At 28.4% G+C, this 72,089-nt stretch overlaps 9 protein-coding genes, 1 long non-coding RNA gene and 1 other non-coding gene across 11 annotated transcripts; 8 read left to right on the top strand and 3 right to left on the bottom strand.

Annotated features, from left to right (window-relative positions):
• Positions 1 to 2,185: 2,185 nt before the first annotated feature.
• Positions 2,186 to 3,794, top strand: LOC124924267 (glycine-rich cell wall structural protein-like). Its single transcript, XM_047464327.1, has one exon. The coding sequence runs from the start codon at positions 2,214 to 2,216 to the stop codon at positions 3,564 to 3,566; it is 1,353 nt and encodes a 450-aa protein (XP_047320283.1). The 5' UTR covers positions 2,186 to 2,213; the 3' UTR covers positions 3,567 to 3,794.
• Positions 3,795 to 13,914: 10,120 nt separating this feature from the next.
• LOC124928118 (protein HAIKU1-like) lies at positions 13,915 to 15,664 on the top strand. Its single transcript, XM_047468647.1, has one exon. It carries the CDS (start codon positions 14,353 to 14,355, stop codon positions 15,346 to 15,348), a length of 996 nt encoding a protein of 331 aa, XP_047324603.1. The 5' UTR covers positions 13,915 to 14,352; the 3' UTR covers positions 15,349 to 15,664.
• A 7,146-nt stretch (positions 15,665 to 22,810) lies between these two features.
• LOC124927789 lies at positions 22,811 to 25,718 on the top strand. The gene is made up of 9 exons (XM_047468264.1): positions 22,811 to 23,236; positions 23,329 to 23,480; positions 23,554 to 23,649; positions 23,720 to 23,782; positions 24,490 to 24,558; positions 24,682 to 24,784; positions 24,975 to 25,046; positions 25,237 to 25,325; positions 25,411 to 25,718. Exons 1-9 carry the CDS (start codon positions 22,915 to 22,917, stop codon positions 25,561 to 25,563), a joined length of 1,119 nt encoding a protein of 372 aa, XP_047324220.1. The 5' UTR covers positions 22,811 to 22,914; the 3' UTR covers positions 25,564 to 25,718.
• A 2,061-nt stretch (positions 25,719 to 27,779) lies between these two features.
• On the bottom strand, positions 27,780 to 30,224 carry LOC124925544 (AT-hook motif nuclear-localized protein 8-like). Its single transcript, XM_047465578.1, has 5 exons — positions 29,580 to 30,224; positions 29,452 to 29,504; positions 28,740 to 28,871; positions 28,407 to 28,565; positions 27,780 to 28,317 (listed from the first exon to the last, which is right to left on the bottom strand). The coding sequence occupies exons 1-5, from the start codon at positions 30,097 to 30,099 to the stop codon at positions 28,000 to 28,002; spliced, it is 1,182 nt and encodes a 393-aa protein (XP_047321534.1). The 5' UTR covers positions 30,100 to 30,224; the 3' UTR covers positions 27,780 to 27,999.
• Positions 30,225 to 34,153: 3,929 nt separating this feature from the next.
• On the top strand, positions 34,154 to 34,227 carry TRNAV-AAC. Its single transcript has one exon. It is a non-coding gene; the product is annotated as a tRNA-Val (tRNA).
• A 4,606-nt stretch (positions 34,228 to 38,833) lies between these two features.
• LOC124927505 (glycine cleavage system H protein, mitochondrial) lies at positions 38,834 to 40,067 on the top strand. Its single transcript, XM_047467924.1, has 4 exons — positions 38,834 to 39,015; positions 39,101 to 39,189; positions 39,524 to 39,694; positions 39,782 to 40,067. The coding sequence occupies exons 1-4, from the start codon at positions 38,907 to 38,909 to the stop codon at positions 39,908 to 39,910; spliced, it is 498 nt and encodes a 165-aa protein (XP_047323880.1). The 5' UTR covers positions 38,834 to 38,906; the 3' UTR covers positions 39,911 to 40,067.
• A 4,948-nt stretch (positions 40,068 to 45,015) lies between these two features.
• On the top strand, positions 45,016 to 47,219 carry LOC124927963. The gene is made up of 3 exons (XR_007098442.1): positions 45,016 to 45,063; positions 46,813 to 46,873; positions 46,946 to 47,219. It is a non-coding gene; the product is annotated as an uncharacterized LOC124927963 (long non-coding RNA).
• Positions 45,868 to 46,434, bottom strand: LOC124927962 (protein TWIN LOV 1-like). The gene is made up of 3 exons (XM_047468474.1): positions 46,356 to 46,434; positions 46,206 to 46,269; positions 45,868 to 46,127 (listed from the first exon to the last, which is right to left on the bottom strand). Exons 1-3 carry the CDS (start codon positions 46,415 to 46,417, stop codon positions 45,966 to 45,968), a joined length of 288 nt encoding a protein of 95 aa, XP_047324430.1. The 5' UTR covers positions 46,418 to 46,434; the 3' UTR covers positions 45,868 to 45,965.
• A 12,213-nt stretch (positions 47,220 to 59,432) lies between the features above and the next one.
• LOC124927247 (ribose-phosphate pyrophosphokinase 1-like) lies at positions 59,433 to 63,697 on the top strand. Its single transcript, XM_047467635.1, has 8 exons — positions 59,433 to 59,682; positions 59,993 to 60,139; positions 60,918 to 61,166; positions 61,350 to 61,493; positions 61,592 to 61,759; positions 62,718 to 62,787; positions 63,055 to 63,136; positions 63,230 to 63,697. Exons 1-8 carry the CDS (start codon positions 59,542 to 59,544, stop codon positions 63,408 to 63,410), a joined length of 1,182 nt encoding a protein of 393 aa, XP_047323591.1. The 5' UTR covers positions 59,433 to 59,541; the 3' UTR covers positions 63,411 to 63,697.
• Positions 63,698 to 63,787: 90 nt separating this feature from the next.
• LOC124927248 (expansin-like B1) lies at positions 63,788 to 65,030 on the bottom strand. Its single transcript, XM_047467636.1, has 4 exons — positions 64,712 to 65,030; positions 64,326 to 64,614; positions 64,106 to 64,238; positions 63,788 to 64,032 (listed from the first exon to the last, which is right to left on the bottom strand). The coding sequence occupies exons 1-4, from the start codon at positions 64,854 to 64,856 to the stop codon at positions 63,835 to 63,837; spliced, it is 765 nt and encodes a 254-aa protein (XP_047323592.1). The 5' UTR covers positions 64,857 to 65,030; the 3' UTR covers positions 63,788 to 63,834.
• A 3,358-nt stretch (positions 65,031 to 68,388) lies between these two features.
• On the top strand, positions 68,389 to 69,337 carry LOC124924266 (origin of replication complex subunit 6-like). The gene is made up of 2 exons (XM_047464325.1): positions 68,389 to 68,502; positions 68,584 to 69,337. Exons 1-2 carry the CDS (start codon positions 68,389 to 68,391, stop codon positions 69,208 to 69,210), a joined length of 741 nt encoding a protein of 246 aa, XP_047320281.1. The 3' UTR covers positions 69,211 to 69,337.
• Positions 69,338 to 72,089: the final 2,752 nt, after the last annotated feature.

Raw genomic sequence — 72,089 nt, 5'->3', positions numbered from 1 at the left:
GTTTTAAAAAACTGTTTTTATTTTGGTACAAACCGAACTAGTAATAGATTGTTTTTAAATTAAGAAAACTAACTTGACTTCCCATAAATATGGCCTCACTTCAACTCAAAACATTTTGAGATTGAATCGAATCCATGACATTTTGGTCGAACTAGTAGATTAATAACTTGTGTAATCATGCCAAAATTACAAATCATAAACAAACAAAGTTTAAATCATCTATTTGAACTACTCAAACAACAACAAACCTACTGCTCACGACAACAATATCTCATAACAAGGTTGAACTCCAATAATAGATGTTGACAATGATCTTGATGCCTTTTTTTGTGCACCCGTCCGATTAATTTATTCATACAAAAGTGTTTGACGTCCTACCATACTATGATCATCAACTTAGCTCTCATATTATTATTCTTAGGCCTTATATTTAGGGTCAGAGTCGACCCCGAGTTTTGCGATGTCGAAACCCTGGATAGAAAAAAAGTTATTTATTTTGTTGCCATAAATCTAGTTTAAAAAATTGATAAAAAAATTTATTTTAGTGATATTTGAACCTAAAATCAAATAAAAAAAATCAAATTTTATTTTAAACATTATACTACAACCTTCTTTGTTTAAAAGAACACTAAATTTAACTACGTATCATATTCTTTAATTGAATGAGATGTCAATGGAATAAACTATATACCAGTCCGAGGATTTGTTGGACTTACGGGTCCTAATTAAAAGATTGTGATGCTCTATATTCCCCCACATGGGCCTCCCCGCAGAAGGGTCTAGGCAAGAAGGGTCTAGGCATGCTCATTCTCTTCCGGTCTTGATTGAAACTAAGAACATAGAGGGTCCCCAAGGCCCAATCAATCCCATTTGAGTCTATAGCATCAATATTTTATTTATTTTTATGTTTTCATTTTTGTATAATAAAAATACTAGAATAACTCCCAGTCAATATATTAAGAACCACTCTACCAATTGAATTATATTAATTGATTCAAACACCAAAAATATGCTTCTTCCATTTCTTCAAGGAACTAAAGATAATTTGATAATAATAATGATTCATTTAATTTCACACATAAATATATATTTTCTTGTACATAGATTTTATTAAATTTGAAACTTAATTACCACTACTTATTTAAAAACTCTTAGAATTTTTTTAAAAACGCAATTTGTTTGTAATCTTTTATTAGAGTTATTATTATTATTTTTGTAAAAAGTCCATGTATATTAAAAAATTATAAGAATGGTCTAAACATAACGAAAAATAATATTATTAATAAATAAAAAATTCACAAAAAAATATGTAAATAAGAAAAATACCAACAAATTGGATAGTAAATTACCGATCTCGTATATTCTAAAAAACGATTAACACTCCCGACCAACTCCATTTTTTTTATTATTCTCATTCACAACTAATAATTGCTTTATTCTATTTTTTTTATAAGTCTCTGTTTCAATTATTTTACTATATATATAAAAATAAAAGAAATCTTAAACCCACTAAAAACTGATCACTAGGCTATATATAGGTACACTATCTATCCTTATCTATATCTATATTAAGACAATAAGACCTAATGATCCACTAATAACATTTATAATGTATATTATTTGAAAATTTTATATGATGAACGATAAATGAATATTTTAACCTACTTAGTCGGATTGGTACTATCTTGTGTAAAATGAATGGGTGGGAAATAATTTTTTTGTGTGGATAGTGGCGCACATCATATTCCTATTTTGGTTAAAAGAAAGATAATGTTATATTATACTATCCATTTTTAGGCAGGAAGTAATATGTACATCCATCCCCATTCAAATGGTTTACAGCAAATTCTTGCATCTAGCTAGTGCTTAGTGGGTTTTTTTTTTATTCAAATATTTTATGCAACGATAATATAAAATGTATAATCATTCAATATAAAACAAAAACATAATACAGTTGAGAAAAAATAAACAAATAAATAAAATAATTTTGTTTGAAAATCTTTCAAAAACAACTTGCTTAGTGGGTTAGTACTATTGCAAAAGAGAAGAGTAGTTAGAGTACTTCACCTTTTGCATGTACTGTCTGATCTATATACTCTCTTAATCTTTGTATTATGCATGAAACGCGGTTTGGATTGGACCCCTTAATTTGGCCCTTTCAGATGCCTATAAATACCCATATTATGGAATGTATTCTTCTATCAAACCATTCTATGGCTATACACAAGCTTCATACTCTTCTTTTCTTTGTGTTGCTCGGTTTGGGTATTTCATCTGCTACCCGATCACTGTTTACTTATGAAAAGGGGTATGCTGAAGGTGGTGGTGTTGGAGGAGGTGCTGGTGGTGTTGCTGGGGGACATGGTGGTGGAGGAGGGACCGGTGAAGGTTATGGGGTTGTAGGTAGTGGAGGCGGTGCAACTGGTGGTGGTGGAGGTGTTGGTAAAGGTGGGGCTTGTGCGGATGGAGCTGCCGGAAGTGGTGCAGGTGGTGCAGGGTATGGTGGTGTAGAAGGTGGACACGGTAGTGGTGGTGGTGGAAGCTCTGGTGCATATAGTGGTGGAGGTGGTGGAGGAGGAACCGGAGGAGGTGGTGGGGCTCATGGAGGTGGAGGTGAAAGCTCTGGTGCCTATGGCGGTGGAGGCGGTCAAGGAGGTGGTGCAGGGTATGGTGGTGCAGAAGGGGGGCATGGTGGTGGAGGAAACGGAGGTGGAGGTGCCGCGTATGGAGGTGGTGGGGCTCATGGAGGTGGAGGAGGTGAAAGTGGTGGTGGTGGAGGAAACGCAGGTGGAGGTGCCGCGTATGGAGGTGGTGGGGCTCATGGAGGTGGAGGCGGTGAAAGTGGTGGAGGAAACGGTGGTGGTGGAGCTCATGGAGGTGGAGGCGGTGAAAGTGGTGGTGGTGGAGGTGGAGGAAGCGGAGGTGGAGGTGCCGCGTATGAAGGTGGTGGGGCTCATGGAGGTGGAGGCGGTGAAAGTGGTGGAGGAAACGGAGGTGGAGGTGCCGCGTATGGAGGTGGTGGGGCTCATGGAGGTGGAGGTGGTGAAAGTGGTGGTAATAGTGGAGGAAACGGAGGTGGAGGTGCCGCGTATGGAGGTGGTGGGGCTCATGGAGGTGGAGGCGCTGAAATTGGTGGTGGTGGTGGAGGAAACGGAGGTGGAGGTGCCGCGTATGGAGGTGGTGGGGCTCATGGAGGTGGAGGTGGTGAAAGTGGTGGTGGTAGTGGAGGAAACGGAGGTGGAGGTGCCGCGTATGGTGGTGGTGGGGCTCATGGAGGTGGAGGCGCTGAAAGTGGTGGTGGTGGAGGAAACGGAGGTGGAGGTGCCGCGTATGGAGGTGGTGGGGCTCATGGAGGTGGAGGCGGTGAAAGTGGTGGTGGTGGTGGAGGAAATGGAGGTGGAGGTGCCGCGTATGGAGGTGGTGGGGCTCATGGAGGTGGAGGCGGAGGTGGTGGTAGTGGTGGCGGTGGAGGAGGAGCCGGTGGAGTTGGCGGCTATGCAAGTGGAGGAGTTGGTGCTGGCGGCGGTGGTGTTGGAGGTGGCGGCCACGGTGGCTATGCTCCTTGATCAAACGTGTGTTTTTTACCTTGATGGTTTAATGTCATGAGATAAAAAGACTACCTTTGTATTATTAATTCATTATGCATGCATGTGTTCAATTGTGAAAAAGAATTGCTATCTTTATTAAGAAAAATAGTTGTGAGAAAAGTGCCAAGAAATAATAATGGCATCACTAAGTGTAATGATTCTATATATATGTATGATGATCAAGTTATGGTAGGTTGTTTCTTCTTGCAAAAGGTAAAAATATGAAAAATGCATACAAAACGCACTAAATATGATTGATGATAGAATAGAAAATCATTTGAGATTAAATTAAATTTAATATATATATATATATATATATATATATATATTATACAATAACAAATAAATAAATTTTCAAACCCTTAAAAGAACGGGAAAAATGTCAATTTTACACACCAAGTTGTAGGGAGGTGTCAAATTTACTTATTAAGTATCAAAATTCTATTTATATGTATGAACTTGTCAAAAAGTGTCAAATCTATTTAAAATAACAGAAATGTTAAACGATGTTAAAATTTTTGTCACATGTAATATCCACATATTTTTTATTTTTCTAAATTGACAATACTTTAATTATTTTTCCATTTAAGCAAAACTTATTTTTACTTTCTCTCTCATCCCTCCACAACTCTCCATTTTTTTTCTAATTTTTCTCTCTTTGATTAACTCAAGTTCTTTTGAATTTTTACCTTCTTCTAACCTCCAAGTGCTCCATAACTGAACTTTAAATAGTCATCATCGTTGGTGGAAGTTTTTGTTGGCCGATTCCTAAATCATAGACGTTGTGGCCAAAATCTTCATTAGTCGAACCCTAAATCATTGTCGCCATTAGCGGACAATGCCGAATCAAGGTAAAATCTCCCTTAACCGACTTGTTTTAATTTTAGTTTTCATAATACTCACCCTGTTAAACTTTATCTGCTCCTAGACGTAACCCCCAAATTCAAGTATTTCTCAGTTAAACCTTACACTATCATCATCATTGGTTGAAACATTCATTGATCGAATCCTAAATTGTCAATGTTGTGGTTGAAGTCTTTGTTGGCCGAATACTAAATTGCCAGTGTTGTGGGGAAGTCTTAATAACTCGTTACTTTTTAGAACAATTTTTATAATTAATCAATTAAATATTATTATTAATAATAAAATTACTCATAGATGGAGAAATGAAGAAAGAAATATTTAAAGAAAATAATAAGTTGTGAGGATAAAGAAAGCGAAAATAAATAAGAAAAGATTTTAATGTTTTGTTTAAATAAAAAATAATTAAAGTAATGTCAATTTAAAAAAATAAATAATATGTGGATATTACATGTGGCAAAAATTTTAACACCGTTTAACATTTCTGTTATTTTAAATATATTTGACACTTTTTGACAAGTTCATACATATAAATAGAATTTTGATACTTAATAAGTAAATTTGACACCTTCTTACAACTTGATATATAAAATTGACATTCTTCCCTTAAAAGAACAGTAGTACTCTCAAATATTATAAAATTTTATTTGAAAATAATATCAAATTTGTAAACAAAATAAAAAAATATATCCTTTTATTTTAAAAATAAGGTATTTTAAAATTGTTTTTCATTAGTTTTTTTTTCATCTTTTTCACCTCTATAAATTATTTATAATTAATCAGAATAAAAAAATCAAATTAAGAACACCTATAATTAGGGGTGGACAAACTTACCGATCCGATCTGATTCGGTATTTCGAATCGAATAGCCGCCTCTACTTTTTTAAATTGTGATTCGTATCAGACCCGGTATCCGACCACTATCTGATCCGAAAATAACTGATCGGATCGGCCGGTCGGATACCCGCCGATTCAATTTTTTCATATTTTTAATTTTTTCTTATATGCTCCAGCCTCCAATGATTAATGACGATTTGAGTTCTAAAATTATGTCTTCATCTAAATAGAATAGATTCACAAACAGATCTAAAATCTAAAGAGAAATGGAAAGGAAAACAAAATGAAGAGAATATTTTTGTTTGAGTTTGTAAGATCATCTCCAACCCACCTGCAAACTCAACTGCATTTTGAGTTTTTCTGCAAATTATCTCTCCTCCAAACTTAAATTTGCAGGGACAATGTTCACATACTCAAAAGTTTTCAAAACTTTCATTTCAGTCCTTTTAGTTTATTTTTAATTAATTTATATAACTTATTTATATTTTAATTTGTTCACATATTTTATTTATTTATATTTTAATTTATTTATATAATTTATTTATTTATATTTTAATTTATTTATATTTTACTTTATTTATATGTTTAATTCATGATAATTTTAATTTGTTTATATGATTAACTTATATTTATATTTATTTATATTTATATTTTATATTTTTTAAGTATTATAAATTTATAATAATAAACAATATTGATAAAAAAATAATAAATAAAAAAAAATTAATAAAATAAAACACATAGAAAAACCGAAAAAATACAATAATCCATTACATAACTAAGAAATTGAAAAAGACATTCCGATTCCATAACTAAGTAATTGAAAAAGACATTCCGATTCCATAACTAAGTAATTGAAAAAGACATTCTGATTACATAACTAAGAAATTGAAAAAGACATTCCGATTATATAACTAAAAAATTAAAAAGACATTCCGATTACATAAAATACAAGATAGATAATAAAAATATAATTAATAATATGGTAAATAACTAAGGTTTGTTTTGTTGTATTTTTTTGTTTGTGAAATGTAATTTATGTTTATTTAATAATGTTTAATTTGTTTTATGCAGTTGTATAAATTATTGATTTATAATTAGAATTTAAAAGTAATTAATAAGTTGTTGTAAAGTTATGGGTTCAATTTGTAATTTTAGATAAATATATAGATAATATTGAAAAAAATTAAAAATTATTTAAAAAGAAATATTCTGATAATATTCTTTTGAATTTGGGTTTTGGGTTGGAGATGAATTACTGTTTGATGGGATGTTTACTGCATTTTGGGTTTGAAAATAGGTATTTGAGTTGGAGATGGCCTAAAAGAAATGAAGAAAACAAAAGAAAGAGATATTTTTGTTTGAGTTTATAATTATTTAATAATATTTTTGTTTAGATTTGTAAAGGGAAATTTGAAGCAAAACAAAAAGAAGAGAGAAATTTTTGTTTGAGTTTGTAATTATTATAAATATGTTATTTTATTTTTAAATTTTAAAAATTATCAAATCGGTTTCGGGTATCCAAACTTTTTTTTACCCGATTAGGATTCGATCCGAAAATCCGATAAAAATATCGGATTAAATTCAAATTTTTTCCGGATAAAATCAGTTTAGCCAACCCTACCTAGAATTAGTCTAAGGATAAAGAAATTAATTAAACTAGTAAAATACCCTACGTTGTACGGGAAAAAATATAAATAAAGTTTTTATATGATATTTAATTCAATATGTTTATATATAATGAAAGAAAATATTTATATAAAATTAATAATAAAATAATATATATTTATATTAAAAGAATATATATATATATATATATATATATATATATATATATAAATATATATATATATATATGAACTTACAATATTTTAATTTTTTTTATAAACGAACTTATATGAACTAAATATTTTTATATAAATATAAACATGAACTTACACTATTTTAATTTCTGTATTAATTCTATAAGTTTTGTTCTTTTTAATGTTAAAAAATAAAATTTTTTTAATGTAAATTTAGTGGTGTTCTGCAAAATGTGTTCATAACAATCATTAAAAGATACTAAATCGTTGGAATATGCTAAATTTAACCTCTTCAACAAAAACGATGTCACCCTCCTTTACACCAAGTTTAGACAAAGACTTCTTCTATACCCACCTGCTTTTAAGATGTGCTGAAATCTTCTTTTTAAATCTATGTAATTGTAATGAAAAGTGACCAGTTATGTTTACATGTTGTGTAGATGAAAGTTAAAATTTTAATTCTATTTAGGCCATCTGGTCCAGATCGTCCATTAGAGTCATTCCATGTCATCTCCATCTGTAAAATGTGTTTTCATAACTCAATCATTAAGAAGATACAAAATCGTTGGAAGAAGAAAACCTAAATTTAACCTCTCCAACAAAAACAGTGTCACCTCCTTTACACCAAAATTTAGACAGAGACTTATATACTCCACATACTTCCAATACGTGTTGAAATCTGATACAACTAAAATCATTTCATAACACACTCTTCACAATTAACTACATTATAACTGTCACTTTATTCTCGTCACTATATTTAACCCTAATACCTTTCTCTCTTATATCAAAATCTTCTTTCTGAATCTATGCAACTATGATGAAAAGTGGTCAGTTATACAATTATCAATTCAAATTTAGTAATGAAAAGAGATTCCAACATAAAAAATAAAGGGTTTATGTTATGTATCATCATCACAACCAAAAATATGTTTATAGGTTCATTCATAAACACTTTTGCATTATACTTCTGAAAAAACGTTAATAAATTTATGGATACAAAAAGATGTATTTGGCTGAGATACAATGAAAATAGAAACCTCTCACTTTGAAAGAGAGAAACATTTGAAAACAAATTTGTATCTAAACATTAATATGATACTTCAAATATTCTAGAGATATTAAAATTTCTTTAAAAAAAAGATAAGACCTTGATTTATATTGTTTCTCTTTGAGCCCATATTAGTTTATAAGCTGCATATATCACTTCTAGGGTACCATTTCCCGTGACAACACTCATACAAAAACATTTAATACCGCGTCCTTCAAAATTTCCTTGAATGATACCCATTTTTCATGTGCTTCTAGATGATCCATTTTGTTATAAACTACCAAACATGTTTCTGAATCTATGTAACTGAAATGAAAAGTTGTCAGTTATATAATTATCAATTTATGTTTAGTAATGAAAAGAGAATTTAACTTAAAAAATAAAGAGCTTATGCTTTGTCACAAACAAAAATATGTTTATAGGTTATTCATAAACACGTGTGCAATATACTTCTGAAAAAACTGCTAATAAATTTATAGATACAGAAAGATATCCCTAGTTGAGATACAATGAAAATTGAGACATCCCACTCTTAAAGAGAGAGCAATTTGGAAATAATTTTGTATCTAAACATTAATATAAGATTTTAAATATTCTAGAGATATTAAGATTTCTTTTAAATAAAGGGTAAAAACTTTATTTATATTGTCTTCTCTTTGAGCCAGTATGAATTCATAAGCTGCAGGTATCACTTTGTGGGTACCCTTTCCAGTGGTAGCACTAATATAAAAAAACATATAATGTCACGTCCTTTAATATTTTCCTTGAATGATGCCCATTTCTCATATGCTTCTGGAAGATCAATTTATTTATAATCTACCCAACATGGTTTTTCAGAAAGCTCTGGAACAAACAATTATATTTCAAGCCGAACTGAATCATATTTGTATTCTGGCTGTTCAGATGAACCATCAATAACTTGTACCTGGTTTTCATAATGGTTATAAATAAGCAGCAGCACAATATGATGACATTAATGAATATATAGTTTCATTTTACCAAAACAAAACATCTTTCTATGTGACTAAGAAATTCATGGATTAAACCAAAACATTGGTGAGCTCCCTCGAGTAAACCAGGCAAATTTGTGACAACCATCGTTATGTCATAATCGAATTAAACAATGCCTAGAGTTGGAAGTAAAGTGGTGAATTTTTATATAATCTCATAATTAACCCTAGATTCAATTATAAAAAAAGTTTTAAATTGGCTCAAAATTTAAGCAATTAGGAAGAATAAAATTTATTTAGACAACTTTTAGAAATCAAACGTTGAGAAAATGGTGGAAGGTGCGCTCTCCTCTGAAAATTATATAAAAGTTTTATTTATTAAAGGAGATGAGAAAGTAAGAACCTCTCTTTGTCATTTCGTTGAACACTTATCCTACAACTATCACGTCACTCCTCCGATTCTTCTCATCTCTCCTCTTTCTCGTCGTCTTCATCGCCACCGTCGTCTTCATCGCTACCGTCGTCTCATCGGGGGAAGAAAACGATGCACTCACCATCTACGATGTCCTGCAACAGAATAATTTTTTAGTAAGTCGTCTACCAAAAAGTGTAACAGAATACAAGATCAATCGAAACTCAGGAAAATCAATGTGTACCTTAAGGATACATGTAGTTACAGCGTGGAAGGTTAGTAGAAGACGACGCGATGAACGCCACATCCTCCTGTGCATCAATCTCATCTTCTCGCACAACCGGCTTCTGCATTCTTCTTTATCTAATAAAGCCTGGATTGAGTTAAACATTAAAAATATTTGGAGCCCCACGAAATCTATCAAATAATATAAAAAGAAAATAAAATATAAATTAATTATTAAAGTTATAAAAGAAAATAAAAAATATATATTAATTAAGAAGAAAAAATTAATATATATAAAAACGGAAAGAAAGATAAATTATTAATTATGAAATGAGAGTTAAATTAATAATTATTATAAGAGAAAATTTGAGAATTATTATTATTATTATTATTAGGAATATTAAAAAAGGAACATGTGAGAGGAGAGAAAGAAAAGTTCACAAATATTTGTATTGTTTTTCTCTTATTTATTTTTAATGCTCATTAATTTATTATTTATTAAATTTAACATTTTTCTAATATTTATGTCTAATTTTTCATTTATTAAAATGAGGTTTGATTTGTTCAAGGACAAAATATCATTTGTTTAAATGTTAATGCTGATTACTAAATGGGTTATATTGAATTGGGTTGGATTTGTTCCATTATAGTAAAAAAAAAAATATTTATTTTTGTTAACGCATATCAAATATGTATTTTTAACAATTGTTTTAGAAAAATAAATAAAACTATTTTAATTAAAGTTGATTATTCAAGATTTCGGGAATGGTTAAGCATTTTGGTGCATAAATCAATCAAAGCGAACAATTTACACCTTATATAGACGTATAAATTTTAAATTGAATGACATTTTAATTTAGTGAAAAATTCACACCAATATCCTTATTTAGGATATAATAGAAATTAAAAAAAAAAATTGAGAAAAAGAAAAGAGAAGAAGAATGTTAAAAAGTAAAGTTAGGAAGACCATGTGATTGTCCAATGAATATGATACCTACTAATATTTTGAGGGTTTATTTTAAGTAAAAGTTAATTGATACCTTATATATTTTTATCACCTAAGAGTTTTAATTGGGGATAGTATAAATTAAAAAAAGAAAAAAGAAAATAAATATATTAAAAAAGACCTAGTCATCAATTTTAATCACTTTCACATGTCATTTGCTACATTTTATTTATAATATTTTCGCTTCCCCTATCATTACTCTGTTTGTAAAGTCTCATTTCAATAAAAAGTGAATTATGTTTATTAATAACTAATATTTTTAGTGCTCATCTTTAATAAAAATGATATTTTAACCCATTCCCAAAAATTATATTAAAATAAAATAATAAAAATAATAATTATGAAAGAGAAATTAGTAAAATAAAATAAAAATGAATTAGTAAAGATAAATTAATAATTATGGTAATTATGATGAGAAATAAAAAGTTATAAAATGTTAAAAAAATATAATAAGGTGAGAGCATGGATATATATATATATATATATATATATATATATATATATATATTATATATTATATTTTATATTTTATATTTTATATTTTATATAAATACAAATTTTTATCTTATTGTCCCATAAATAAATTTTATACTTTTTTTTAAATAAAATAACATATTATATATATTTTAGTTTATTTAAAAAATAAACATTTTAAAATCAAATAGTATTTCTCTTTTAGTTAGGTTAATATATAATTATATTAAATTAAAAAGAGTTAAAATAATATTTTATATAATAAATATGGAGAAAATATAAAAAAATATATATTTTAATCAAAATTAATAAATTAATTTAAAATTAATTTAATAAATATAGAGACTAATTTTTTAATCGGTTATATTTAATATTTTATAGCCCATTTTTTTATTAAATAGTGAGACTCATTAATAGAATTGATGAAATATATATATATATATATAGTAAAAGAAAGAAAAATAATTAATTAATTAAAATAAATGAAAAAAGAATAAAAAAATTAAATTATTGATGTGTACACTTCCAACAAACGTAATTAAATATATATAAAAATTAATATTATATATATATATATATTATATATATATTATATATATATATATATAATTTTATCATTAATTTTATATAAATATAAATTTTTATCATATTGTTCCACGAATAAATTATATATATAATTAATATTTTAGTCAGTTACATTTATTATTTTATAGCCCATTTTTTTTAATAAATAATGAGTAGGATTGATGAAAAAAATATATATTTTATATGATTAGCGTGAATATATATATGGAAATAAAAAAAACAATTAATTAATAAAGATAAATGAAAAGTGAATAAAATAAATAAATTACTTAGCATGTTGCATACCTCCAACATTTAAAATTAAGCGTCATTATATATTATCATTAATTTTATATAAATATAAATTTTTATCATATTGTTCCATAAATAAATTTTATAATTTTTTAATAAAATAACAGATTATATATATTTTAGTTTATTTAAAAAATAAATACTTTAAAATCAAATAACATATATCTCACCTCACCAAAACAGTTACATTAATATATAATTATTTACATTTATTATTTTATAGTCAGTTTTTTTAATAAATTATGAGACTCATTAATAAAATTGATAAAAAAAAAATATATTTTATATGATTAGTGTGAATATATATATATGGTAAGAGAAAGAAAACAAATTAATTAATAAAAATAAATGAAGAGAGAATAAGAAAAATAAATTACACCTCCAACATTTAAAATTAAGAGTCGTTATATATATATATATATATATATATATATATATATATATATATATATATATATATTTTTTAAAATTTGAATTATGGATCAAATTATATAAAATTTTATTTTGATTTAATATTCATTTACATTTTTTTTTTATTCATAATCAACCTCCACGGATATGACTTACACTAATAAGGTCTAAAAATCAACCATAGACTATATTATTACTAACTATTTTTTTTTCTTATTTATCATAAACGGACTATTTGTGAGTCTAACTGAATAATTATTTTAATTCGGAAGAGTTGAAATGAAGAACGTTTGTCATTACATGATATTTTGGATTATAAATCAAAGTTTCACATGATATAGATCAAGAATAATGACAAACTTATTTAAAGTTATATGAAATTGGAAATAAATTGTAAGAAATTATAACTAAAAACTACTCTAAACAGTTTAAACCACAATGAGAAACCATGATCCAAGAAATAAGCCCTCAAACGAAACACATGTTAACTTTCTAATATATTATACTCATACTTTGAGTAAACTTTTTATATTATTATATAAGCTTTTGGAGTGTCGAGAGTTACCACGTGGTATAAAAAGGGAGTGAAATCGCATTTGAAATCCATCAACTCTAGTTCGAAATTGGCCACTGTCAGATATTAGATTTAACACAAAGGCTAATGAGACCATCCTCCAGTTAGCATTGCATCCCTTTTAACCGTAAAAGATAAATAGTTTAAGGTTCGTAAGATATATGCTGTTTATTTTTTTGAAAAAGAGAAGGAATAGAAAGCTTACCACAGGTCGAGGAGAGTGAAATTGCCTTTAAAATTCATCCGCTCCAGTTCGAAATCCTCAACATTGCAGTTGTCACTCAGCGTCTGCGGATCGAAGATCGCTCATCTAGTGCATGATAGTGTCTCGCCCGAAAAATGAATAGGTGGAAACGAAATAGTAAAAAAGGAATATGTGAGAGAAAGAAAAGTTCACAAATATTTGTATTGTTTTTCTCTTATTTATTTTTAATGCTCATTAATTTATTATTTATTAAATTTATGTTATTCTCTTATTTATGTCTAATTTTTCATTTATTAAATTGAACGTTTTTTATATTAAGATAAAATAATAAAAATAATAATTATAAAAGAGAAATTAGTAAAATAAAATAAAAGTGAATTAGTAAAGATAAATTAATAATTATGATGAGATATTTAATAAGGTGAGTTACTATAAAATAATGTAGGAAGAGTTGACAGTGAGAAATAAATCATAGCAAATGAGTTATCTTCACCCCTATTTCTTTATTCTTCCTCAATTTAAGAGAGAGAAAGTATCAAACTACTAGAAGGACTAGTGTGGACCCACAAACCTAATCATATTCTCTTTTGACCGACGACCGACGCGTTTGTTTGCTTGCTTGCACCCTTCTCTGGTTTCATCTCCTTTTTCTCTCTCTCTCTCTCTCTCTCTCTTTCTCGGGCGCAGGACCCTTTCTCATCTCCAGCCCAGCCGCCTTTCGTTTACCATCGCAGCAAGAAAAAGATATACAAAGAACGAACGAACGAACTCTGCGTTTGTCTCAACTCTTCTGGTGGACTCTTCTTCTTCTTCTTCCTCTTTCACCAATCAGCACAAGTCAAGGTGTGTTCTATTTTCTAATCTCTCTTTTCTTGTTTTCCGTCTCTTTGGACTCTTTTCTCTGCCCTACTGTCTTGAACCTAATTAGGGTTTTCATTTTATCTGATTTCATAGTCTTGATTCATAACCCTCTTCGCGATCTTGATCTCCTTTGTTGGAATGGACTGAATTTCAAGGAAAGGAAGGAGATTTAGCATAAGGGTATTACTGAAATCTGGATTTGTGTTATATATACTTGGAAATGGATAACAGGAACAAGTATAATAACAACAACAACAGCAGCAATAATAGTAATAGTAATAGTAATAATCCAAATGAATATTTGGGTGTGAACAAGATTGGTAAGAACATCAGAAAAAGCCCTTTACATCAGCCAAACTTTCCCCCAAATCCAACCAGACCTCAATCTCAACCGCAGGTTTATAATATAAACAAGAATGATTTTCGAAGTATTGTTCAACAACTAACTGGTTCACCTTCTCAAGAACAAACTCCACCTCCACCACCACAGCAACAACAACAACAACATCCTAGACCTAGACCTCCAAACAATACAAATCTCAGACCACCTAGTATGAGGTTACAGAGAATCCGTCCACCTCCATTAACACCAATGATCCGACAACCTCAACTTCCTACTCCTCCACTACCGCCACCATCATCAAATGCCCCAATTCCTTACAATAACAACTTTTTCAGGCCACCACCACCAAGCCCGGGTGAGTCTTTTTGGGGAAACACAAACCAATCGCCTGTCTCTGCTTATATGCATTATCTCCAAAACTCGATTAATGATCCAAGCCCGCCTATTCAACCTATCCAGCCTCAATTCCAAAACCAAAACCAACACCAACATCAGTTTCAGCCTCATCCTCATCCTCATCCACCATCATTTAATACACTTCCTCATCACCCACCACCATCAATGCCGCCTATACCTTCACCTAGAATGATGATGAACGGTCCTCCACTTTTACCATCGCCAACTTCTCAATTCTTACTGCCATCGCCAAGTGGGTTTTTCAACATGTTATCACCTAGATCACCTTACCCTTTGCTTTCTCCTGGTTATCAGTTCCCTTCTCCTTTAACGCCAAATTTCCCGTTTTCTCCTTTGCCTCAATCGGGAATCTTGGGTCCTGGTCCTCATCAGCCTCCACTCTCTCCCGGGATTGCTTTCCCCATTTCTCCTTCGGGCTTCTTCCCAATTTTGAGCCCTAGGTGGAGAGATTTCTGATATTAAAGTATGGTTCGTGAAGATAATACAATAATATGGTGTTCTTCGACAGCTTCGTGTACATTGATGACACGCAAGGACAGTGTCTTAAGGTTCGATCATATGGAAGTGTTTTAATTGCTTTTTTTTTATTGACAATACTAATGTTATCTAGATCTTAGTTATGAGATATCTAGATTTGTAGCTGTTCAATATGTTTATGTCTTTTGGAAATTGTTATTGATAGTCAATTGAATTTGTTTCATGAATTCCAGAAATACCTAAAAAAAAATTTGCTGTAATATAGACAATAGAGCTGGATATTTTTTTTGCTCAATGGTATTTTGTTATACTCTTTTTTATAATGTTGTTAAGTAGGTTTTATCTTCATTCATATACCATTGCTGAATTGAGTTTGATCTTTTTTGCTTATGTGATGTTTGGTTTATGTTTGGATATAAATGTTTTTTCTTGTTAGTTGATAGATTTATCATTTGCCTCATCGATTGAACTCTTCTAGGATGGTTTTTCTTTGATTTGATCTTCGAAATTGATCATAGTTTTCTATGAATGAGCTAGAACATTTATAACCTTGACTAGCTCAACAATCTTTCTCCTTCACTATAGACAGGAGACAGATGTGTTCGATTTTAAAAGGTCTAGCATAAAACTGACATAATGGATGATTTGAGACAAATTTACAAGTTATGTTGACAAATTGAGATTTTGACACAAGTTGGGTGGTCAAATTGATCATTTCTTTTCATATCTATATGGGCATGAAGAGGGTCCACCAGTTTCTTTCTTAAAGATAAAATATCTTCTTGTTTTTGTTATGGGTTTTGGGTTGGAATGAATTTTCTACAATTATTTGTATTTTGGATGTTACTATTAAAATTTTACAATTTCACAAAAATTACTCTAGTTTATGAAAATTTTATACTAATTAAATTATTTTGATTGTACAATTTATAGAAGTAAAATGAATTTATATTATGCATCTTACACATTTATTATTTATTTAAATAAATAAATTCATATAAATAATTTTATAACTACAGTTTTCATTTAATGTTTCATTGTATTTAAAATTTGTTTTATAATTATATTTATAAAGAATAAAAAAAATTAGATTTTACTAATTTTTATGTGGTCAATGATTTTAAGGTTGCAACTGGAAATGTGGGAAGGGTTTCTCCTTTGAATAATTCCAGGAGTTTATATATGTGGTATGAAAAAGGGTTGTTGTGTAAGAGACAAGTCAATTTATATAATATTCTAATTTTTTGTAATCTTAGAAAAAAAAAGAACCATATTATATAAAGAATTAGTCAAACAAAACAAGAAAATTATATCTCAATTTACAAATTAACCATTTTACAAAATAAGCCTAGTTTCTCAAAGTATCAATAGGACTTTATAAATGCACAAGCTAACTCTCATATAAATTATTAGAGGATATGTGTAAAAGACTTTTAGATTAAAAGATAAATTCAAAAATAAATTATTAGAAAAATAAAAATCAATTCAGATATGATAATATGAGTAATGATAGGGGAGCAAAAGATTTGCAGCGAATGTGCAGCGAATCTATGTGGAAGGCTGACTAGGCATGATGACTCAACATTTCAAATTTTATTTACCTCTCTCCAGGTCATTAATAATTTCTCTCTCTTCTGTTTATTAATAATTTATTTTTTTATCCTCTTTTTTTCGATCTTTATTAATAATTTTTTTTATAGTTAATTTGTAAATATATATTTATATATTTTATTATTTAACTTATTTATTTATAAGAAATTTAGAATAATAATAAGGACAATAACAAATTAAATAAAAAAATATATATTATATTTGATAAATTAAGATAATAAAAAATTCTTAATTTTTTTAAATTAATTATTTCTCTCTTCTACGTATATATAATTTATATATTTATTTATTTTTAAAACTAGTTATAATATGGAAAATAAATAAATGAAATATATAAATATATAATTTTTAAGATTATATATATTTTTTTACTTAAATTTTTTAGTAGTTGTTTTTCCTTTTTTCTCTCTTTAATTTTTTTTATTTTATTTTCTTGTAAATTATATTATAAACTTAATTAATTAACTCAAAAGGTTATATATTCTCTCTTCTTATATTATGGGTTAACTCTTATCAAAAAAATATTTACAATTAAATATTAATATATAATAGTTTGAGTTATATTTATTTTGAATATTAGTATATTTGATTTGAGTTAGTTCATCTTGACAAATTTTTATTTCTCATTATAATTCATTTTAAAAACTAATAAATAAATTATTAACATATATGTATATATATTAATAGAGGAGAGAAATAATTAATTAAAAAATTAAGAATTTTTATATTTAATTTTTTATTCTTTTAAGTATATATTTATCAAATATAATATATATTTGAAAATATATATTTTGTTATTTTTTATTTAATTTATTATTGTCTCTATTATTATTTTAAATTTTATAAATAAGTTAAATAATAAAATATATAAATATATATTTACAAATTAACTATAAAAATAAATTATTAATAAAGATTGAAGAAAAAATAAAAAAATAAATGATTAATAAAGAGAAGAGAGAGAAATTATTAATGAGCGGGAGAGAGTAAATAAAATTTGAAATGTTGAGTCATGCCTAGTCAGCCTTCCACATAGATTCGCTACACATTCACTGCAAATATTTCGCTCCCCCTATCATTACTCTGATAATATTATTTATTTTATTACAAAGAAGACATGCACAAATTCGAGAAATGGTACTAACATGATTAGAGAGTATAAGCAGCAGATTCACCAAAGATTGAGAGTGTTATCAAATTACAAAACCTGAGACGAAAATTCAAATTCAACTAAATAGAACATTGTACCGAACAAAAACAAAATACTAACTCAAATCTGAGTAGTACAATAAATTACGAAAAACCATTCAATAATAGAAAATTTTCAAGACATCACAAATCTTAACTTTTTTTTAATGTTTTTTTATGAAGCGAAAAAAGAATTTTGGATACACAAGTTGATTTAATAAGATTTTTTACTTAATCTATCTAACCTTTTTTACTTAATCTATCTAACCTAATGTGTTATAATATTTTTGTGGCTGAATTGTCCATTGAGTCTTTTTATTGGTATAAATTCAAATTTTAGACATTTTTTTTAAACCTTAAAATTTGGAATTCATTATTGTTAAAATTATAAATAAGATGTTTTGTTTTAACGATTTTCTAACTCTTACTTCACATTATTTATATATATAAAATAATATATATATAATAATACATGTTCCCAGCATCACAAATTAGAAGATTGAGTTATTAAGTGTTTCCCTTTCTAAAATATGTATATATAAAAGTGACATGTCATTAAATTTGTGATATTAATTATATATATAAATAATGTTCACGGGTTAAAAAATCGTTAATCGTTTTTATATAAGTTTAACAATTTTACTCTAAAATGATAAATTTGAAAGAATTGTCCAAAAATCAAATTGACCCCAATAAATAGTTTAATTTGACAATTTATTCTGTCTGAATTATGTGTTTTTCTTTCAATACAACTTATCTTTTCGCTGGACAGTAAATGCAGTTTCTTAAATGTATTTGAAATCGGTTTATTAGTTTATGATAGAATTGACGATGAGTTAGGTTAACACTAACCAACACAATTGTACGGAACGACACAATGCAATATTAATTCACTCGGATCATTAGTTGGACATGACACAAGCACGATACGACACAGTCATAAAGTTTGTGTCAGACTTTCAATCGTGTCCGGCCGTGTCGAAACTCATACCCATCCATGTCGTATCATGTTGACCCGCTAAAAAATAATCAACAAACTTATTCGTGTCGTGCTAACTCGTGTCAACATGCTTACTCATGTCGTGGTGTCGACTATAGTTGGTCATTGTGTAACACAATCATGTCGTGTCGAATAGATGCTCATTTTCATGCGTATCATGTCGTGATTTGACCATCTCAAAATATTATGACCCATAAATCTATTTAAGTCTTATTATCTCTAATCCTCGAACTCAATCGTGCAAACTCGGTGGGGTTTCCTAAACTAACATTATTTGTACGGGTTTCCTAAACTAACATTATTTGTACGTTCAACCTCTCAAACTAACATTATTATTTGATCATTCATTTTCAAATTAACATAATTTATTTTTTAAACTCAGTTTCTTATCTTTTATAATTTTATTTTTGTTACATTTAAACAATTAAAATTCACTATTAAATATATAAATATATATATATTATTTTTATCAAAATATTTTTATTATTATTATATCAATACCAATTTTGAAATTTTACTTCATGTCCATAGAAATGCCAGATTCTGTTAGTCACCTTAACTTTATCATTATTTCTAGCAAATGTGAATAAGTGAAATGAGCAGCAAAGATCCCTAATCACGACAGGGCGCTCAATTAGAAGTATTTACAGCCCAAGATTGAAGATCTTTTGCAGTGGGGCTAACCCCGTTCTAGGGTTCACATAGAGCCACAAGGCTTGACTCGAGGGGATGTTGGAAAACTTATACTTCATTAGAACATCATCTTTACGACTGGAAACATAGTGTTTTATACCTTCTATAATTATATTGTGAAAAGAGCCCTCTACATCGAGAATAATGATGATCCGAAATGTGTTGTCGCCATCTAAAATCACTCATTTGGTGAGGTGGGACACAACGAAGCTTGAAGTTGTTGACGACGGAATCAGGATCAAGGTCTTCTCCCTTTTTAATACTTCGCTCCTTTGTAAATAGTGGTGGAGATTCCTCAACGAAAACACAAGTCTTTGGAAGAAAACAATCAATACCAAGTACGGACTTTGGGATAACGAATGGATGCCTCTTTCTAGGAGAAAGTTTATGGGTAGAAGCCTATGGGGGAGTATCTGTAAAACATGGGATAAGCTTCATCCCCTTCTCATTTTTACGGTTGGTAATGGTAAGAAAATTGATTTTTGGAATGATCTGTGGCACCCTAGCGAAAAATTGTCAGACACTTATCAGGATCTTTTTGAGATCTCTAATAAAAAGGAGGCTAAAGTGACAGACTGTTTTCGTCTCTTATCTAACCAAATTGTTTGAAAATTTTCTTTAAATAGACAACTTTCCACCGAATAGGAGGGGAGACGAGTTCTCCTCATAGATGCTCTTACCAACGTTTCGATTGACCTAAAGACTAATGACACGTTTTCTCTGTCTAGCTCTCCTAATTTTAAAGATAGCAACATTTATCATGCGTCTCTACAAAATACTCAATCCCCGTTTCCTTGGAAAGAGGTGTGGAAATCAAAAATTCCATCAAAAATCTCGTTTTTTGGTTGGGAAGCTATTAATGAAGGAGTCTTGACAACAAATAAACTGAAAAAGAAAAAAGATTTCATCTCGCTAGAAGATGCAACATTTGTTTGAAGAGTGAAGAATACATTGATCACATTCTTCTACATTGTGACCTTGCCAAGAGCATGTGGGCTCTTCTGCAGAACCTTCTTCAATTTTAATGGGACACACCATCAAAAGTCGATGATTTCTGGGTCAAATAGATTGAATTGTGTTCTAGCAACAAAATCGCGGATGACTGGAAACTAATTCCCTCATCGTGTGGTGGACAATCTGGAAAGAAATAAATAGAAGAGTTTTCGAAGGGAAAAGTTATGGATACGAGCGTCTCAAAGGATTTATGTTACACGCGTTCGCCTCAACCGAAAAAGAGAGGCTTGTACGAGATGAGAATTTTTGATCTTATTGGCATTTTTTCTTATTTACTGTTTTGTTTTTTACTTCCCTTTTTGTAACGTTTGAACGAATCTTACGTTTTTTTTAATAAAAGTTGACATTTTTCAAAAAAAAATATATCAATACCTTTTAAATTTTTTTACCAAAAATAATTATCATTTTCTCAGAATTATCAATAATCATTATTTTTTTCTCATTCTTGGTTTTTCAAATAACCTCAATCCGAACCATCTCTTAAGGGTCTGTATCTTTTTCTCCGTGGAAAGTGAGGAAAGTACAGTAGTGGTGAATGCTAAGTCTCCCTAGTCCAAGAGACCAGATTACATCTCAAATTGAGATTCTTCTGATTGAATTATACTTTATCAACTCTTTGATAGCAGTGCACTTTTAAAATAATATAAAAGTAAAATCTTGGTATATTTAATGTCACTCCCAAAGCATATGAGTTTTTATGAATAAAAAATGAAAAGTTTTGTTATTTAACATATAACATGACTTATATGCCCATGTCAATTTATGTATCTTTTTACGACTTTTCAATTTAGATTTAATGGAAAACATTTTCCCTTCATAGTTTCACTTATGGTAGAATAACTATTCTTTTGGGAGTTATATTAGGAAATTTTGTGTTTGACTTGTGTTTTGTAACAATTTTATTTGTAAAGTTGTTTAATCATCTTATTAATATGAAACTTTGTTAAAAGAAAAAAAAAGTCAGAGTTCATTGTGTTTTAATATTAAGGAAAACCTTAATCATTTTGTTAATGAATTTTATTTTTGTATTTGGTTATTTGAAATATTACTATTAAATAACTTTATCATTTCATCTTACATCAGTATATTATTAACTTCAATTATTCAAAAAAATATCAATATATTTATACCATTTTTTAAATGATTAGTTCCGTTTTTTCCTAAAATGATTAATCCTCGCGAGTTAAACATATAATCTGTAAACACACTTATAATTTAACCAACTAACTAAATAACAAAATTTGTAGTTTAAAGGTCTTAAACCAGAACCAACCTATAAAGATATTCAACTCTTTTTACCGTTAAGTTAAAAGAATGAATGTATTTTTATACCATTAATATATATCTTTTCAAGTAAATAGTTAATTTTTCAACAAAAACTCAAATTATTTATTTCAAAATAATCATCTAACAAATATGCTTGATTATCAAATAGTTAATTTTTCCAACAAAAACAAATTATTTGAAAATAGAATATGCTATGCATCTATTCATCATCTTCTCCTTTAATGGATAAGCAATGTCACTCTCTTATTCACAAGTTTTATTTTTAAATATTAATATTAATTAGCTTTGTTTGAAATCCAAAAATCAACTCTAGAAATGTCCTTTATGTATAGCTTTTTAAAGTAACTATCTCTCTAGTTAGGTTTGGATCCAAACAAACAAGTCCTTAATAAAGAAAAGATTTCATGAAAGGATAAAAAAAGATCCACTATCTCCACGTGGCATAATATTATTGGTTTTTCAGATTGTTCTTAAATCTCCAAATGTGTCATGAGAGAAGCGCCACCATTAAATAAAATAATAATAAAACAAAGAAAAATAGGTCCCGCCAAAACGGGCCCCACATACATAACTTGAAAATTAATCCCAACCGTCGATCTTCATCGTCTCCAATCTTGACTTTTCTTCAAAACCAACTGCCATCATTCAATTCCATTTCATCATCTTCATCAAGAAAGAAGATCGCCGGAATGATTCAGATGCTCGCCGGAATGATTCAGATTCTCGCCGGAAATCATTAGTTTCGATTTCCGATGGACTTTCCTCTCGTTTCCCGTGCGCTGGCATTGCAGAAGACATTTTCATTGTTTACTACGCCGGCGGTGACTCGGATTGGACTCAAGTCGGATTGTAAAGGAGTTAGGTCAAGAACGTTAGTGAAAGCATCAGCTGAACGGAGTGGAGAAAGAATCGATGGCGGTAAGCTAGATAGCGGCGTCCCCGGCGGAGGAGGCGGAGGAGGAGCGTTCACGAGCTCGGCAATGGAGGTTACAACATTCAATCGGAACTTTAACGAAGCTGACTTCTCTGTTTTCGAGAAAATTGGAGCTGTTGTAAGACTTAGCTATGGAATCGGTAAATCTTACTTAATCTATTTGAGCATTAAGTATTAAATGCATGATGAAGAATAACAGTAGATTGGCATTAAATGTTGATTATATGTTCAGGTATATATGGTGCGATGGCTTTAGCAGGAAGATTTATATGTTCAATGACTGGAATTGACTGTTTAGGTGGATTTGATCCGTCTCTAGATGCTATTGTACAGGGACTTGGATATGCTTCTCCACCAATAATGGCTTTATTGTTCATATTAGATGTAAGTTTTTCCCCCTTTCTGCAATTTCAACCTAGTTTCTCTATGAATTATGTTGTTTGATGCGGATTTGCAGGATGAAGTTGTCAAGGTTTCGCCTCATGCTCGTGCGATTAGGGATGTTGAGGATGAAGAACTGAGAAGCTTCTTCTATGGAATGTCACCATGGCAGGTTTGAAGTTTTTTTCTTCTTTTGGAAAATTTTGTTTGGTTTTCATATTGGAATTTTGTTGATGTTGTAGTTCATACTCATTGTTGCTGCAAGCTCTGTGGGGGAAGAACTCTTTTATCGCGCTGCTGTTCAGGTTCGGCTTCTTTTCTTTATTAAAAGAAGAACAATCTACTAACTAAATTGAGAATCTTGATTGATTAGGATGTCAATTTCCTAATTTGGCATATGTTTATTGGTTCTGTTTCTTCATATATATATACATGTGTATATTACCCTAAGTTCAAAATATCAAATTTTACCTACTAAAACTCACAAATGATGGATCTGTTTGTATTTTCTTTTCATAAACATTATATCTTATCGGATGTGGATCCAAATGAGATTAGGTTTGGAAACAAAACCTAGTCAGACACATTAAGAAATTCATTGGTGGTTTCTCATCAGATCCGAATTCAGATGCTGAAACAGATTTCTAAATGGACCCACTATTTGCTCAAGCTACCATATCTTGAACAATAGACAATTTGGAAACACTTTTGTTTCTTTATCCGGATCTACAAGAGAATTGCCAATGAATTTCATCTTGTTTCCAAAATACTAGTGTGGTCTCGAATGGATATTTGACAAAAAGGAGATTTTCCAATGAAAACATTTCAAATGTGCAATAACAAATTAAGTAGAACACAACAAGCTTAACAGAAACGTATCTAGATGAAATTATGTTTGAAAACTAAACTTTTTGCGCCACAGATTCCTAAATTTATTGATTGTTACAAAAACAGAAATGATATATTTTCTAGAGAAAGGTTTCACAGGTTGTTTTTATTAATAATCATGTAGGGAGCATTGGCTGATATATTTCTAAGAAGCAGCAATCTACTGATGGATGTTCGTGGCATGGCATCTTTGGTAAATATTCCCCATTTCAAAGTTTCTCACTTTTACCAATAGATTTTAAAGTACCCATACTAACTTACCAAGTTCAATTCCTACTATAAACATCCTAAATTAGACCTGTCGTTGAAAATGCAGACTGGTGTATTGCCACCATTCGTCCCGTTTGCTCAGGCATTTGCAGCGGTTATAACAGCAGCTCTAACTGGTTCTTTGTATTACATGGCTACCTCTCCAAAAGGTTACCATTTCCTTTCATATTTGAAGAAAAAAAAATCATTATTCATACGAAATAATTCTCCTTAAAAATTTATATTTCATCGTTTTTGCACAATGAAAGAAGCCTCTACACATTTAGAAGCAAAACCATTACCATTGATTGTAACAATATAATTATTTTTGGGTGCTAAAATTCAATCACATTATTTCAGATCCAACTTATGTCGTCGCCCCGGTTCTTGAATCTCGCTCGAGTCGTGCAGATTTGAAGAAACTCTTTGCAGGTTCAATTGCATTTCACAATTAATTCACAAATGTCTCACGTTCAATTTCCACTTAAAAACGTTTTCCATGGAATTGGCCAACTGGGGTCTTACGAAATAAATCCTAGTTTAAAATAAAAGAAAAAATTGCACTTCACAATTCTATATCGTATGATATAGTTAGTTTAATTCATTTCTCGATATTTTGCAGCCTGGTACGAGAGAAGGCAAATGAAGAAAATATATTCTCCTCTACTAGAAGGTTTATTATCATTGTACCTCGGTTTTGAATGGATTCAGGTAATTTCGCCATTTTTTACACGTCGTAAATTCAGTTTGAGGTAAAAACGGAATGAAAATGATGATATATATTTAAACTTGACAGACAAATAATATTATGGCTCCTATCATTACACACGGAATTTACTCAACTGTAATATTGGGACATGGCCTGGTGAAGATTCATGAGCATAGGCGAAAGCTAAGGCAGAGAATTAAACAGGTTAATCAAGAAAACAGAAGAGAAGATCAATTTTGAGAATTATTTAGAAATGTCAATAATAATAACAGCTTAAAATAATTACACAGGAAAGTTGTATATATTGTATAAGAAGGCAAGATTTCATTTGAAAAGTGTTTTTTTTCATAATTATATTGAAAATTTATCAAATAAAAGGTTGAAGTGATTTTTGATATTTCTATGGATCTAGTGAAAAACTGTAAAGTTTTGTATTGTGCTACATAAAATTTGATAGAAAACTGATTTTATCAAAAATACCAATTAAATTTTTACCAATTAAATTTTTATTTGTCAATGCAAAAATACCATAAAGGTTGCAAATTGCACTAATAAGTTTTTAAGTTGAGAATTATGAAGACAAACAAACTTGTGATACATGTTAAACTTTAGGATCCTATTTCTTTTTCTTATTATGTACTTTTTAAGCTTTAAATTAAAAAGTATTATTATTAGAGAATCATTATCATTTTCAAAACATTTGAAAACTTCTAAAGACTTATTGAAAAGCTAAAATAATAATAATTTTTTTGAAAATGATTTTAAGCTTTAAATTAAAAAGTATTATTATTAGAGAATCATTATCATTTTCAAAACATTTGAAAACTTCTAAAAACTTATTGAAAAGCTAAAATAATTATAATTTTTTTTTAAAATGATCCAAGCAAAAGGTTCCACAAAAAAAACATTATAAAAAATAAAGAAAAAATATTTAGAAAAAGCACAAAACAAAAAAGTTCAATGATCAGATAAGAAAAAAACAAAAAGAAAAACAAAATTAACAAGCACCGAGGTCCTCGAGGAAATCAATGAGTTTCCACTACCTCAATCGGTTTACCAAATTAAACATCTCCGATTGTCACAATAATATAATTATGTATTAAGCGCATCGGCCGATAATAATTACTTAACATTCTACAGTTTCTTTCAAGTCAAATGGTCCACCAGAAGATAAGCAGGATAAGGGTCCAACGACTCAGACCAACCGAGTTCACTATTTCTATCCACACTTCTTAACCGTTAACGATAGATTCCGACATAACCCACTAAATATCAGTCATGTTCTACAATTAACTCAAATCGCAACCACTCCATCACAATGTAAGAATAAGTGAGGCGGAACTCTTTATGACACATTATACAATGGCTCGTCATAATACACAATTCTTTTATGTATCTATTATCTGTCAAAATTCATTCATGCATTAACACTTCATTCAAAAAATGAGTTTTTCGATGGAAACTTAGAATCATGAAACTTCTCTCCTATTTGATCGTTATGAGATCGTAAGACCATATTCCGCAATTAAAAATTAGCAATAACTAACTTTTAAATTATCAATATTTTGTCTAATAAATAATATATTTTTAAATCAAATAACACTTTTTAATATACAACATCAAATCAAAGTTATTTAAAAATACTTTTCATAGAAACAAACAAATAAATATAGATTCACTTGTCTAGAATAAAAAAACTCTCCATTTTACTATTTATATTCCAAATATTTTTTAGAGACTGAATTTTGTATTGATTATAATGATTTTTAAAAATTCTCAAATTAAATATTGGAAGTGATTTCGTATGCATTTAGCATTATAATAAATGTATAATTATATATAAAAAAAAAAATTGATAAAATTGTAAATTGTGCTACAAATTTTTATTTTAGTAATACCAAATAAGCTGTAATTTTGCAAAATGAAAATTTTGAGATACCAATTTTATTTTATTAATAATACCAAATAAGTCTAAATTTATTTTTATTTTAGCAAAATAAAAATAGACACTAATATGATTTTTAGTTTCACTTTAAGTGAAAATTGAACAACTTTCATAAAAATTGAACATCGGAGTTTATTCTTAGTTCAATAATATTCATATGACTTAAACTGTGATATATTTAACTTTAAGTGAGAATTGAAAAAAAAAAAAAATCACACTCTTATTTAAGTAAGAATTCAAGTAATATTCTTATTGCTTGAATCATTTGTAAGATAGCACAAATAATTTTTTCCAATGAAAATTGAAAAGAAAACTAATTAAAAAACTTAAACTCCTATTTCAAGTAAAGCCTAATTTAAAACTCCTTTCACCACAAAGACATGATAACAAAATTAAAAATGAAATTATTAATTTTAAGTGAGAATTGAAAAGATAACAAACAAACAAAAAATTACTTTCTTGAACAAGCATGGGGATCCCATTTACTAATCAAAACTATAAGAGAATATTAGAAGAAACTTTCTTGTTTTACCACAAATATATAATATCAATAGTAAAAACCTCTAAAGTCTCATCAATCCGAAACAAAATAGATAAAAACCAGTTCCAGAAATATAAGTACTAATTAAACAGTCAAACAAACAACCCCTATGAATTCCTTGTTAGTTCAACTTTTGTTACTTTCTCATGCTAATGAGGATGAGCCCTTCCTTTCTCAATCAACCCTAACTTCAATTATGAAACATTTTCATGGTGGTGTTTCCCCAATCAAGATGGGAATAAGGCGTCATATTATGAACTGGGCGGGCAGAATTATTGAACTGAGGTGGTCCTTGTGGTGGTCCTGATGGTGGTACAGAGCTATTGTCATAAGGGCTACCGTCTTCATCATGGGATGAATCACTCGAATGCCCTTCAGATGGAGTGTTTCCTTCTGCTGCTCCTCCTGCAACTGTTGTTCGTGCACCAAATTCTTGCACATTTGAGGGTGTTGGAGAAAACCCTGGTTTTGGTTTCTTTCCATCAGCTATGAAACTCCCCACGATTACCTGTCAATCATTTTACAACAAAAAATTTACTTAAAAAGTTAGAAGAAAACTCAGAGACAGATTGAGAATTTAATTTTAATCAACAATACCTGTATAGTGTTAGCAGCTATAAGCTTTCCTACACCACCTCCCAAAACTCGCCCATCTGACCCAGCCAAGGACACAGAAAGAGGGGACATTCTGTTCTCACCGATATTGCCTTCTGAAGGCATGAAGGCACCAGTCAAAGAGATTATCTCAAATCGTCCCTGAAAAACAAAAATATTAGTATTATGAAAAGTATACTAAGAAGGAAAGTTCAAAAGAAATGCTTTTTTAAAGGAGAAAGTAAAATCAACGCAAAGACATACAATGAGAATCGTAAAAAAAAGGGGAGTAAACTGAAAAATAAAATATGCATCCATGTTAGAAATCAGACAGACCTCATATGAGATAATACCACTGGAAGTGGAAGATTGAATAAGAGTGGCTTTGCTAATGGCACCATGTGCAGACATGATGCAAACAGTTCTAGGCCCCTCCCGCGAAAATGCCATGATTTTCGCAGCTATGTCCTGTAAACAAAAATTATTTGAAAACCATGAATACGTCTTTGAATATTGTTCTAATAGTCAGTAAAGAGTGAAGACCTACACATAAGTATGTGAATCTACCAATCAAATGCATCCCCCTAAAAAAAACTGAATAACTCAATAATCAAGCTACATTGAATTGTTCTATTAGCATAAAGTTCTGCTTTTGACAAATACCCAGTCTAGAAAATTGCAAACCCAATTCGAACATGAACAGCTAAGAGCTGACAGCACAAGAAATGAAACTCATCATTCTATCTAAAGTCTAACCCTTAAAAGAACAAAATGAAACAGATTATTTCAAAATAATCCAGTACTATCTAATCTATCATCAAATCTACCATCACATCATTCAAATAATCAACAAAACTCAATGTCTTAATAACCACAAATAACCTGGCTTTTTATAACCTACATCATGGTTATTGAAGGTTAAGATTATCTAAAAACACACCAATTCAGAAAACATAGAAGCAATCAGATCACAATGAGGAAACTTTCATCCAATTCTAATCCAATAGATTATGAAACATTGATCTAAAGCAATTAGATAGATACCAACCTCTCCTGCTTCAACAAAGATCACATGAGGAGTAAACCCTATTCCAAAAGAACCTGAAACAATAGAAATAATCTAAGAAACCCAGTCCAAATTCATATATCAAAGGCAATTTATATACATATACATACCTAAAGCATCCAGTTGTTTCTTCCCTGAACTGGGAGGTCTTCCTCTATGCTTCTTGGCAGACGATTCAGAAGCTGGCGTCCTCACATTAGCCTCGTCGTGAATTGCGACGATTGCGTTAGATGTGAAAGCAGAAGCAGGAGTGAGACTAGGTCCAGAATCAGAAGCCAAACCCAGATTTATGTTATTCTCTGGCGAATACTTTCTAGGCCTGCCTCTCTTCTTCCTCCCCTGATCAATGTTAAACGGAGAAGGGCCGTTCGGAGTCATAGATCCGCCGGCGAATTGAGGGTTTAAATTACCCACCTCCATAGATGCCGACTGACCGGCGGAATTGAGAGAAAAAGGATGATTTTGCATCATGGCGGCGGCGGCAGAAATCGGAGGCATCATTCCTGATGAAGCTCCTCCGTTGATTAAGCCGTGAGCGTACGAGTTGGGTGCGCCCAACATCATCTGCGGTTGAGATTGCATCTGAGATTGTGAAGATTGATGAAGTTGATTTGATTCTCTTGAATCCATTGTTAGAGAAAATCAAACAAGAATAGATTTTTATATCTTGGGTTCTAAAGAACACAGAGAACTGAAGTCTGCAACTTTAAGATTCAGAGAGATATAGAGAGGGAGAGAGAAGTGAATGACAACAGTGTATATAGAACTAAGTTGAAGACTAGGGTTTTACCTCCTTATATTCTGTTTGGTGTATCAATTATTTTATTTTATTTTTAATTAAATAGTATTTTACTTATATCATAAGTCTATCTAAAAATATTATTTTTTTAATAAACTTTATAGTCATATATTTCTAGATTAAAATACTCATCCTAAAATATTTATATTTTAATACAAATTCATTGCATTAAACAAATTTAATTCAATTTATAAAGGATGGAATTAAATCTAGTGTTACTTGAATGTGTATCTAAATGAGATCCAAAATAAATTTTATATCCAAATATGTTGTAATTTCAATTATAGAGGGATGGATTTAATTTCTACTAAATAAAATTAAATTAATGAAGGGTTGAAAACTCAGGATTCATCGACTTAAATAATAAACCATAGCTTCAACCACGAGGTCAAGCAAGCTAGGAGCAAGTTTAGGGCACCCCAATTCTCCGGAATGGAAGGTGGCTTGAGGATAACCTTTCCACTCTGCGGAGCACACATTTTGTCGGCATCACCTCTTGTGACAATCTTTGGAATGGTAGATTTTTTGAAATCTTGGCGAGATGATGAATAAGTTTAGAGTGTATGTCACCATGATTTAAGAAATTATTTCTTAAATATAATTAGTAAAGTTTCACTCTATGAAACAAAGTATAAAATGTGATGAGATGACAATAGTATAACATTTATGATAAGTTGACACAATTTTATTTAAAATGTTCTTAGTTAGTCATGTGACAATATCATTTTGGACTAACTAATGTGAGTCTGGTTACTTTGGAATCGACACCGTATATGTTATACGACATTGTTAAGACTTACCAATGTTAAATTATTATCTATTTAAATGAGATTCAAAATAAATCCTATTTATTCAGGGTGGAGATCTAAAACTCAACTAGAGTTGCACACATTTAAAGGTAAACAAAATTTAAAATTTTCAAATAATTGCGGTATATACCTCTATCTTTTGATGTAGTCTTGATTCGTACTATTACCGTCCAATGGCTTCTCAAGAAGCGGCACAGCCAACGTCATAAACCAAACAACAATGCCACGATGCATCTAATTGTACCCACATGAAACCTCGAGTACATGAAAGTCTTGAAAATTGAGGAGTCCAAATGCATGCGCTAAAAATTGATAATTGTGACAGAAGTCTTAGATTTATGGTTGCTTCACCCAAACAACGGCGCCTTTATCTTTTAGGTTAAATTCTTGAATACCAATGATCACTTAAATGATCGACAATATATAGAGTTAGACTTAGGGTAATACATGTCCATAAGAGCGCATGGGCATGTGCGGCCCAACCTTAGGCGTATGGGCCTAGATGATGCATTCTTTTTCCTCTTTGAATTTGACGATACTCTATTTGGTATACCATGTTGTTTATACGAGATTGCGACACTTTCAATTAACTAAGTTAGTTTAATATGTACCTAATTGAGATTCAAAATAAATTGAATTTTTAAATATGTGACCGGTTCAATAATGGCCAAAGAAATTTAATTTATAAGGCTTGTGGTGAGGATAGAGTCATAGAACTATAACCCAAACAAATCTACTGTTTTGATTCAATTTTACTTGGAACAGTTATATTTTGCATTGATCTTTATTCCAACCAAACAAACCCGAACCACCCTTTATTGTCTTGCAAAATTTATTTTTTTTTCAATTTTATCAAAATTTGACCAAAATAAATAAATATTTTGTAAGATGTATTCTAAACAAATTTTTCGTAGCATAATTTACCAATTAAATTTGGTAAAATAAAGTTACTTTTCATTATTTTTAACTAAAAAATATATTCATTTATTTTAGTCAAATTTTCCATACCAAATAAAATAAAATAAATTTAATTTTTTACTTTATAATTTAAGGTGACTATAATTTTAATAAAGATTACACTAAAATAACCTCTCTTTTTTTTTAGATTGGGCAATCTATCAAAGATTCATATTTATCTCTTCCCTTATCAACAATTAAATATGTATATACTTATTTATATATATATATATATATATAAATAAATATATATATATATATATTTATATATATATATTAATTTAATAAATTCAACTAAACAACTTAAGACCTTTTTTTTATCATTTAAATTATTTTAATAAGTTAATATGACCTATGTAGTTAAATTTGGATGTAACTAACCATAAGATGAATAATTGATTAATTTAATTCAAATATTTTTTTATAAAAAAAAGGTGACACTCGTTTAGTTAATAATTTTCATATATTTTGTCATCATAAATATTTAGTTGTGAAGACTCGTAGTTTAGTTATAAATATAAAAACTCATCTTAAAGGCTATATGTTCGAGTTTTAAAAAATTGTACAGAACGAACCTAACTACTATACACTTTGATATATATCTATTCATGTTATTAGGTTAAACTTCTTTAACAGTTATAGGTTGTTTGATATCAATTAAGCTTATAATAATTTTTGAAATTAGTGCTTAATTTTATTGTTATATAATTCTAAATAATATTTATATAACATATTAAAATTGAATCCATGATATTTTATTTCTTAAAAATTATTTTTATAACTTGAACTACCTTTATTTTATTTTTATTACCATTTTATTTTTCAAAAAAAAAATCAAATAGTGTCAAACCAACTACTATCTACTTAGTATAATGAATGAATGTATGATAATTAATGAATGTTTTTATTTTTATTATTATCTTGGATGGATGATGAAAAATGTTGAGTGATGGTGCCATCTAGCTCAAAAAATTGTGTCACTCATAACTATGATAAATTTGAGTAATTTAAATTTGTAGATACAAAATCAACTCCAAATAGGTCACCAATTTGTTTTCTATACAACAAAGTCTCCTTAGCTGTTTAAATAAAAGGCCAAAAGCTTATATAATCAACCAAACTAAATGTCAAAATTTATTACAAGTTTGCCCACTCTACCATCTTTATTAATGTTTTTCAAAAGTCAAATTTTATGTTTGCATGAGAACCGACAATATTTCAAAATACTTGAAGTTTGTTTGATGTTGGGTATTTTGTGTTTTTCTTTATTTTATTAAACTATAGTTTAATTTTTAGAAAAATAATTCACACTTAAAAAGTGTGAGTGCGTTTGAACAAGTATAGATATTCAACTTTTATGTTTGGAAAAATTATAAATCGCTATTAACCTATTAACTTTCGTCACTTCATGTGAATTTTGGTCTGATTTTATAAAAATCTTACAATACATGAATGGTTGAATCTCAAGCATTATATCTTAACCTAAGAAAACAGTAAAATTAAATAATTTAAACCATAACTGTAAGATCATGCTGAATTTTGTTCACAAGAAACAATTTTCCTTTTATTATTCTTTTGAAGGAAAGAAAAAGTGACAAATTAATGCTTCAAATTTTTACAATGAAACAGTGGTTGGGTGTTTGCTTTTATTCATTTTATTTCTTCATTCTTTTTCATTTATATTTTCGAGTTTCGGTATTCTTGTTAATAATTATTGTTAGATTGATCTTTTGACTTTATGTTATTTACGATTTATGGAACAAAAGAAAAACTAAAAAAGTGACAACGATCAACTAATTTATGACAAACTTCAATTAATTATATATGTAGGTTTTCATTCTAATTAATATTCTTGATTTATTTGACTTGGAATAATGTATCTAATAATATTTTGATTACAATTAACTCATTGGATATTGCACAAGTATATTAATTGTTCGATCACAGTTTCAATTTCTATAGCACAATTAAATATTGTAACGTTAATAAAGAAGAGTTATGGTTCGTGTATTTTACCCCTTACAATTGTAGAAGATGGTAACTGGTTATATAATAAAGTTTTATATTTTAGATTTGATAGTTTTAACAATATAGTAAATAATAATATTTTTCATAACAAGGTTTCGTGGTGTAGTTGGTTATCACGTCAGTCTAACACACTGAAGGTCTCCGGTTCGAACCCGGGCGAAGCCATTCTTTTTTTTCTCGTGAATTTTGTGTTTACTATGTTTATGTGAATTGATTAAAGGTGAATTTATGTAGGATCACATTCATAATTAACTTGACACTTCTTCTTTAAAGAAGAGATGTATTAAAATTTGGCATATATATATATTAATGAGTTATATTAACATAGTATACATAATATATAAAGACATAGTGATATTTTAATTAAATCATGTAATATGAAGACATAGTAACCAATTACAAATCAAGTTATGAGAACAAATTTTGATAAATTAAAAATGGAACTAAACAAAGGCAAAAACAATGTAGGGAATAAAATTATATGCATTAAAATGAATATATCTTAGTGCTCAAATCCATCTTTAATTTATTGCTATAGTCGTAGTTTATAACAATGTGAAGTTTTAAATTAAAAATGGAACTAAACAAAGGCAAAAACAATGTAGGGAATAAAATTATATGCACTAAAATGAATATATCTTAGTGCTCAAATCCATCTTTAATTTATTGCTATAGTCGTAGTTTATAACAATGTGAAGTTTCTATGTTTCTCTTTTATATTTGAATTTAATAATGTTTGACATATAATATATTTAAGGATTTGTGTACGTCGTGAGTCATCTTCCCAGGGTCATTTTTGCGATGGTTTAAAACTAGTTTGATAGAAATCGAGTCATTTTTCAACAAATTTTCTAGTTGGTTTGAAACGTTTGAATGTCTCAAAGAATGACGTGTTAATTTTACAAGATTTGAATCCTATGAGTATTTTAGTTTTAGCAATAATGAATTGATTTGGGTTGACACATTTTTATTGAGTTTTTCAAATTCGTTGTACCTTTCTTAGGAGCGTTGTATTCACATAGTTGTTGATTTTTTTTTTGTATTGGTTAATCTTTGTCTTCTATTTCAATATATATTAAAAAAGAAGAAAGAAGATGCAATTTTATATTATTTTGCACCCCTCTTTGGCATTTGTGGAGCACCATTGACAAAGGGAAATTGGACGAAATGACCCTAAAAATAGGCCTATTTGCCTCCGTGGTCATTTTTAATAAAATTTGATCTGATGACCACTTATTTTTTTTTTACGAATTTACCCTTTTCGCGTAACGCGAAGGGACTTCGCGTTTCGCGAAGTGAGACGCTGTGAAAAGTCCAGAATACCCTTACTATATAATACAATCCAGCCATTTTTTTCATTTCTTTTTTTCTTCTTCTCTCTCTTCTCCCCTCTTCTCCTCCTTCTCTCTATAGGAGGCGGCTTCTGCAGCGACGATGAGCACCACGACGAGCACGAGCATCCCACTTGGTACGTTTATTCTCTTCAAGTTTCATATCTTCATGTTTTTGTTGTTCGTTTATCATCTTCACATCTGCATTTTCGAATCACTGTTTTTGTTTTTGAATCTGCATCTGCACCACGATGAGACTTAGCGTTTCGCTAAGCTTTAGCGTTTCGCTAAGCCTTAGCGTTTCGCTAAGACCTTCTCATTTCTTTCTTAATCATCAATCACATCTATTTACCCCGATCTGCAGTTTTAGCTAAATCTTATGCTGACTTTTATGGCCAAAAGCAGAGTCTGGATTGAAATATTGTTTATTCAATTAATGTGTCAGTTGAAACCTGAGGAAAGTCCAGATTATGAAATAAATGTGGTTCCTTTAATTGTTTCTTCAACTAATACCTTACCAGTTTTTTTTCTTATGCTTTAGATGATGTCTTACTTTCCTCTTTAGAGAGATGGAAAGCTTCAAGTGGTATGTTTTATAGGGAAATCTTGTGCTTTCTTGCATGATTGAATTGTATCTTTGTTCAGATTGTTATATGTACTAAACCATTTTGAGATCTTATATGTCACTCTCTTTGTTTTCTATGGGGTCTTATATCTAGAGTGCTCTTCAAGCCTCGATAAATGGCAAATAATGAGGTGGAATCGAACGCACTTTGTGGAGTAGAATGGGAAGTTGTTTCACCTACAACATCGGCTGCTGCTGCTGCTCCTAGTACACATGCTAAAGACACAAATGCATTTTGGTCATTATTGGACAACAATGGCAGAAGGAAAGGTGGCAGGTTTTATCATTAAGATGGTGAAGGGACATCAATATTGCTAGTAATTTAAAGGGTGGAACTAACTATTGCACTTGTTAATATAAATTGTAGTAATTGGTTGTGAATTGTGATACAATTACTTTGATCATATGCAATGTTTCAAGTTAAAAGTTTTTTCTTTGCATACTTTCATTACAATCATAATGATGTTTTAAACCAAACTTTATTCATAGTGTTCCTAATGATGTTTTAAACCAAACTTTTAAATATATGTTATATTACTAAACAAAACTTTCAATTTTCTTGTTGCTATTTTACTAGCATCTTGTCTTGGTGTAGCATTCTGGATTGGAATTCAGTATTTTTTTCAGATTAACAAATAACAACTCTAGATATAGTCGATGTAATCTTTGTGTTTAACATTGTTTTTATGAAAAAATCTTTTTAAAAAGAAGCATATTTGGACACTGTTGGACACAAAATTACAGAGGTTATATAACTACCTATATAAGTATATATAATGAGAACATGTTCTAAGAGTTACATCAGCCTAGTAGTAGTATTCTCATTCGTGGTTAGGAATGATCTTTATTGAGAGGTTTCAAGTTGATGGTGTGGGCAAGGCCTCTCCGGTTCTCCTCTAGTCCACATGATTATGAGATCTCCTCGTTTTCTTCCCAATGTGAACAAAGTGCCTGCATAGACAACAACAACCCATGAATTATGAGGTATCAAATGAAGTAAAAAAGGAAAAACTATAATTTAGATCTTGATAAGAGAAAATAATTGGTAATTTTCCAATAAGATCTTGATTATGAAAGTACAAATAAGCTGAATGAGTATAACCAAATGAAGTAACCAAAACTACACTATCTGGATCATAACCAAAGGAAGAAAAATCACTTTTAATTTTATGTTTGGTAATTTTCCAACAAGATTGTGAATTTGTGAGTATGATGATAGAGATAGTGACAAATACCTAATCCATATGCAATCATTGCCCATAAGAAATATCCTGCTCTGAGATTCTTCTTTGATAACCAGTCAAACCTCTTCATATGCGCGCCTTAGCGTTACGCTAAGTGCTTAACGAAACGTTAAGTGCTTTGCGTAACGCTAAGTGCTTAACGAATCGCTAAGTGCTTAGCGAGACGGGAGACGCGAATCTTCCCTGAAACGGAACTCTAATGAGCTGCAAATATCATCATGAACAATAATGAACCAAAATATCAACCAATATGAAGAATAATGAACCAAATATCAACCAATATCAACCAATATCAACAAATATCAACAAATACCAACAAATATCAACCAATATCAACCAAATATAAACAAATATTAACCAATATGAATAGATTAAACGATTTAGGGTTAGAGTTTGGGTTTGAAACATGGATGTGTATGATGAAAATCGATTGAGGTTAGGTTAAGTTTACTTATCTTTCATTTGATGTTGTTTTCCGTAGGCGCCCTCGCCGTCGCTTCGCCGCCACCGTCGAACAAGAGAAGATAGAAGAGAGAGAAAAGAAATTAAGGAAATGAAAAAATTTGAGTTTTTATATAAAACCTAATCCACTTAGCGTAACGCTAAGTGACTTAGCGTTACGCGAAAAGGTTAAATTCGTCAAAAAAAAAAATAAGTGGTCATCAGATCAAATTTTATTAAACATGACCACGGAGGCAAATAGGCCTATTTTTAAGGTCATTTCGTCCAATTTCCCTTGACAAAAATGCTTCACAAGTATGTTACTTAACTTCTCTCCCATATTAACATTACCAAATTATAAAAATTAAAACCAACATAAATAAGAGACGATAAAGAAAATTCAAGAATATGGGATGACCAGACAAATTGTCAAATTGGGCCTCTTATTAGGGTCAATTGAAAGTTTCGGACATCTTCTTTTAAACATTAAAATTTTAGTTTTTTATTGTTAAAATTATACCAAATTTTAGTTCAAACGTCTATAAATTATCACTTACGTAAAAATTATATTAAAAAAATTAAAAAATTTATATAAATAATTTAACTACCGAATTTTAGTGAATTCAAAACTTTGACTACCAAATTTCAGAGAATCGATAATTAAAAACCCTTAATTTTGTAATTAAATTAGTGTCATAAATTTTTATTTATTTATTTATTTATTTATAAATTTTAAGTAGATAATAAGCTTACAGTGTTTAAAACTATTAAAACAAAATATCATTTTGTATAATTTTAACAAAAAAAATACTTAAATTATAAGATTTAAAAAAAAAAATCCAAAATCTAAATGGTTGGAAATTAACCATTCCATGGATTAAATTTATTTGATATTAGACCTTATATATGTATATATATATACTTTACAAAATATATAAGTGTTATATAAAAGATGAATAGTTCTCATACATAATATTTAAATAGGCAAGTTGTCTATAAAATATGTAAATTGAATTTTTTATAGAAATAAAAAAAGATTTGAATTAAGCTTTTGGTAGGATGAGGAGATGAATGCCGACCATTCCTTCGAGATAAAAGGATTAACGTTCATATATAAAGCCAATCTCTCTGGATATCTATGGCTTCTAGGTGAACAACGATAAGCAAAACGAAGAACAAGAAGAAGAAGAAGAAGAAGATATCATGGCGCTCAGCATGTGGGCTTCTTCAACTGCCAATGCACTAAGAGTTTCATCTGCTTCCAGGGTTCATCTTTCTCCTGCCTTTTCTCTTTCAAAGTGTTTCTCAACTGGTATATTGTATTCTGTTCTTTCTTTTCTTTCTTGGGTTTTGTTTATAGATCTGAATTATATACTACAAGAATGATCATTGAACAGTTTTGGATGGATTGAAGTATGCATCTTCACATGAATGGGTGAAGCATGAAGGAGATGTGGCTACAATTGGTATAACTGATCATGCTCAGGTTATTTGACTTTACCTGTGTATGTCCTGTTCTGTCCACTACCTGTTTTTAGAAATGTCTAGGTGAAAAATCTTTTGTTTTTCAGCTCAATTAATTGTGTGTAACATGAACTAGACTCTAGCTAAAGATGTTTCCATGTATTATCCTGAAATTTATTCATAGAGATGAAGGTTACATCTATTCTTGTACTTCATTGGAATTAGATTGTAATTTCATTGATGATGGTTCTTTGATAATGACAATTTTGACCCATTTAAGAGGCTGATGTCTCAAGTTTGATGTGGTTTTTCATTTTTATTATTATCTTGTTGCATTTATGTATACATTTTTGCAGGACCATCTAGGAGAAGTGGTGTTTGTAGACCTGCCTGAGCCAGGTGGTGCGGCGAAGCAAGGTAGCGGGTTTGGGGCAGTTGAGAGTGTAAAAGCAACTAGTGATATAAACTCACCCATATCCGGTGAGATTGTGGAGGTCAACACAAAGCTTACCGAATCACCCGGTTTGGTAATTGATTCAACGAATCTAAAGTTCGATTTTCACTTAAAACATGTTTAATTGTATTCACATAAATATTATTGTGGTTGTGATTAGGTGAACTCAAGTCCATATGAAGATGGATGGATGATAAAGGTGAAGCCATCTAATCCATCAGAATTAGAATCATTGTTGGGTTCTAAAGAATACACCAAATTCTGTGAAGAAGAAGATGCCTCCCACTAGCAAAAATTAAATGATAATCTTCTTTCTTTCACTCTTTTCATTTGAAGTGACCAAATTGTTTCTACTGTTTTATCAAGATTTGTAATACTTGGTTCTTGTTGGTTACTCAAATAAAGAAATCTTAACATAATGTTGGGAACTCAAATTCCCCCTTCCATTTCACTTGTCTATTGATTTGTTTGATTTACTTTCTTTTTTATACCCAATTTCGAATTTTCGATACATATGACAAGAGTCTTGGACCAAATCATCAAATTAATGTGGAAAGTTATTATAGTATTGAGATTTTGTGTTAATTTACTTCAAGAATTAGTTGAGGTATGTGAAATCTATCTCAAGCACCCCTAGTTACAAATAAAAGTTGAACTTTCTAGTTGGTACTTGGTAATGGTAGTCTAAACAAAACAAAACATAAAAGAACATACCAAATTTAAAACATTTTCGATGTATGCGGGCAAGGCTGATCTACGTATTAGGCTATAACCCGGGTGACCTAGGCTGTAGTCGGGTGACCCACTAACCTAAACAATAACAACCCTAATAGTTTTCTCTCCATTCGGATATCATAAACAGTAGTGCTGGCAGATTTCATATCATGGCTTCGAGTCTTGGATATTAGGGAAGGTTTATGAAAGTATTTTCATAATCTTCAAATCAATATTTTCTTGTCATCAAAGGATTTGTATTCCTCTCAATTCCATCAACTATTAAATAGGAGAATAATATGTATTTGAGACTACCATCCTATATATCACTCATTTAAATAGCTTATTGACAAGAAATTTAAACTAAGAAATTTATTATCACCATATATTATATTCAATGTTTAGTTAAAAACACTATATTAAGCAAGAGATCATTAATAAAAACATTAGTTATATTCACCATATAAAGTTGAATTTAACAAATAATAATTTCATAAGAATGGATTTTTCTCACTTAAGGTCTCTAAATACATTTTTGCAAATAAACAAACAAAAATGTAAGAGTTTGTTTGATCCTTGTTATTCGAGAATTTGTTAGGGTTTGTTCAAAAAAGAAATTTGTTCAATAAAAAGTAAATTATTTAGATTTTCAATTGATTTAATTATTAAAATATTATTTTATAATTAAAATTAAAATTTAATAAAAATAAAGTAAAAATAATTATTTGATAAAATTAGTTATTTGATAATCTATATATATAAAAATGTTTAAATTTAACGAACACTACATTAATTTACGTCATCAATTATATAATCCACTTTTTCTTTTTTCTACCCCTCTTTCTTAATTAAATTTTGTTTTTCATTATCTTTTATATATATATATATATGAGAAATAATTAGGTAGGAGAATTTGGTTAGAGAATGACTTGACATATTCGCTGAAAAAATCATATAATTTCTCTATTTTCTCTTTTTCCTCCCACTTTTACATTTTTCAACCAATGAACAATGAAGGTGATGTCAAGTCATTCCCTCACCAAATTTCTTCATCAAATTCCCTCACTCTATCACTCCTCTATATATATATATCATTTAAAAATTATCTATAATAATGTTAATTCAAAATATAAACAATTTTTTTTATAAATACAACTAACTTTATAATTTTATATTTATTACATATATTATAAATGCACGTAATTTTATAATTTTATATTTATTTGTTACCTTATATATATTATATTATATTTCATCATTAATTTTATATAAATACATTTTATCTTTTATTATAAATTTTTTCTCTTATATATATATATATATATTCTTTATGAGTATAAATAATTTTATGTTAATATAAAAATTAACTAATTACATTAGTAAAAAAAGGAGTATTAGTAAAGGCGAAAACCTTTAGTGAAAACCCCTAAAACCGTTACTGATAACATTCTGTAACGACATTTATCGTCGTTACCATTCATTACAGAAACAAGCGTTATTGATATTGTTCTAGTATCAGTAAGGACTTTCGAAAACCGTTACTGAAACTAATATTAGTAACGGCTACACAATTGTTACTGATATTCATCAGTAAGGGCTTTAACAAAGATAAAACCATTACTAATAAAGTAGTAGTAACAGTTTTTTTATGTTCAATACCGTTACTGATAAGTATTATTAGTAACGGTTTTGTTAGGTTTAAAATCGTTACTAATATATTAATAGTAACAGTTTTATTATGTTCAATACCGTTACTAATATATTAATAGTAACGATTTTCTAATAATTATGATATATTAATAGTAACCGTTTTCTAATACTTAATATCCTTACGGCTTACTGATATAATATTAGTAACGGTTTCTTCAAGCTTAATACCTTTACTAAAAATAATAATCATTTTTTTTTTGAATATTTCATATTTTGTACCAATATAAACAATAATAATCAAAAACCATTTTTCCAAAACCAATAATATAATCCAAAAACCACAATCATCAATCTATAAATCACAATCAATCCAAAAACCACAATCATAAATCACAATCATCAATTCATCAATCCAAATAAACCATAAACTAATCAGAATTCAAAAATCACATATCATTCTCTCAAGTGGGAGGGGCATCTCTAGTGGGAGGGACAGGGGGACGTGGAGTGCGAGAGGTACCGGGATACATGGATAATATGAAAGCCATTTGCTCCCTCATCTCAATCATATCATTCTGTAGTTGATCACGCTCTTGCATTAATCGTTGTCTCTCCCTGTGTGCTTCCTCACACTCCCTTAGTGATTCCTCACGCTCCTTTAGTGCTTTCTCGTGCTCTCTCCGTGAATGGAGTCTCTCAGCATCACGCTCCAACAATTCAATAATCCATTAATCTAACATTCAAATAATCTAACTTAATCTAATAATCCAATACTCTAACAATGCTATAATCTAACTTAATCTAACATCAAATAAACCAATAATCCAATAATCTAACCAAAAATCCAATAAACTAACCTAACATCAAATAATCTAACAATCTAATTAATTTAACCTAGCATTCAATAATCCAATAATCTAACCTAACATACAAATTAATAATCCATTAACCTAACATCAATAATCTAACATACAAATAATCTATTAATCTAACAATGCTATATATAATCTTTTTTAACAGTTAAGAAATGTATAATCTAACAATGATTTAAAATCAAAGGGATATGAAGACTAATATGTATATTGACGAAAGGCAGTGGTGGCAACAACATCAACTTCAATCAGCGACAATGGAACAACATCAACTTCAATCAACGATAATGGAACCTTCAAATTTCAAATTGCACAAATAAATTGAAAGAAAAGTGAAGTTTGAAGAACAGTGAACTTCAAATTCGTTAATGAAAGAAAGAAGAAAAGTGAAGTTTGAAGTTTATAGCCTAAGATTGAAAAACAATCAAAAAAAATATATAACATTTATAGCCTAAGATTGGAATTAATTGAATAATTTTAAGATTAAGGATTGACCTGAACGACGGCAGCACAGGGAGACGACAACAGCAGAGCAGATAAAGAAACCGGCGGTGACGACGATCAACTTCAACCCTTGGCGGTGACGACGACGATGAACTTCAACCCTTGGCGGCAGCGACGGCGGCGACGACTTGATTGCGGAACAAGAGCGGGAGCGGAGAGCGAAGAAGAGAAGAAGAGAAGAAAGAAAGAAAGAAAAAGAAAGAAGAGGACAGCGAAATCAAGTTTTATTAGAGTGTCTGTAGCAGTTTTAGATAAACCATTACTGATGTTAAATCAATATCAGTAACGATTTTATCTATAACCGTTATGGATACCCCTCGTGAAGATTAAACGACAAGACACATATCAGTAACGATTTTGAGAATAACCGTTACCATTACTCTATCAGTAACGCTTTTGAAGGGAAACCGTTACTGATAGAGTAATGGTAACGGTCGCTTTTAATAAAATTCAAACAAAAGACATATTAGTAACGGTTTTATCAATAACCGTTACTGATACCACTTGTAAAGATGAATGACATGACACATATCAGTAACGGTTATTTTCAAAACCATTACCAATACTCTATCAGTAACGGTTTCTCTTCAAAACCGTTATTGATACGCCTTTAATAAAATTCAAACTAAATACATATTAGTAACGATTTTATCAATAACCGTTACTGATACCCTTAATTTGAAAAAAGATAAAAAATATTAGTATCTATAACGGTGCTTCACTATACTCGTCACTGATAATTTTTATTAGTAACGATTTAATATAGTCGTTAATGATAACTTAATAACAGTAATGGTGTAATATAACCGTTACTAATAAAAATTATCAGTAAGGGCGTTATAGCGCCGTTACTAAGCTTCGTTGCCTAATTAATATTAAATACAAAATATATATATACATACACAAAATAATAAAATTATTTCAACAGTCATAAGTGGTCTAGCGGTTTAAGTGTTCACATTTCATGCTTAAGACTAGGGTTCGAATTCCAAAACATGTAAATTTATATTTTCAAGAATGTGTTATTGACTATAATATATGGTAGCGCAACCTTTAAACAAATGATAGGCATTTCAAAGTGTGATGTTGTAATTAGTGGTTAGTTTGGCGAGCATTTGAAAGTCTGAGCACTAAGAGAAAAAAGGTTTTCTGTAATGAAATTCAGTAACGGCTGTATACTGCTGTTACAAATGTATTTATATCAGTAACGGTAATATTCCACTGTTACTGATATAAATACATTTAACGGCGGTATATAACCGTTAATGATATATTAGATCAGTAACGACTTCTAGATATATAGCACCGTTACAGATATTTGATTAAATAAAACGTTAAAAAGTTATCTGTAACGGCGCACGACATTACCGTTACAAAAGAGTGTATAATTAATTAAGTCTTTTCCCTTCCTCTTTCTTTCTTCTCTGCGCGCCCAGGTAAGTGTTTCTTCTTCTCTTCTCTGCAGCAGCCATCCATTGAAGTCGCCACCGTCGATCATTCCTCCTAAATAATCAGGTAAGGTTTCTTCTTCTCTCACTTCCTCCTCCTCCGCACCGCCAGTTCTCTTCCGCCGCGCCGCCAGTTTTCGCCGCTGCAATCAATCAATCTTCTTCCGATTAACTAGAAAACCTAATATGTGTATTCCGGCGACTATAATAGGAACGCTATTGACTAATATCTTCACATTTCCGTTTCTTAAAAGGTTAGTTAATCTCTTTCTATCTAGATTAATTCACGATTCTATATTGAAGATATACTTTTGGAATGTTATTGAGTCATTTAATCATCATTGACTAGATTTATACTGTAGTAGCCATTTTAGAAAGATATTGATTGATTACTTGAGGTTTTTGATTACATGGTTAACTTGCCTACCAAGTGTTTGATGAAATGCTTGAGCCATAAATTAAACTGTTGAATGTGATTAGTTTCTTTATGAGTTGATTAAATGATATGTTTTTAGGATTTTTATTAATAGTTTTGTTTCTTGATAAATTTGCAATTTGAATCAGCCTTTTGTGGTCTACTTGTTTATGTATTTGCAATTTGATTCAGCTCTTTCACATTCTGATGTGTTGATTCCTAGCATTCTTGTTTTGTGCTCACCCAACAATTCAAACCTTGTTCTTTGTTCATAACATATCTCGACCTGATAGGATCATAACACAGTTTATGTTTTCTTTATGTTAATGATAGAGTTGTTGTTTATCATAACCTGTTAGTGCTTGAATCTATTTCTTATACCCTTAAACATAAACCCTTTTGATTTCTTCTAGCAAATACATCAAGATTATAGCCATTAGATGGGTTTTTACCTTGGTTCTGCATTTCAATATTAGACTAGAAGATGATGATGATTGATTAATATATCAACTTAAGTTCTTATTATTCTTAGATGAAGTTGAGACATATTAGAGACCTAGATTCCGATGAAGACTGTACATTCATTAAGATTTTTTTTGGGTCTGAAAAATTAAAAACAAATCCTCATGGGTATCTTTAATGGATTGAAATATCATTTGTATTAGATATATAAAATAGTCTGATAATAATACACTTTTACTTTTACACAACCTTTTACCTCCTATTATTAATAATTTATTATTACTTGGAAGAACTTGCTGCTCCCATTGATAAATATCTTACAGAAACTTTAACCACAGCCACTACACTTGTATGCCTCTGTTCTGGACTCAGTCTATTCCTTTCCATACTTTTACTGCATTCTTCTTCTTCCTCTATTTGAACTCCCACATAATATGCTATCTGCATAACAAACACGATATTTCACCATTACAGAAAAAGGCTAAAAGTTTGCACAAATGTTGAATCAGAAAACATTACCTTTCCTGTAGCATTCCGAACAGGCGAGATATGAAGCAAGTTCCAAAACCAACTTCCATCCTTCCTGAATCAATACATAAGAACAACAAGAATCTCGCCTGTACATGATCTCAATCCAAACCACCATTCAACAATCTAATCTAACTTAACCTGTAGTTTAGGATTCGAACTGTACATGGTCTAGCTGCTTCAATGCTTTCCTTTATCTGCATTGCAACAATGATCAAATTATAAACTGTACATTCATTTGACATTTGTATGTTAATATATTTTACTTGTTTTAAAATTAATTTATAAAGTAAATTGAGGCTTGTTAATTTGAATTATTTAATCTATATAGTTGGATATACAATCAATTATAGATTAAATTTGTTTTGCTAAACAAATATCGCATTCAACTATACTTGCCATTACATTAGTTGAGCCATAATTTCTTGGTGTTCCTTATATTAGTCACAAAACAAGAAATACAGCATCTTTAGGTTTTTCTTTAGATTTTTATGTGACTGTTTTGTTGGTTTTCTTTAGATTATTATGTTACTGTCTTGCTGGTTTTTCTTTAGATTATTATGTGACTGTCTTGTTGGTTTCTATGGAGTTTAATTAGACCTGCTTGAAGTTTGAAGACTCGTCGTTGATTGAAGTTGCTGTCTTTCGTCGATATACAGGTTAGTCTTCAAATTCTTTTAATTAGATTAATCGATGAGTTAGATTATTGGATTATTTTCATGTTAGGTTAGATTGTTGGTTAATTTTATTTGAGATTAAATGAGGCCGAGAAAAAACGTTCTGAGGAAGAGAGACTACGTTCTGAGGCTGAGCGTGATCAAATGAGGGAAGAAATGCTTCAGATGAAGAATCAGATGGCAATGATGTTATCTATGTTTTCCGGTGGCCTTCCTCCCCGTCCTCCACCTCCTACTTGATTGTGGATATATGTGTATTTTGGATGTTTTGAATTATGATATTTGTGTATTTTGAATTATGATGTTTTGGGTATTTTGAATTATGATATTTGAGTATTTTGAATTATGATATTTTGGTTATTTAATGAGATTTTTGGGTATTTTGGATTATAAAATTCGCCTATTTTCGGATTACAGGTATTATTAATAATTCAAATAAAAAATAAAAAATAAAAATATCTGTAACGGTTTTAACATTACGAACGCCGTTACAGATTAATCATTTAGTAACGGTTATGCCATTGGAATATCCTTACAGATAAGAATATCAGTAACGGTTATACCATTGGAATGCCTCTACAGATAATAATATCAGTAACGGTTATACTATTAGAAAGCCCTTACAGATAAGAATATCAGTAACGGTTATACCATTGGAATGCCCTTACAGATAATAATATTAGTAACAGTTATACCATTTGAATGCCCTTACAGATAAGAATATCAGTAACGGTTATACCTTTGGATGCCCTTACAGATAAGAATAACAGTAACGTTATTAATGCCGTTACAGATAAAAATATCAGTAACAGTGTTGGATAGCCGTTACTAATAAGTCGTAACTATCTGTAACGCCTATGTCTGTAACGAGCCGTAACGGCGTTATGTGCCCTTACTGAAGATCAATAGTAACGGCTTTTAGTGCTTTCTGTAACAGCGTTAACCCTTACTGATGCCTGTTTTTTTACTAGTGGAGGTCACGAGATGGAGGTTGGGTGGTGGATGGTTTGTTGGAATTAGTGGTTAATATGACGAGCATTTGAAAATGTGAAGTCGTATTATTTATACTCATATTATATATATATATATATATATATATATGTTAATATAAAAATTAACTAATGGGTAATAAATATTATATATATATATATATATTTATGTTAATATAAAAATTAACTAATGGGTAATAAATATTAAATACAAAATATATATACATACACAAAATAATAAAATTATTTCAACAATCTTAAGTGGTCTAGCGATTTAAGTGTTTACATTTCATGTTTAAGACTAGGGTTCGAATCCCAAAATATTCAAATTTATATTTTCAAAAATATATTATTGACTATAATATATGGTAGCGCAACTTTTAAATAAATGATAGGCAACTCAAAGTGTGAAGTCAGAATTAGTGGTTGGTTTGGCGAGAATTTGAAAGTCTGAGGTCACAAGATTGAGGTCGAGTGGTGGGTGATTTGTCGAGCATTTGAAAGTGTGAGGTCACGAGATGAATCCGTGATCAATTGAGATTGATTGTTGATTTGTTAAAGTGAGAGTAAAAGAGAGGACGAGCATTTGAAAGTCTGAGGTCACGAGATTGAGGTCGGGTGGTGGATGGTTTGTCAAGCATTTGAAAGTGTGAGGTCACGAGATGAATCCATGATCAATTGAGATTGGTTATTGATTTGTTAAAGTGAGAGTAGAAGAGAGGTTAACTAAGATTGGTGAGTGGTTTGTCGAAGGATAGAGGCATATGAAAAAGTGTGAGTCACAATATTAGGGTTAGTGGGTGGTTTGTCATCAATTGAGGTCGACTAAGATTGGTAAATGATTTGTCGAGGAGATAAAAAATACATATGAAAGTTAAGTGGGTGCCAAAGGGATAAATATATTTTAATATTAAGTTTAAGATTAAATTTAATTTTTACAAATTAAAACTAATTTTAAATAAAATAGATTTGAATAATATTAATTTTATATTAATTAGATCAATAATATTTTACATATATTCTTATCTGTACAAATGCACGGGATTCAGGCTAGTTATAATAAACAAGGAAGATTCTCGTACGATGCACACGGATAAAAATATAAATAAAATAAATATAATAAAAAATAATAAAAATAAGTATGGAATGTTTAAAATTCTTAATAAATCATGAATAATATATTAAAATAAAAAATAAAACACTATCATTCCGCATTTTATTCATTTCGGTAAAAAACTTATCTTTTCACATATCTAATCACATATTTTTTTTCCGAAAACCTTTTATCTCGTGACCTAACACTTTCACTTTGGTCAATCAAATATTTGATTCATATTTTATTAATCATTTTCAATTTATACTAGTCTATTATCCCTCAGTAAACCACATCACAATCACACTTGGTAAGAGTTGTACTTATTTTGTTAAGTTGCAAATTCGAAACATACATATAAAATTTTAAATTTTATTTTTAACTGTTTTAAGTTTATGAGCGGGTCAACCCACAATTTGAGCCAAGTATTCATTTGCTCTCACATATATATCCAAATTAACCACAGTTCTCGACCCGGCAATCCGGACATTTTAAAAATTAAACATCATTAATTATATATATATATATATTAGTTAGCTAAAAAATTGAACTTATATTGTTAAAATGTCTTGCGTTCATCTAATTTGGAGTTGAATTTAAAATATAAAGTTTTATTAAACTAGTTGGTTAAAGAGTTGTACTTATTTTGTTAGGTTGCAAGTTCAAAACATACCTATAGCATTTTTAATTTTATTTTTAACCGTTTTAAGTTTATGGACGGGACAACCCACATCCGATTCAAGTATCCATTTACTCTCACATATATATCCAAATTAACCACAACTCTCGACTTGACAATCCAGACACTTTAAAAATTAAGCATCATTATATATATATATATATATATATATATTAGTTAAAAAGTTGAACTTATATTGTTAAAATGTCTCGCGTTCATCTAATTTAGTGTTGAATTTAAAATATAAAGTTTATTAGTCTAGTTGGTTAAAGGGTTGTACTTGTTTTGTTAGGTTGCAAGTTCGAAACATACATATAACATTTTTAATTTTATTTTTAACTATTTTAAGTTTATGGGCGGGTCACCCCACAATCCGACCCAAATATTTATTTACTCTCACATATATATCCAAAATAACCACAGCTCTCGACCTAGCAATTCGAACATTTTAAAAATTAAGCATCATTATATATATATATATATATATATATATATATATATTAGTTAGTTAAAAAGATGAATTTATATTATTAAAATATCCCGCATTCATTTAATTTGGTATTGAATTTAAAATATAAAATCTTATTAGCTTAGTTGGTTAAAGAATTGTACTTGTTTTGTTAGGTTACAAATTCGAAACATACATATAACATTTTTAATTTTATTTTTAACCGTTTTAAGTTTATGGGCGAATTACACCACAATTCGAGCCAAGTATCAAATTACTCTCACATATATAAATATCCAATTAACCACAACTCTCTACCCGGCAATAGACACTTTAAAAATTAAATACCATTATATATAAATAGATTAGTTAGTTAAAAAGTTGAACTTATATTGTTAAAATGTCCCGTGTTCATCTAATTTGGTGTTGAATTTAAAATATAAAGTTTATTAGTCTAGTTGGTTAAAGGGTTGTACTTGTTTTATTATGTTGCAAGTTCGAAATATACATATAGCATTTTTAATTTTATTTTTAACCGTTTTAAGTTAATGGGCGAGTCAACCCACAATCCGACCTAAATATCTATTTATTCTCACATATATATCTAAATTAACCACAGTTCTTAACCCGGCAATCCGAACACTTTAAAAAATAAGCATCATTATATATATATTAGTTAGTTAAAAAATTGAACATATAATTTTAAAATGTTTTGAGTTCATCTAAAATAGTGTTGAATTTAAAATGTAAAGTGTTATTAGTTTAGTTGGTTAAAATGTTGTACTTGTTTTGTTAGATTACAAGTTCGAAACATATCTATAGTATTTTTAATTTTATTTTTAACCGTTTTAAGTTTATGGGCGGGTCAACCCACAATCCAACCCAAATATTAATTTACTCATATATATATTCTCAAATTAACCACATCTCTTGACCCGGTAATCCGGACACTTTAAAAATTAAGCATTATTATTATATATATAATAAAATAAGAATGAATTTTTAAAATACCTAATAAAATCTCAGAAATTACAAATCAAAGCTAGATATAATCCCAATAATTATGGTGATTGATTTTACTCATTTAAAGATTTTAAAAATAGTGATATTGAAATAGTGGTCAATAAAGAAGACTGGCCATAATTTTGTGCCCCCAAAAAGCTACAATAAATATAAAATCCCACTAACATGTGCTTCAATTTTTATTATTTTTTAAAATTATTCTATAGGATAATAATTTAAATTAATAAAATAGATATAATTATTGTGTTTGATTTGTAGTATTTTTTAAATTTATTCTATACGATAATAATTTAAATTAATAAAATAGATATAATTATTGTGTTTGATTTGTAGTTATTTATTTATTTATATATATATTTTAGCTAAGAAAGAAAGATAATTTTATATATAATAGATGTATAATAAAATGTCCATCCTAACTCGTATATAAATAATTAATTTGCAAATTTAATATTTTTATAAGTAGAGTTTATGTAATTTTGAGTCAAATTAAATCTAGAATTTAATCATTATAAAATAACTTAAATATTATTATTAAACTCAACTATAAAAATTGCAAATTATATATAATCATTTAAAAAATCAGTAAACAACCATAACCATAGATGTTGAGAATATTTAAACCAAATCAGATCTTCTGCTACCGAATTAGGTGTTCCTCTGTTGCGGACCAATCAAAACTCAGCATTATTATTATATTAATAAATTAAAATTGGGTTGAAAGGAAGAAAGAGAACCCGGAACCCGTATTTTATTCCGGGTTCAGCAGAAACAGAAATGAGTGAAGCTTCCTTCGCTTCACTCTGTTTTACATGACCATTGAAGAGATAGTCTACACTGTTTTATATAAGGATGTCCATGTAAAACTGATTGATATATATTCACTCAGGTGAATATAAAATACATAATGTAAAAACAATTTATATGATAGAAGTGAAGCAAACTTCACTTGATATTAAATTTGTAAGATATTTAAATGAATTTACTTTAATTATTTTATATGATTATATATTAAATATATATATATATATATATATATAAATAAACATGTTCAAATTTTTTTGTAATATATTTTAAAAAATTTGTAAAACAAAATATTTTAAAATTTATTTGTAAGATATTTTAAAAAAAAATATTTAAATTATTTTATATTTTATATAATTATATATTAAATATATGTAAATATTCATGTAAAACCACTAACACATTTATGTAAAAACATTTATACGTTAGTATAAAAACATTTATGCCTTCATTTAAGTCTGCAAAAAATATAAAAAAAACAAGCGCTACCAGGTGAAGCTAGCTTCACCTGGGTATTTACAGTGCTCAAATGAGTGAAACAAGCACTACCAGGTGAAGCTTGCTTCACTCAATATTTAAAGCGCTGACAGAAGTGAAGCAAACTTCACTTATATTTATATTTGTTACAAAATATTTAAATTAGTTTATTTTAATTATTTTATATGATTATATATATTATATATATATATATAACAATATATTCAAAAAAATTTGTAATATATTTAAATAAATTTGTAAAATAAAATATTTTTAAATTTATTTGTAAGATATTTAAAAAAAATTATTTAAATTATTTTATATTTTATATAATTATATATTAAATATATATAAATATTCATGTAAAACCATTAACACATTTATGTAAAAATATTTATATGTTCATGTAAAAGAATTTATGTCTTCATGTAAGTCTGCAATAGAATAAAAAAAAAAACAAGCGCTATCAGGTGAAGCTTGCTTCACCTGGGTATTTACAGCGCTCAAATGAGTGAAACAAGCACCACCAGGTGAAGTTTGCTTCACTCAATATTTACAGCACTGATAGAAGTGAAGTAAACTTCACTTGATATTTACATTTGTAAAATATTTAAATTAATTTATTTTAATTATTTTATATGATTATATAATATATATATATATAAAATAACATGTTCAAATTTTTTTGTAATATATTTAAATAAATTTGTAAAACAAAATATTTTAAATTTATTTGTAAGATATTTTAAAAAAAATATATTTAAAATATTTTATATTTTATATAATTATATATTAAATATATGTAAATGTTCATGTAAAACCACTACCACATTTATGTAAAAACATATATACGTTCATGTAAAAGCATTTATGACTTCATGTAAATCTGCAAAAGAATAAAAAAGCAAGCGCTACTAGGTGAAGTTAGCTTCACCTGGGTATTTACAGCGCTCAAATGTGTGAAACAAACACTACCAGGTGAAGCTTGCATCACTCAATATTTACAGCGCTGATAAAAGTAAAGCAAACTTCACTAAGTATTTACATTTGTAAGATATTTAAATTATTTTGTAAAAATATTTAAATGAATTTGTAAAACTAAATATTCAATTTTTTTAATATATTTAAATAAATTTGTAAAACAAAATATTTTAAATATTATTTTAAAGATATTTAGAAAATATATATATTTATATTATTTTATATTGTATATAATTATATATTAAATATATATAAATGTTCATGTAAAACCACTAACATATTTATGTAAAAACATTTATACGTTCATGTAAAAGCATTTATGCCTTCATGTAAATCTGCAAAAAGAATAAAAAATACAAGCGCTATCAGGTGAAGCTTGCTTCACCTGGTATCTTGTTTTTATTTTTTTATTCTTTTGAAGACTTACATGAAGACATAATACTTTTACATGAACATATAAATGCTTTTACGTAAATGTGTTAATGGTTTTACATAAACATTTATATATATTTAATATATAATTATATACAATATAAAATATTTTAAATATATTTTTTTAAATATTTTAAAAATAAATTTAAAAATATTTTGTTTTACAAATTTATTTAAATATATTATAAAAGTTTTTTTAACATGTTGTTATATATATATATATATTTAATATAAAATCATATAAAATAATTAAAATAAATTAATTTAAATATCTTACAAATGTTAACATCAAGTGAAGTTTGCTTCACTTCTATCAACGCTGTAAATATTGAGTGAAACAAGTTTCACCTGGTAGTGCTTGTTTCACTCATTTGAGCGCTGTAAATACTCAGGTGAAGCAAACTTCACCTAATAGTGCTTGTTTTTTTTTATATTTTTTGCAGACTTACATGAAAGCATAAATGTTTTTACATTAACGTATAAATGTTTTTACATAAATGTGTTAATGGTTTTACATGAACATTTACATTTATTTAATATATAATTATATAAAATATAAAATAATTTAAATATTTTTAAAAAAAATATCTTACAAATAAATTTTAAAATATTTTGTTTTACAAATTTATTTAAATATATTACAAAAAAATTTGAACATGTTGTTTTATATATATATTTAATATATATAATCATATAAAATAATTAAAGTAAATTCATTTAAATATCTTACAAATTTAATATCAAGTGAAGTTTGCTTCACTTCTATCAACGCTGTAAATATTGAGTGAAATAATCTTCACCTGGTAGTGCTTGTTTCACTCATTTGAGCGCTGTAAATACCCAGGTGAAGCTAGCTTCACCTGGTAGCGCTTTTTTTTATTTTTTTGCAGATTTACATGAAGGCATAAATGCTTTTACATAAACGTATAAATGTTTTTACATAAATGTGTTAGTGGTTTTACATGAACATTTACATTTACATATATTTAATATATAATTATATAAAATATAAAATAATTTAAATATTTTTTTAAAAATATCTTACAAATAAATTTTAAAATATTTTGTTTTACAAATTTATTTAAATATATTACAAAAAAAAATTGAACATGTTGTTTAATATATATATATTTAATATATAATCATATAAAATAATTAAAGTAAATTCATTTAAATATATTACAAATTTAATATTAAGTGAAGTTTGTTTCATTTTCTATCATCGCTGTAAATATTGAGTAAAGCAATCTTCACCTGGTAGTGCTTGTTTCACTCATTTGAGCATTGTAAATCCCCAGGTGAAGCAAGCTTCACCTGGTAGTGCTTGTTTTTTTTTTTGCACACTTACATGAAGGTATAAATGCTTTTACATGAACATATAAATGTTTTAACATAAATGTGTTGATGATTTTATATGAACATTTATATATATTTAATATATAATTATATAAAATAATTTAAATAATTTTTTTAAATATCTTACAAATAAATTTAAAAATATTTTGTTTTACAAATTTATTTAAATATATTACAAAAAATTTTGAACATGTTATATATATATATATATATATATTTATTATATAATCATATAAAATAAATTAATTTAAATATCTTACAAATGTAATATCAAGTGAAGTTTACTTCACTTCTATCAGTGCTGTGAATATTGAGTGAAGCAAGCTTCACCTGGTGGTGTTTGTTTCACTCATTTGAGCGCGGTAAATACCCAGAGCGCTTGTTTTTTTATTCTATTGTAGACTTACATGAAGACATAAATGCTTTTACATGAACATATAAATATTTTTACATAAATGTGTTAATGGTTTTACATGAACATTTATATATATTTAATATATAATTATATAAAATATAAAATAATTTAAATAATTTTTTTTAAATATCTTACAAATAAATTTAAAAATATTTTGTTTTACAAATTTATTTAAATATATTACAATTTTTTTTGAATATATTGTTATATATATTTAATATCTAATCATATAAAATAATTAAAATAAACTAATTTAAATATCAAGTGAAGTTTGCTTCATTTCTATCAGCGCTGTAAATATTGAGTGAAGCAAGCTTCACCTGGTAGTGCTTGTTTCACTCATTTGAGCGATGTAAATACTCAAGTGAAGCTAGCTTCACCTTGTAGCGCTTGTTTTTTTTTATATTTTTTGCAGACTTAAATTAAGGCATAAATGTTTTTACATAAATGTGTTAGTGGTTTTACATGAACATTTACATATATTTAATATATAATTATATAAAATATAAAAAAATTTAAAAAAAAATTTAAAAATATTTTACAAATAAATTTTAAAATATTTTGTTTTACAAATTTATTTAAATATATTACAAAAAAATTTGAACATGTTTATATATATATATTTAATATATAATCATATAAAATAATTAAAATAAATTCATTTAAATATCTTACAAATTTAATATCAAGTGAAGTTTGCTTCACTTTTATCATATAAACTGCTTTTACATGAATGTATTTTATATTCATCTGAGTGGATATATATCAATCAGTTTTACATGGACAACCTTATGTAAAACATTGTAGACTGTCTCTTCAATGGTCATGTAAAACAGAGTGACGCGAAGGAAGCTTCACTCATTTTTGTTTCTGCTGAACCCGGAATAAAATACGGGTTCCGAGTTCTCTTTCTTCCTTTCAACCCAATTTTAATTTATTAATATAATAATAATGCTGAGTTTTGATTGGTCCGCAACAGGGGAACACCCAATTCGGTAGCAGAAGATCTGATCTGTAAACCAAATCAAACCAATTTTTAAACAATCTCAAACCAATTATATATATATATATATATATAATATATATATATATATATTAGAAATAAATATAATTTAAAAATTGATTAATTTAGCACTCACATTTACTTTAAATTATATATATATATATATATATATTTAATACATATTTTTTTCTCTTTTTAATACTGAATCATGTTTTTATTCAAAGTTTTAATTTTTTATTTTTTTTACTCCAAATGAGTTTATAATATTTTAAATAAACAAAATTTTCTTATCTAAAATTATTTACATTTAAATAAATTTAAATTTTAAATATTATTTTAATAAATATTATAAAATATTTTGAAAAATAAATATTTTTAAATCCAACTAAAAATTAAGTTATAAAAAACTTAGATATAAGTTTATATATATATATATATATATATATATATATATATATATTTTAAATTATATAATTCACATATATTAATATAATATTTTTACTAATTATTAATTTTGTAAATTATAAATTAATAAATATATTTTAAAATTATATAAATTGTGTTTATATATATTAATAATAAATTACTTATATAATTCTAAATTATTTAAAAGAGAGTAATAAAAAAATAATTGAAAATTTAACAATTTATTAAAATGTTTTATAATATTAAAATTTTAAATTTAAATAATTTATAAATATTTTTAATTGAAATATATAAAAAAATATATATTATAAACTGATTAATAAAAAAACATGAGAGGAAAGAGGATAAATTAACATAGTGTTATACAAGTATTTTTCATATTTTTTTATTATCATATTAAAAAATAATTCATAAATATATTCACAAAACATTGTAAATATTTTGTAAATATTTAAGTATAAAATTCCAATTTTGAAGTTGAATTGATTAGTCATCGTAATATAATATAAACTAAAATATCGTGGATAATATATTTAAAATATTATTTATTTATAAATATTTTAAATAAAATTAATATTATTTAAATCTAAATAATTTAAAATTTGTTTTAGTTTATAAAAATTAAGTTTAATATTAAACTTAATGTTAACATATATTTTATCATTAGACCGCTCTACTTAATTCTTCAATTGACCATTATCTTGTGACTCACACTTTTTAATATAACTTTTTTATCCTCTTAGTCTTAGGGAACCACCCATCAATCTTAGTAGACTTTAATTGATGACATATCTTTTATCTCTTGTCAAACTCAACCACCAATCTTAATTCCGACCTCACACTCGACAAACCAACTACTTATTCCGACCTCACACTTTCAGATACCTCGTATCCAACCAACCATTAATTCTGACTTTCAAATGCTCGTCAAACCACTTATTTATTCGACTTTCAAACGCTCGCTAAACCAACCACTTATTTATTCGATTTTCAAATGCTCGCCAAACCAACCACTAATTCTGACCTCACACTCGACAAATCACCCACCACCCGACCTCCATCTCGTGACCTCACATTTTCAAATGCTCGTCAAACCAACAACTAAATCCGACCTCACACTCGACAAACCACTCACCACCAACCTTCATCTTGTGACCTCACACTTTCAAATGCTCGCCAAACTAACCATTAATTTCGACCTCACACTCGATAAACCACCCACCACCTAACTTCCATCTTGTGACCTCACACTTTCAAAGGCTTTTCAAACCAATAACTAATTCTGACCTCACACTCGACAAACCATCCACCACCTAACTTCCATCTCGTGACCTCACACTTTCAAATTTTTGCCAAACCAACCACTTATTCTGACATCACACTCGACAAATCACCCACCACTCGACATTCATCTCGTGACCTCACACTTTCAAATTCTCGTCAAACCAACCACTTATTATGACCTCACACTTTCAGATACCTCGTATCATTTATTTAAAAGTTGCGTCACCATATATTATAGTCAATAATGCATTCTTAAAAATCTAATTTTGCATGTTTTGTGATTCAAACACTAGTCTTAAGCATAAAATGTGAACACTTTATCCGCTAGACCCACTTGAGATGGTTAAATTAATTTTATTATTTTGTATTTAATATTTATTAAAAAATAATTAATTTTTACATTAATTAAAAAATTATTTATACTAATAAAGAAAATATTATATATATATATATATATATGATAGAGAAAAAATGTATAATAAAAGATAAAATGTATTTATATAAAGAGGAGTGATAGAGTGGGGAAATTTAGTGAGGGAATTTGGTGAGGGAATGACGTGGCATCTTGTAAAATTTAAAAGTGAGAAGAAAGAGAGAAAAGAGAGAAATTATTTGATTTTTTCAGCGAATAAGATTATGCCACGTCATTCCCTCACCAAATTCTCTCACTTAATCATTTCTCTTATAAAAATTAATGATGAAAGATAATATAATATATATAAAGTAACTACATTTAATATATATATATATATATATATATATATATATTATATATAAATTATTAATAAAATATATATATTATGATTAGTGAGATATATAATTAATGAGAGAAAAAATAATTAGGAAAAAAAAATATAAGATAAAATATATTGATAATTTTTAAAATTTAAAATTTAATTAAGAAAGAGGTACGAGGGAGGAGAGTAAAAATATATCATAAATAAGTTATTATTTAAAATAAAAATTAATTATTATGATTATTTTGGAAAGATTAATAAAAAATTAAAGATATAGCAAATTAATAGATATAGTTTTAAAACTGCAATATAAATATATTATGAATATATAACTCAACGGATTCGACGACGTCGTTTTGATTACTATCTATAAATTGCAACTTGCAAGGAAGAAGGTGAAGTGCAGAGATTATTGAACGGCGCCAGCCGCGCCATTGATACTCTCTCTCCTCTCTCTCTCTCTCTGAAGAAGAAGAAACAACGAACGACAAGCATTAACCTACATGCAAAACACATCAATGGCGTCTCTTGCTTTGTCTGCTTCAACTTCATATTCTCCTTCAATCTCTTCTCGACGCTCTTTATTCCATCGAACTTTCTCCCCCAGATATTCTCCTTCTCATTTTCTCTCCCAGATGAGAGTCGTAAGTCCTTCTCTTTTTCTTCTTTTATTATTATTATTCTTTCAGATTGATAAACCCAGATGTTTGAAATTAAGATTACGACGTTTTGAATGAAAACGGTGTGGATGAGAAGAGAAAGTTAATGTATTGATGTTTACTGGCTATTAAAATTGGAAAAGGATGTTAATTTGTCGATTTATTGGTCTTGATTTGATTTGCAAGAATTTTCTTCTTATTTTTTTCTTGCTGTAATTAGTTGGTTGGTTCTTTTCTGTCCTTTTTATATCATTCTTGAACTGATTTGTTGCATCTTATTCTTTATGGGTTCTAGAGATGTGAAGGGAAGCCATGTCCACCAATTCTAAATGGGAAAACATTCTATAAGTCGGTTCCTAGCAGAATTTCAGAGCTTGAGATTAACAAAAACAGTAGCAAGTTGAAGATATTCTCTGGCACGGCAAATCCTGCTCTTTCTGAGGTAAAAATTGCATTCTCTTGCTGCAACTTGTTTTATTTTTATTGTGGGCAATAAAAGATTGAAGATTTTTGGGTTTTGGGTTTTAGCTTAGGACAAGTAATTTCATCTGATATTATTTTATCATGTAATGGGAAGAATCCTGATTTGCAGTTGGTCTTTGGCTGATTGAGTTCTTATTCATATGTTTATTCAATGCTCTGGTTATCAAAATCTGCAAGTGATGCTTCATAAGCAATGTTTAGATCTCTAGAAACAATAATGTTTCTTCTTTCAGATCAACAGATTTTCCCAATTATTTGTTTTTTGTGACTTAGTGATGCCACTTTGAAAACCTGTGCATGAATCTTCGTCACTGCATAATATCTCATTCAAGATTTTCGTTTTCCCTTCTCAGGGGAAGAATAGATCAAGAGATTGTGCTTGTTTAAGTTAGGTTTTTCTGTTTTGAATAATCCATTTTGTTTTGGGAAAAAATGTAGTTTGATGAAAAAGTGGATTATTTGGGTTAAATTACTGAAATATTTTTTGAAAAGTTTTAAAAAATAAAGTAAGGGTATTTTAGTTTGTAATTTGAATAATTGTTTGATGAAGTATTAACGATGGGTGAAGGGGTTATTTGAACTAAATCCAATTAACCCTTCATCAAACTATGCCGCTGTTTGGTTATTAAATGCCTAAAAAGTATCAAAATCAGATGGAAGACTTGAATCTCTTTATCTTTTATTCATTTATGTGAGAATTGTATTTGATGGATTAATGGGGCATTATCACTCCATAGGAAATTGCTTGTTACATGGGCCTCAACTTAGGAAAGGTCAGCATAAAACGGTTTGCTGATGGTGAGATCTATGTTCAACTGAAAGAAAGTGTTAGAGGATGTGATGTGTACTTGGTCCAGCCAACCTGTCCACCAGCTAATGAAAACCTGATGGAGCTTTTAGTAATGATAGACGCTTGTCGAAGGGCTTCCGCCAAAACTGTAACTGCAGTAATTCCATATTTCGGATATGCTAGAGCTGATAGAAAAGTAAGCCAACCTTTTACATTATTAATTGATTATAGCTCTCAACTCTCATTTTAGCAACCTATAGAGAAGTTATATGTCTTTCATTTTTTATATAATCTGACGTTTTATTCATGGATTATTTGGGTTAAGTGACTAAAATATCACTCGTTAATATATATTTGTCTTGTTTCACTTTGCATTCAGACACAAGGGCGTGAATCTATTGCTGCCAAACTTGTTGCGAATGTTATAACAGAAGCAGGAGCAGATCGTGTTCTATCTTGTGATCTGCATTCTGGTCAGTCCATGGGCTACTTTGATATTCCAGTAGACCATGTGAGCGGTCAGGTAATAAAATTTATTTGGAAAGTTATTAGATCACATCTCATCACTAATTATGAGGAAATTTTACTTATTTTTTGTTGTTCTTTTGCATTCGAATATAGCCTGTGGTTCTTGATTATCTTGCTAGCAAGAGGATTAGCTCAGAGGATCTAGTGGTAGTCTCACCCGATGTTGGAGGTGTAGCTCGAGCTAGGGCTTTTGCTAAAAAGTTATCGGATGCACCTTTAGCCATTGTAGACAAAAGGCGTCACGGACACAATGTCGCTGAGGTAGCAATCCTTTTATCTTTTTTGTTTGTTTGTAAAAAGGTTCAGGCATATAATGCACAAATGACTAAATGATGGTGTAGCAATCTATTGAACTATTTGTATTTATTGTTTTCTACAATATCCTCAATTTTAGGATCATGTAGGGTTTTCAATATCATATTTTACTCTGGTTTATTCTTTCTTGACAGTGGTTATGTTATACTTTGTTTACGTCATTTATGTGATCAATGATGGGGTTGGCTACATGAATTATATACATTCCTTCTATCATTATGATATGAAGTGAATATTAGGGTGTACAGATTTAGAGTTAGATGAGAAAAGAGATAGCAATTTGATAGATGAGAAAGAGAATGTCAATTGGCTGGAAGATGAGGGAGGTTACATCAATATTTTCATACATCCCTGTTCCGTATCCTAGCTATAACTATTTCCATTAAAATGAAAATATTAATTCAACTCACTTCCCAGGCCCCCCAGGCCCATTAGCAAAGGCCAACTAATAACCAACTACCCTAACTTAAATCCTGACATGTATCACATTGTTGCACAAGTACTATTATTGTATTCATTTTAAACGTGACCAGTGACCACCCAATGTAGCTCAAGTGGTAAGAGTCTTGAATTTAAGAGGACATGTCTCAAGTTTATTTCGCTCTTAATGCACCTTGATTGAAGTGGAGAGCTATGGCGGTGGGATTTAGCCTCCAAGAAAATACCCTGGTCTAGAAAAAAATGTAGCATTTAGAGATTCGCTTTTCACTTTGATCAAACCACCTAATTTTCATTTACCATGTTCCTGATTTTAAAATCGGTAGTCATTATTATCATTCCTAACTCTCCCTTTTAATCTTGACATGCAGTAACTTGATACAGTCGTTGATAATGCATATTGTTGATTGTTGTATCTTAATCAAACTGTCTTATCTTTATTAACGGGTTTCCAACAACTATGCAGGTTATGAATCTAATAGGTGACGTGAGAGGAAAAGTTGCGGTTATGGTGGATGACATGATCGACACTGCTGGTAATTTGAGGCAACCCCCCATTGTTATTCAAATTTAATAAAAATTAGACTGAATTACAATTTAGTTGGTATGTTTGGAGAAATCATTGAATTGCAATTCCGAAGTGGGAATGATTTAATTGTAACACTAATTCCAATTTTGCCTGAAACAGACATAGCCTAAGAGATTGCATATGTTAATAGTATTGAAGAATTATCAAATGATTTGAGTTTTAAACATCATGAACTTTTGTACTCAGCCAATTTATCTTATGAATATTTATATAGGTACAATTACCGAAGGTGCGGCTCTGTTACATGCAGAGGGTGCCAGAGAAGTCTATGCTTGCACAACTCATGCCGTCTTCAGGTACCTACATTTTTTTAAATGGTCTTTTTGTATTCTTTTAAAGATATTCTATTGATTTTCTGGTTCTATTGGATTACTTTTGTTCTTTTACAGTCCTCCAGCGATTGAAAGGCTTTCAAGCGGCCTATTTCAAGAAGTCATCATTACAAATACTATACCAATGGAGGAAAAGAATTACTTTCCTCAATTAACAGTTCTTTCGGTTGCAAACATCTTGGGGGAAACCATCTGGCGTGTCCATGGCGGTTCTTCTGTCAGTAGCATCTTCCAGTGATCTTAATTTTTTTTTCATTCTGTCCAAACGGGGATGGAAATATTTATGCTATTTTTTTTTTTGGCTTAAGAGGAGTTTATTTAAGAATAGGTTGTCAAAATCAATATTCTTCTCTAGTCTGATTCAATCAGATTTTGATAATGAATGATTTCTAGGAAGTGAAATAGGATTTAGTCTTGACTGTGATTGTGTAGTGATTGAATTTTGTTGGCAAACTTAGATTATTTGAATGGTGAACTTATCATAAATTCATAAATCATATGAAAGTTTGATTTCTTTTTCTTTTTTTGTGTGTGTGACCCGGGTTTTGTTTGACTTTTTAATGTTTGCTGATTGTGGATCTAGACGAAATAATTTGGAAATGAATTTATTTTATTATGAAGGAACAAACAATCGGTTCAATCGATAAATGTTCATATGTGTGTTAAACTTGAACACCTGAATCATATGTTTCTCCAGCTTTCCAGTCTGCAGGTATATTATTAGCAGGTACAACCCATTTCTCGTCACCATTTTCATCGCTAAATAGCATTCTTATTGAAAGTGCGCCACTCGGAGCCGAGCTGGTTGTCCAAACCGCTCCATAACTCCTCTCCAACAGCTTGCACGCAAAGGTTTGTGTCTGCGAAATAAATTAAAATCATTTTTTTGAATGTATTTATGTATGAACTTAATGATATTTGCTATTTATTCACCTCACAGAGCTGCACTGCAGTAATATCACTTTGGCCTTGTTGGTACCAAACTACGAAAGCCAGGTAATGTGGGTAGTTACTGTTCTCGTCTATCTTGAACGTAATGTTCTTGTTCGGGTAACTGCACGACACTCTGTTGGGATGGAAATGAGAGGAGATATTTCTGTTTTATTATCGTGATCTTTCGAAATTTGACAACAAATAAATTAAAGAAACTTACCGCCTATATTCTATGCCTACTGCTCCAAGGGCTAAAAGTGAGGCGGCTCCATCTGTAGTTTGAGCCATTCGACTAAATGCTCGCCTGCTAAGAATAAAATCGGTGTTGGCACTTGAGCCATGATCAGTTATGACAATCACCACTCCATTCTCCGAGCAGTAGTTAGAGTGGCTGCATCTTATCTGGTAGCATGAACCGCAGCCTAAACCATCTTGATAGAGAACTGATGCGGCTGATACATCGCCACCATTGATTGTTGCTCCGAATGTCCCAAACCCGCATGCCCCAGCTGCGAATTTATAAAAAACAACAATAATTTGATTTTTTTTTTCCTCTTACAAATATCCACCCATAATATTTTTTTAAAGGTCCCAAAAGTATCTTACTTTCTGTCCCTTGTTCATCGGAGTTGGGATAGTAAGCGGCCTTAGAAGGAGTGAAGCAGTCGCTGCATGTTGCGTTTCCTAGGGTGATTGTTGCGAGAATAATTGTTGCGTGTAGGAAAATGATTGATTTGCGAGAATGAGCCATTTTAGGAAATAAAAGATGAAAAAAGAATGATGAAATTATCCAAGAAAGGAAATGTGTGATTACCTTGAGTTTGTACTATTATTTATACTGAAATAGATAATGTTGACTACCTTGAGTTTTTGGTAAAATTGTATGAATTTGACATTTGTTAGTCAGCAACCTTATTAGACTAATCCATAAATCAAGGGAAAATGTAAAATTTACCTCTTTTCATACTATTATGATAGCTATAGTATCCTATATCTTAGGTAGTTAGACCTAGTTACAAACCGATTGAATACCCGATTCCTAACAAGTATCCGAAATTGAATCAAAAAATTGATTTTTGTTCAAGAATGAAATCATCAGCTTGAAATGAGACCATAACAAAAACAACTACTGGACAGCAAGTTAAAGACTGAAATCATTGTAAAAAACAAACTCAATGACAACATTTGATGTGAAATGTTTCACGGTTGAGGGTAAACTAACAATCGAAATGTACAATTCTTAAAGTTTATTCAATTGAGCTGCTTAAGCATAAAGTGTTTTGAATCAATTTAATCATACTATACTATTAGAAAACATATAAACAATGTTATGTCATTCAAAAGTTAGAACATATTCAATTGTTTAGTTATTAAATAACACGAAATAAAAAAAGGTTTAATTGACAAAAAGAAAAAAGTTTACAAGATCGTTCATGATCTAAAATATCATGTGAAGAAAATTCTTTATTTCAATTTTTTTGATATATCATATGAATATTAGTTCGGTTTCTTAATTTGTGTCACCTCGATAAATAAAAAATATCAACTAGACATTCATTCCCCAAGGACAAATTGAACTTTTCTTCATTTGGGAAAGTGAAAGTTATCTCAGTCATATATTCTTGATAAGATGAGAATAACCAACCTGTGTATATGGAATCTATGACATTGGCATTATTTGAAAACCCTGATTTAGAATTTGGAAATCACAATAGTCTTGATTGAAAGAGAGGTGCATTCAAGTAAATGGGTAGGTGTAGTTGCATTAATTGGGAAAAAGTGTTAAGAATTGCCTAATTTTGGTTGAATCAATATTATGGTCAATTATTTCTTCAACCTATACTAAGTAATAGCCATCCATGATGAATATGGGTTATTGGGGCTATCTTAATTTCACAAAGCACCCCTATAGCTAATAAATATAGACCTAAGTTACAACTAATATGAATTTTCATCATAGTTTTTTTTTGTTTTTTTTGTTTGATTAAAATAGAAGATTATTTAAGTTTTAATTGGTTTAATTATTAAAATGTATTTTTATATATAAAAAATTAATTTATTAAAAAAATAGAAAATTTATAAAAAAAAACAAAAACAAATAGAAGACACTCTTTTGAGGATCAAGAAGACTTGGTTATAGTGATTAGAGTGGGTACGGTATATCTTGATTTTTTATTCATACCTTATACCTTATCGAAAATTTTGGTATAGAAAAATTCATACATTTACCTTACTTTGATTTTGGTATACCTTGATTTCTACCTCAATTTTGGTACGGTATCGATATTATGCATTTTATACTTATAAACATATTAACTTAAACAAAAAACAACTTAAATAATAATAAATATCAATTAATTTAGATTTAATTCCGTGTGTTCACTCCTGGTCGGAGGCATCTTTCTCCCATGCTTTCCGTTGGTTACCACAACTCTATATAGTTCTTTACTTCTCGTGCAGGCTTGACAGAGTTAAGCTTAATAAGAAAACTCTCACTCTTTTTAATTTGTTCATTTTCCTCGAATAATTCAAGTTCATAATTTGTATTATCTTTTCATAAATTAAATTATTCTCATTTTAACCATAATTTGTACACACCAATAACTCCACCATTTTATGACTTAAATTTCTCGTAAAATGATCCATTATATATTTTTTTTAAAATTAAAGGAAAACTTAGAATGACATTCCACGGCTATGGCCCAACTCTTAAACTCAAAGCGTTTCTCATATGGAATCGAACTCGTGATATTTTGGTCTCTTAAACCGACATTTACCAATGGGCTACCTTAGTGGGGTGATCAATTATCTTTTTACCCAAGCTAAAAACTGACTTATTAGCGACCGTTGATGATGAGATTGCAAAAATATCTTTGAAAATAATTGAAAGGATCTGGTACCTAGTTTCACTTCATTTCCATCACTCCAAAAAATTGAAAGTTTGGTTAGATCTTTTATCAATCTTATCGACAAATTAGAAATTACATATATTGAATAATATTACATTACACTTATATTTTTATTTGATTTTCAAAAATTATGTTTCCATAATTAAATTTATTTATTTCTTTATAAGTATTATATATATTAATTAATTTATAAATATTATTTCGGTATATGTCGATATACCAAAATTTTTAAAATCTCGTACCATTACCGTACAAATCATTTCATTATCGGTATTATACCTTATATTTTTTTCGGTATACCTTAAAAATCGATATTTTCGATATATATTACTATACGGTATTTTTGATATATCTATAATATCGGTAATTTTTTTTATCCATACTAGTTGTACAAGACAAAAAGTGGATTGTGTTTTATATATTAAAAAAATTGAGTTTATTTGTTAAAACAAACTGAATTTTAAGTAGGGTTTGTTAAATAAATAATTGATCAATAAACATAAATTATTACTTAATCTATTTTTTTATGAAAACAAATTTGTATGAATATAAATAAAACAAGATGACATTTATTTGAAAATTTAAAAATAATTAGGATTATAATAATAAAATATTAATTTTTAAATAATCTATAAATGTTAGTTCAGTTTACTGTAATCTATTTTGATTAATTTGTAGTTTAAAATGAACCAATTAAATTTTATTAATAACTTTTAAAATCGTTAAAGCAAACTCAACGATTAAGTTTGTCGGTTTAGTGGTTAGTCAAACCGACAAATTGATAAACCAAACAGCAACCTTCAGGCTGAGGCTTATAAATGAAAATAAATAATAGTAAAATTCCTTTTAATTTTTTTTTGTATATATATTAAACCAATTAAATGCAATTTGTTTGATTACATTATAGTTATTTACTTTTTAAATAAAATTTAGATATACATTTTATTGTGAAAAATAAAAATCAATAACAAATTTCAATCAGTGATTCATTTCCTATTTAGAATGTCTTAATTAAAATTAATATCATAAATAATAATAATCCATTAATTGTACTCTAATTAACCATTTTAAAATAAATAAATAAAATGACTTGTATCACTTATTAAAGTTATAAGCAATTTAAAAAAAAGGTAAAATATCTTCTATATATTAATTGATTTGTTTATACAATTAAATGTAATATAATTTCCAAATATATCAAATTTTTTGCCGCCAAAATAATCCCGGCTAAATTAAGCGCCCATTCTGAAATCTAAAATTCTCATTTATCTTACTCCCGCCATTGATGAACCTTATAATCCTTCAAGAACATCAAAGAACTCCCTCTCTCTCTATCAATCTCTCTCTATTCATCAATCAATCTAAGATATGGACATGGCGGATATCAGTAGAAAGCTAGGTCTCGCCGATTCAAAGGAAGTGATACGAAAGGCATCGGAATTACGCCGTCTCTGTGACCTCAACTTCAATTCATCCTCAATCGGAGTGGTAAGTTTTCATTTACATCTAGATTCTAATTTCTAATCAAACTGTGAACTGTTCTGAATTTGATATATTTTAATCAAACAGGGAGAGATTTGCAAAGCAATTATATGTTTAGAAATGGCTGCATCGAAATTCGACGTGATATTTGATCGTCGTAGAGCTACAAAATTGAGTGGAATGTCTGATAAAGCATATACTAGATCATTTAATGTTATGCAGAATGGTTTAGGTGTGAAGAACAAGCTTGATATAAGAGAATTAGCTATTCAATTTGGATGTATCAGATTGATTCCGATTGTTATAAGAGGTTTATCTCAGTATAAAGATCGGTTTATCAAATCTTTGCCGGTTTCTCGTCGATCTGGTTCTGATTTCAATCGATCTGTATTTACTGCTGCTGCGTTTTTTCTGTTAGCGAAGAAACAAAAGGTTAAAGTTGATAAGGTTAAGTTGATTCAGCTTTGTGGTACATCTGAATCTGAGTTTTCTAATGTCTGTTCTTCGATGAAAGATCTTTGTTTTGATGTGTTTTGTGTATTGAAAGAAAAGAAGGATTCGAAAGAAATCAAAGGGAATAGAGATCTGTTGAATCCAATATTGAAGAAACGTAAACTTGATGATGGTGATTCTTCATCTGGTGATTGTTCATCTGATGATGATGATGAAGAAGAAGATAGGGTTTCATGTTGTAAGAAGATCAAGCTCATGTAGAAAGGATTCTACTATGATGATATTAGGGCCGGCCCTAGGGTTTAGGGTACCCTAATTGATTTTTTTTTTTTTATGAACACAAATTTTGAGGGTTTGGTTTATATAACTTTTTTATATAAGAATTATTGATGGGTCAAACTTTATTATATTTTGGTTTTATATTTTTATAATACATTTATGGCCTTTTCAGTTTTCAACTTAAATGTTATATATACATTTATAGCTAATTGGTCAAAATGAGACTCCTATTTATAACACTTTAAATTAATCAAAACCAACTCATACAACTCATGTTTGTAATAATCTTAGGTATTTATATATTTAAATTTATTTAGAATCATAAGCTATTAATAATTTTGTATTTGTTTATTATAATAAACAATGATTATAAATATTTTAAATTTAGATATATTATTAACTCCATATTTAAAATATATTATAATAAATTATTATTATTATTATAAATATTGAAAAACTAAAATTTAATTATTTTAATAAAGCTATATTTTTTCTTATAAGTTTATTTATTTTATATTTCATTTATCTAATAAATCAAATATATAAAATATAAAATATTATTAAATTTAAAATTTATTATTTTAAGTTTATTTATTTTATAATATACAAATTATTTTTATATATGTTCTATTTAGGGCTAAAAACTCTAAGGGGGCGCTTGGTTCAAATAAGGGAATCGGAATAGGAATTGGATTGATAGATGTGTGGAATGGGAATGGGTATGATTGATAGAAGTGTAGTGTTTGGTTATGAGTATTAATCATTCTCAATACCATTGATAGTGTTTGGATATTTTCATTCCGATATTTCTATTTCATTGATAATGTTTAATTTATTAGAGAGAAATTATTAATATTATTTTGTAATTGAATTAGATTAATATTTTTATTTTTTTATTATATTTTATTTAATTAAAAATACAAAATATTATTATTTTTACATTATAATTGTTTAAAACATATAAAATATTGAAGTGTGTTCTAATTTAATAAAATATAAACCTCTAATATTTTATTATATTAATTATATATATATATATTTTAAATACATATAAAAAATAATTTAAATGATTCAATTTTTTTTATTTATAAATAAAAATTATCTATTAATAAAGATAAATTTTTTAAAATATTATAGGTTAATAATTAATCAAATAAAATCTAATATTTTATTTAATAATATATACTATAACATTGCATAATATTTTTAATAAAAAAATTTATTAAAATATTTTATATCTAATTTTTCTAATATTTTTTCAATATTTATTTTATATAAAAATTTTATTTTATTTTTAAGTTTTTATATTTTAATTAATTTATTATAATTTTATTATTAATATATAATATATAAACTGATTATATAAAAATAATTTTTTTATTATTAGTTATTATAATTATTTTAAAATAATTATTTTATTTTATTAATTTTATATTATTTAAAATAATTTCTCAATATTATATAAATAATTGAAATAATTTATTTTAATAAATAAATTAAAATAAATTATTATTTTAATTATAAAAAAACTTCTAATATAATTATAAAAGAAAAAATATATATAATATTATAATTATAATTATGAGAGAGAACGTGGGAGAGTAGACATCATGGGAGAGAAAATACATTACAATGGAATGGGATTCATTCCTCCCAATTTAGAGAGGAATGGATGATTCCTGAGTATTCGGGAATCAAATCAATGTTTTGGAATGAAACCCATCAACCAAACACTTCATTTTATTCCTTTTCCCATTCCTGAGTACAAAAACCACGTACCAAGCATCCCCTAAAATATAGTTAACTTTATTTGTTTCATTTTAGCAGTTAAACAATTCCGTTTTTAATCGTACTATTTTTCTATCAAAATTGGTAATAATTTACCTATATATTTATAATTTATATTAGATTTTATTTATTTATTTTTAAATATTAGATATATTATAATATATAATAATTTATATATATTTTAATAATTATTTATAAAATTTAAATTATAATTTTTATATTATTATAATGAATATATAGATAACTATTATTTTATCATAATTTATTAATTTTTTTCCCTCTTTTCGTATGAAAAAAATTCAATCATATTTGTCTAATTCTAGTCCACAAAGTAAATTTAAATATTCTTAAACTTAATAAAGAAATTAACAAAATAAAAAAAATGGAGACTTTTAAAAATGTATTATATTATTATAATAGTTAATATATAATATAGAGATTTTATAAATATATCTATGAATATATTCCAATATAACATTAATATAATATATTATAACGGAAAGGAAAGGAATAAGAAAAAAGGAAAAACACCATAATAAGACTATGCAAACAATAGTTTTGAAAGAAGAACATTTTGATAAATTTAGTATTTAATTTTAAAAAAATAATTATCTATTCTGGGTTAAATCTAGTTAAGAAAACCGATAAAACAAATGTTAATACTATCGATTAATAGTTTGTAAAATAAAAGACAAATAAAAGACGTTTAACCGGTAAACCAGCGGATCAAACACACCTAGTTATCCTCTATACAATTTATTTATATTTACTAATAAAATTTAAATGATATGATTTAAAAATATAAATTTAATTTATTATAACTTTGTAATATTCTATTACTATATATATATATATTAATATTTGAAATAATGAATATAAATATTATATATAATGTTAAAAATATAATTCTAAATAATAATTTTAACTTTCACCAATATTATTTTAAACATTAGAATTTTAATGTTAAATTTTACCTATTCAATTTAATTGTTTTAATAAATAAATTCAAAATTAATTCACAAATCAAGATTTAACAATTAATTGAATTAATTATTATACTAATGAAATCCCAA

This window comes from Impatiens glandulifera, chromosome 2, assembly GCF_907164915.1.
Source record: "Impatiens glandulifera chromosome 2, dImpGla2.1, whole genome shotgun sequence".
Classification (NCBI taxonomy): Eukaryota; Viridiplantae; Streptophyta; class Magnoliopsida; order Ericales; family Balsaminaceae; genus Impatiens; species Impatiens glandulifera.
This window is presented reverse-complemented; position numbering and strand designations above follow the sequence as displayed.

Bases quoted from the DNA above. Each gene is read 5' to 3' on its own strand.
- LOC124924267 (XM_047464327.1), top strand. From the start codon at position 2,214: ATGGCTATACACAAGCTTCATACTCTTCTTTTCTTTGTGTTGCTCGGT.
- LOC124928118 (XM_047468647.1), top strand. From the start codon at position 14,353: ATGGATAACAGGAACAAGTATAATAACAACAACAACAGCAGCAATAAT.
- LOC124927789 (XM_047468264.1), top strand. From the start codon at position 22,915: ATGGACTTTCCTCTCGTTTCCCGTGCGCTGGCATTGCAGAAGACATTT. The intron at 23,481-23,553 runs GTAAGTTTTTCC...GCGGATTTGCAG, and splicing joins CTTTATTGTTCATATTAGAT to GATGAAGTTGTCAAGGTTTC. The intron at 23,783-24,489 runs GTTCGGCTTCTT...ATAATCATGTAG, and splicing joins TTTATCGCGCTGCTGTTCAG to GGAGCATTGGCTGATATATT.
- LOC124925544 (XM_047465578.1), bottom strand. From the start codon at position 30,099: ATGGATTCAAGAGAATCAAATCAACTTCATCAATCTTCACAATCTCAG. The intron at 28,872-29,451 runs GTTGGTATCTAT...TTTTGTTTACAG, and splicing joins TCTTTGTTGAAGCAGGAGAG to GACATAGCTGCGAAAATCAT. The intron at 28,566-28,739 runs GTCTGTCTGATT...TTTGTTTTTCAG, and splicing joins GTGGTATTATCTCATATGAG to GGACGATTTGAGATAATCTC.
- LOC124927505 (XM_047467924.1), top strand. From the start codon at position 38,907: ATGGCGCTCAGCATGTGGGCTTCTTCAACTGCCAATGCACTAAGAGTT. The intron at 39,016-39,100 runs GTATATTGTATT...ATCATTGAACAG, and splicing joins TTCAAAGTGTTTCTCAACTG to TTTTGGATGGATTGAAGTAT. The intron at 39,695-39,781 runs GTAATTGATTCA...GGTTGTGATTAG, and splicing joins TTACCGAATCACCCGGTTTG to GTGAACTCAAGTCCATATGA.
- LOC124927962 (XM_047468474.1), bottom strand. From the start codon at position 46,417: ATGCAGATAAAGGAAAGCATTGAAGCAGCTAGACCATGTACAGTTCGA. The intron at 46,270-46,355 runs GTTAAGTTAGAT...GTATTGATTCAG, and splicing joins GTTCGAATCCTAAACTACAG to GAAGGATGGAAGTTGGTTTT. The intron at 46,128-46,205 runs GTAATGTTTTCT...TTTGTTATGCAG, and splicing joins TTCGGAATGCTACAGGAAAG to ATAGCATATTATGTGGGAGT.
- LOC124927247 (XM_047467635.1), top strand. From the start codon at position 59,542: ATGCAAAACACATCAATGGCGTCTCTTGCTTTGTCTGCTTCAACTTCA. The intron at 61,167-61,349 runs GTAAGCCAACCT...CTTTGCATTCAG, and splicing joins ATGCTAGAGCTGATAGAAAA to ACACAAGGGCGTGAATCTAT. The intron at 63,137-63,229 runs GTACCTACATTT...GTTCTTTTACAG, and splicing joins ACAACTCATGCCGTCTTCAG to TCCTCCAGCGATTGAAAGGC.
- LOC124927248 (XM_047467636.1), bottom strand. From the start codon at position 64,856: ATGGCTCATTCTCGCAAATCAATCATTTTCCTACACGCAACAATTATT. The intron at 64,615-64,711 runs GTAAGATACTTT...ATAAATTCGCAG, and splicing joins CGATGAACAAGGGACAGAAA to CTGGGGCATGCGGGTTTGGG. The intron at 64,239-64,325 runs GTAAGTTTCTTT...CCATCCCAACAG, and splicing joins GTAGGCATAGAATATAGGCG to AGTGTCGTGCAGTTACCCGA.
- LOC124924266 (XM_047464325.1), top strand. From the start codon at position 68,389: ATGGCGGATATCAGTAGAAAGCTAGGTCTCGCCGATTCAAAGGAAGTG. The intron at 68,503-68,583 runs GTAAGTTTTCAT...TTAATCAAACAG, and splicing joins ATTCATCCTCAATCGGAGTG to GGAGAGATTTGCAAAGCAAT.